Below are 70,247 nucleotides of genomic sequence, written 5' to 3'. Positions count from 1 at the left end.
TGGACACGGGTACAAATGCCCAACTATGTTATTTTATAAAAACAGTTCATGATTTTAGCCCAAAGTGAAGTATTGAAGTGTCCATGCCCTTTTGGATTGTTGAGACACGGGTACTTGAGGTAAAGTGAAAAGTCTGAAATCTGAATAACATAGAGGTAAATTTGGCAAAAACACTTCAAAGCGTTGTTAGTTTCTTAAGATGACTTGGTTCAAACCCAAAAAATAATGCTCTTTAGACTCGTATCTAGAACTGAGAGCAACTTGGAAATCACAAAGGATACAAAATGGAGTCATGAAGCCCAGGGATCCCATAGAATATGGAACTACAGGAGGAACTGGTCCTTTGAACAACGAAGCAGCCTGCATCAAGAAGCAGGCATTAGTCTCAGGAGGCACAAAAACAGTAACATAAAACGATAATTAGCTGCTACTCTGCTAGCACCAATCTCATCTCCTCAAAGATATATTTGCTGCATACTGAGAATGAAACTTCTTAAGCAATATGGAATGCCCAAAAACTTGAGTGGATCCTGTCAAAGGCCAGGTTAAAATGTTTACAATCTTAACATAACTAAGCCAAAACTAAGGACGCTAATTTAAAATGGCAGTTTCCAATTTTCCCCTCAAAAAAATAGAAATTCTAAAATGGCAGTGAAGATCATTTCTCAAAAATGGATAGTACTACAAAATGAATAATTGATATATTAAACTGGTCAAAGTCATTAAAACTCTTTGATGCAAACGTTTCATTAGTTGGTAGTCATGAATTCAACTAACAAATTTTACATGGTTAGATAATAATAGTTAAAAATTTCAAGACAGAAATATATTGACTTTAAAGTTTAGACAACTGTGGCAGGTATGAACAAGGGAACAAATGTAAAGCATCCAAAGTCTGTTAAGTGACAACTTACTGTATAAGTTTATCCATCAGGAATTTTCCTCATGTATCTAACATCCACTTGTCCTTTATAATCTAATTCTAAAATGAATACGAAAAGGAACAATAAACATACCCAAAGTACAGTTCCATCTCCACCAAGAGTCACGACCAGATCAACTTTTGTATGTAAGAGCAAGACCTCCTCGTCTGTCAATGAGCAAAATATGAGAGAGAGCAGAAGAAAGTAAAATATGGACAATTTGGGGTAAACTGCGTTCATATAACCAACACAGGCCAAACGAATAACGTGGCTGCTACAAGTTCCTTTAAAAGTTTCTTATAAAGTACATAGAAGTAACAAGTGCTGTTGGGTATGGTATTACTATTATCGCCTTGCGAGCTTCAAAAGCTACTGAAAGTAAAACCTTGATGTTTGAATCTTACCATCCTTCCATGTCTGAACAAAGTTGAAGGAAGATGATTCGTCTAAGAGTTCAGATCGAACTCGTGGTTCCACATATATGTCTAACTTCTTCTGCTCTTTCAACCATCTGCAAGTTATTGTACACACCTGATGTTACTTGAACCTAGAGTAGCTATTCAGATTAAAGGCATCGCCAAGTTGATCGAAGGCTTCAGATTGGATGCAGGCATTAATTAAAAAAAAGACTACTTCAAGGTATAAATAAATTAGTGGCACTTTATAAGTTAGAACTAGTATTTGGGCCCGGGCGTTGCCCCGGGTTAATATTGTTTTCCGAATTTGATATCATTTTTTTCCATTCCATTAAAATATATTTTAAAAAAACTCAACATTTAAAAGGTACATATATAATAATGTGGACACTTAAAACATGATTAAAAGTTGGTTGAGATGGTAATTATGTCATGTATACTATCAAGAGGTCATGGGTTCAAATCCTGTTGCAAGCTAATTTTACTTTTGTTAATTAACATGACTTGTGCACACATTGGACAATTCTAGTGTAGTGACAGAGGTGCCACGTGGCGTGTATACATTGTCATGCACGCCTTTTAATATATTTGTGTATAGTTGTATAGATTGTGTACCTGACAAGTTCAGAGCATAGAAGACGAACAGAAGTCGAATTTGGCTTGGACAAAACAAGAACAGTCTTGGGATCAGTCTCCCACTTGAGAAATATCTGTAAGCATGGAACAACACATCATTCGATTGAGATTTGAGACACAAAGAGGGGTAAAAAATAGAGGAACAGAATCCCAAAACTAAGTTTTGTAGCTACTAGATAATCTAATACCGAGTATTTGGCATGGAACAACTGATTATTCAAGCATACAAGAAAAGAGAATTCCAAAAATAGTCCCCACAGACCAAAGCTATCAGAGACATGATTGCATGGAATTTTACCATTCAAAGTTAAGTGCACACATACAACAAAGTAGAAAATTGTAGAAGCACAAATACAGCAAGTCCAGTGAAGTCTATAACTAAAACCACGACTTACAGAAAAGAATGCTAAGGCTCAGTCAATCCAAAGTCCAGGAATTGTAATCAATCTTAATCAAGTATTAGTAAGAATTAACTCTCTAGTCTGTGATTATCTAGCAAAGATAATATTATATTGACACATTGTTCAGATAGGAGGAAATGGAGGGAAAGGGAAGAAAGGGAAAGGGAAAGGGAGGGAAACAAGTTCCCTTATTTGGATAAGGGATTGGGGGAAGGAAAGGGAGGGAGAGGGAAGCATTCATTTTCCCTCCCTCTTTAATAAACATCGTCCCTCCTATATTAGAAAGATTTGGAAGGAAAATGGAGCTCCATTGCCCCCTCCCTTCCTCCTCTAACCCTCACCTTCCTTTCCCTCCTATATTGCTATCCATACAATGTGTAAAAGTTTGTAAACAACATAATACAGCCAAGATGAATGTGATCCATTATTACAATTATCATGCATAGTCAATATGTATACCTGCTTGCTACTGCGCTCAGTAGTTGTTATGTTTCCTCTGTCAAAAGAGACTACATCATGCTTATATTGATTTCCATTTGCACCTTCACTATTCCATGAGAGTTTGAATGACGCCTGCATCAGGAAAACGAAAAAATATATTAAAAAAAGAATTCTGGAGAGGTTACCACCGGCATAGCCATTTAAATGTGAGTCTTGATAAGGAAAGAAATCTAATACTGATAGTCAACCACTTTTAGACGGATATGACAGTTTATTAAGTGAAATACTGGTCTTTCTAAATAAGATCAATTCTATTAAACTAGAAACGGCCAGCCAGATCACAACTCAAAGATGGAGTCAGCTGAAAAACTACCTTCTTCACTATCTTTTTGTTCACAGACTCAGAATCTGATGTTGGTTCCCCATCCCGGAGAACTTCATGATTGCAGATTCCATTTGCCCCGCAGCAATGACCATTTTTCCCGTTTGCTGGGACACACGCATCAGGTTGGTCAGCCAAGTCTGCTGTTCTCTTGTTCGGAAGGTCACAAGAATCGTTCCCAGATGATAGCACTGCCATGAAATCAGCAACTTGTCACAACACTTTCTTTACACATCACATGATTGGAGACTAATCACTAGCAGTAATGTTGAGAATCTCTGTAAGGAAAACTAAAGAAAAAGAAAATGCAACTGAACATATCCTATTCCGAGTAGAAATTTTTTATCATACCCACAGAAATCCTCATCTTAGACCTACCAGGCACCAGCATACCTAATGTAATGGTCACAAGCTTGAATGAAGGTCCATCGAGTCCTTCAACCTAGTCGTTCTACAAACTTTGAGTTTTCTAGACCTATGTTATTCCTAGCATCTTTATAATATAGAAGTATATTATATACTATATACAGAGAAGTGCAAAGCTTATTCAAGGAGTGAAACTATATGTAATGAATTAATGGACTGGATAAAAAACAATGACCAGGATAAATTAAGAAGCGGTTGCACTTGAAATGACAGGCTGAGAGAGCTTTATATAAGATGATTTTCAGATTTCTTATCAGTTAAGGTATTACTCATAAAATCGGTCTGAGTAAGGGTAGGAATATTAAGGAAGTCTCTGTTATCTGGACTCTAGAGATCACACAGTATATATGTCATATTTATCCGTTTCAGTTTTCCAATCAGTCGCAACCCTCTTTAAAGTCATCATAAGTAACTGAACTGGATAGCTATTATTACGAACAATTCTTAGCTGGACCTGTCTTTCATAACTCAGCTAATATATACAATTGCATATAAAATATCTACTTATGCTCACAGTTGTTCCTAATGCTAGAAAGATCCCTCATGCACATGCTCTGTATAGCTTCCTTCACTGGGAAACAATTCTATGTTTACTTCATTTGGAAAAAAAGAAAAAAGGAGAGACAAACATCTTCTCTTATCTTTAACTTCAGATCTAGAGCTTGCCCAGAAGAAAGAGGTTGGTGGATTACTTGTCTCAAAAATTCATTCCATGTATAGCGAAATTCCACACAACCGCAACAGGGACAAAAATAAGAAGTAAACAATCAAATCGAAAATGTGGTCTGTGTATATAGAAACCTTTGCGTTCCAGTTGCAGGTTCCTTGACTTCTCCAGCTCAAATTTTCGTTTCCATTCAGTTGCCTCGGCTTGAGCTGAAGCCTTTCCTTCTGCAGCACGCCTCAGTGCCTTTGCAACAGCTAAAGCAGCAGATAATAATATAATCATTTATAAGTTATAATAATGGTAAAATAGGATTATTTCCATTCAAAGGAGTACCAGGATTGATAAATCTTACTTCTCATAGCTTCAGAAAACTCTACAAGATGATCATCTCCTTGAAGAGGTTGCTGACTAATCTCTTGTACTGCCTTTTCCGAAAATAGGGAAAGTGAATCTGAAGTTCCATTTTCATGAGGTGAACAGGAAACATTTCCATTTTCTACATGTAGAAACCCATGAAGGATTAGTGAGAGCACTTGAGTAATTTAGATCAGGTATTATTTTACTGTCCACAAAGTTCAAAGATGACTCCCAAAGTATTGAGGATAAAAGAATATACTTTCCAAGGCAAGCCATTCAACAAAAGAAAAAGAAATGCTCCAAAAAGAACAGAGCAGAACAAGTACAACAAGCAAGAAGCTCGCAGAGCGGATCAGTGGAAAGCTACAAATACGAGGCTTAATGCACCAGGATTTCGTCTTGGAACTCAGGACATGGATAAAGACAAGAACTTGATAATGAATACGTGCACTTTGAAAATTTAACGTCCTCAGAGAAGCTTTATTTACTCATGGGGGATCGATTAGCATTACCTCTTCTTATTTAAAGGAGGATCCTCCTAAACACTAACCCTACAAGGTCAGACCCATCCACTCACCAGAAGTCAGAAGATCATCCTTGAACTCCTAAAGAGCTAGTAGATATCATCAAGGTTTGGAACTTGGTCTTGATGATGAAAAAATCATACATTTACTAACTTAACCAACTGAATTGCACCAAGATCTAGGATTAAGTTTTTGATGAAAATGCTAATTCGTTTTCTTGCCAACTATAAACCTGCATCAAGAAAATCCTGGTGCTTTTACGTCATGCAGCATGTTGTGAGGACAACATGAAAATGAGAGAACACTATATACCAACCCAACCACTAAGGATCAAAATGCAAAGAATCCCCAAAATCAGAAAGTAGACCACAACCTGCTTAAAGTTCTACTAAAGAAGCTGTGTCGATATGATATGACCCAACATAACAGAAACAACAAGAACCATCCATTGCAACAAGGCTCCTGCATGATTTCTAACTGAATAGAGGCTATAACAAAGAACCTTGACACCCCCTACCCCCATGAAGCCTAAAAATCAAGTCAAAGTAAAAGTTGAGCAAAGCAATATCACCGGCCAATCCAAATCACTTTGCAATCAACACAGATAGAGCATCAGGCCAGTAACAAGATTCCTCGAACTTATTATTAATAGTTTTCTCACTCCTGGAATTGAAATCCCATGAGGCCATGAGAAAGCACAATCTTCCTTCAAGGGCAAGTGTGAAATGTTATCTTTCAACAGCTAAAACCCTTTGTTCAGGCACTAACTCTACTCCCTTCATCCCACAAAAGGGCAACACTTCCAAAATGATCAACTACAAGGAGGCACACATTTGTTACTCACAAACACCCTATAACCTCAAATTCCCAATACAATCTAACCCCATATTCAGAACATTGAACTGTAATTTGGAACACTTATTTTTACATCATTTTGTGATCGAAGTCGAACCGATTTCCTCCAAGGAGAGCATTAACACAACATTCAAGCTAAGCATACATTTCATTTTCAACATAAACCAACTCACAAGTCACAAGAAATTTAACCAGCCAAAACCCCAAAACCATCCACCTCAACTCCTCCTTTCTACATAATAATTCTATTTAAAAAACCCAATTATAACATAAAGTTATTTCCTTCAAATTCAATCAAACTCTACAGATTCAGATAACCCAAAAACAAAACATTCTTCACCAACACAAATCAACTAAAAAAATCACAAATTTAGCTTAAAAGACAAGAATTTGAACCTTAATTCACAATTCTAACAACAAATTACACCCAAAATAATGAAAAACCCTAAATCTGAATCAAAATTTATAACAAAAATCCAACAAAAAAAACACACACACAAAAAAAGAATTGAATTCACCTGACGAGGAGACATGTTTGATGAAATAAACCCCAAAAATTCCAATCTCAATTAATGATTAAGAGAGAAAAATGAAGAGGGTTAGTTGAGTTTTTAGCTTCTCTCTCTAAAAACACAAATCAACTGCCACTTTCTCTCTCTATGATCATCAGCAAGACAGAGATTTTATAAGTGAGTAAAGAAAGCTACAACATTTTGGGAGGTGAATGTGAATGTAAAGGTGGGTGTTATTTAGTTTTTGAGGAGAGAGAAAATTAAAAAAATGGATTGTGGGACCCACTTGTGATGCGTGGAGATTTTTGAAGGAGTTTGATTTGATCAACTTCAAGAAAAAAAAAAAAAAAAAACTTCTGAAAAAAAAAATTCTGAAAAAAAAAATTACTTTATAAAAGTGACAATTGGAAGAGTAGATGATGAGATCATGATCAATGTGAGATTTTTTTCAAGTTGTCTGGTCAAAGGCAAACAGTCAACTCTAAACATAGTCGACAAGTTTTGTAACTTAATTAAGTGGCATGTTTCATAAGTTCTTAGTCATATTAGATGTATTTTCAACATAAAACTGTAAAATTTTAATGTTCGGAATTGAATAATACTTGAAAGTATACGTTTTTAACGTAAATTAATTTTAATGTTCGGAATTGAATATAGTTGAAACTTGAAAGTATACGTTTTTAACATAAATTAATTTTAATGTTCGGAATTGAATATAGTTGAAAGTATATGTTTTAAATACAAATTATTTTATACCTACTTTGCTTAGATTAATTGTTACGTTGGTCAAATTTTGTTACTGTTTTTTTTTTTTTTTTGAGGGGAAATTTTGTTACTGTTAATTTGTTATGTTTTAGTGGTTGCGTCGAATAAACGACACAACTTTATTCAAATATTGTTATGATGATTAAAATATTTGTGTAATCTTTTACTTAAGAGTTAATTTTTTTAAAAAACGCATATATTAAAGTTGTCTACAGATACTTTGAACTTGCAATATACTACCTTTATCTTATATTATAATATGGAATATTTATATTTTATATTTTTTTAATATTTAAGATAACTTACAAATTATATTGATAAACTTTGGAATAATTCGGCAAAAGTAGACTGTAAAAAGGTCGGTAGGAATCTTTTGTTTTGCAGATCATATGTGATGTTGTTAGTTGTCGACACAAATGTACACATGTTCATTATAGGTAATTAGATGGTGATTGACTTTTAATTTCATGTGATCTACAGGTAGTGTAGTGTGACCGTCGATAATGAACAAGCTCGGAGACTGGATAATTTTAATAATTAAACTAGTGATAAACCACGCCCCATTTCCTATTTCTTTATAGGGAAAAGCTAAAATGCAGCATTAAGAGTTGCATATAATAAGCTAAAAATGAAAAAAAAAAAAAAAGCATTAACTGATCATTTATTAAATAAATTAATACAAACTTTTATCATAAATTGACAACTAATTTCCATTTTAAGCAATATATTTATATCTTATATACAACCCTTATAAAGCTGTATATAGCATAATCCTTCTTTATATTACGAACTTAATTCCAAGTACTTTTGAGCTGAGATTTTGGGATCTTGCAACTTGCAAATACATTGGACTAGAGATCCTGATACATGCACACATAGAATGAATCTTCTTGTTCCTTTCCCTTTTTGTCCTTTTCATTCTATATAAAAAGAAAGAAAAAAAAAACTTTTTTCTTTCAAAGGAAAAAGAATAAAGCTTTTTTTTTTGAGGAGAAAGAATAAAGCTTTTTAAAGATGTATGAAAAGAATTGATAGATTACATCCGCGTATGAAGATTGATAAAAAAGGGGGTGAGTTGGTAGCAATAATAGCATGCAGATATAAATGTTACTTGTACTAATTAAGTAATTAGTAGGTTAATGATTTTTCCACAAAATCTTATCCTACCACCCTAATATAAGTTGATATCTTGATGATTAGTGGGTTATGTTTTTATTAATTTTTTGACATCAGAAAATTATGCAAATTTAAGTACTAGAGAAAAAAAATAGTTGGTGTAGTCTAGATAGCTTTGCTAGGTCATGGGTTGTTTGAATACGGGTGTGCGAGACCTTCATTATATAACAAGATGATGATGTACGCGCAAGCGTAGCGATGTCATGGATGATTCATTTGACGAGGATATCACTGGGTTATGTTAAATACAACATGATGTTAGTTATTTACATATCTTCTATTTTACGTGTTTAGTATTAAATGTTTTTTTTTTACAATCACAAGTTTTGGTTATACAGTTTAGTAAATTTGTCAATCAAAGTTAGAAGGTATTTATAATACAAAGAAGGGGAGAGGGGATTCGAACCTGTGACCTATCGTTCACAGCACCTCAGTCTTAATTACTAGGCCAAGACATCCTTGGTTAGTAGAAAACACTAATTTGATATCAAATAATAGTGTGTAAAAACCAAAATTAGTATTGGTCGTGTTGGAAGAGAGCTAGCATGATCTGAGTTTGGCAAATCGAAACAATTAAAATGTCATAACTTCCAACATAAAAAAATTGAGTTGCATTATTTGATTTCCTTAATAAAATAAAGCATATGAGCAAGTCTTGTGCCACACGATATGTACCAAACTATTATAATCAAACCACTTAACACTTGATTTTTTCGATTTTATTTTGTAACTGTTTGATATAATATCTTTTGGAATAAATTTAACTTATAAGTTTTTTGTATAATATGTAACTATTTAGCTTATTACTTTTTCGTCTCATAGTATAGTGCCTAATTTCATTTTTGCACGGATATTCAGGTCAATAGAATCTAAATAAAAGGTAAGTAATGTTTATGTAGGAAATAAATTTCCAAAGATGTGATAGTATTATAGTAAAACGTAAAATTTTGAATAAATCATATGGCACTACATAAAAGATTCCATAAAAATTTATATCCTACCTAACTAATTAGATATATGCATGATCTTCTGCAACATAATAAGCACAAAATCTTCTGCAACATTCTTATGTGTTGTGTGAACATAGTATCCTCTTTCAACATAAAATTCCAAATGATGTTTATGCAACGCATATGAATTTTTATTATGGGAGACAATGCTAAAGAAGATGTCCTATATCATATATACCTAGTAAAGTTCAACCTAGTGATAAAAATTTGACCTCATAACTTCAAGATTATGGGATCGAATTCTAGTATGTAGTATTCCCACTGGTTACTAGAGACTCTTTGAAAATGAGGTTTCTCTTATTACCCCTTCCTTCTAATAAATCTGACCTGCAAACTTAACTGATTGATTTGTGCGAAATATCAGTTCAGTAGAGTCGTTCTTCTTACCTACCTTTAAAAACTATATCATGTCATAAAATTCTTTTGCTTCTTCTCCATTCTACCAAGTTACGGATATACTCCCTCCGTCTTTTATTAGTTTACCCCTTTTGACTTTTGACACTATTCACATACATGCCTTTGACTATCTTTCGTAATTTGTATTTAAAGAAAGATATAGTCATGTGAGATCTTGTTGGATTCGTCTCAATGTGTATTATCCAAATATCAACTTTTTGTAATTTTTGCTTATCGAAAATTAGAGATATTAAGGTTCAAATTAATATCTCGGCAAATGTGCCTCAAAGAAAGGAGTAAACTAATAAAAGACGGAGGGAGTACATTTATTCTAGAAGGTCAATTATAGTTTTTCATTCATATATATATTTTATTATTGTCTTAAGTAGCACAAAGTCATACTGTTAAAGTAAAACAATCCATTTTAGAAAACACGACAATTTATAATTTATATTTCGACACTTTCTTTTGTTTTTCCAAATAAAACAAAGCATTATTTTTTACAAATTCAACGCAGCTTTTGTTTTCCCCCACCAAACTCCAATCATTGACCAAAGAAATTATTTTGACTTTTGACAACTTCAATAATTCAACACTAGCCACTTTTTCATAATTGATAATTATACGTGAAATTTTCCAATTTAAACCTAAAAAAAATGCAAAGTGGTCGGTGACCTAGCATATTACTTCCTAAAAAAAGATTTTCTTTTTTGTTGCAGTAGAAAAACATATAATGCTAACATTCGCAAGATCGAGCAAATTATGGAGTACCCGGTGGAAGCGAAATGGAGTAAGTTACGTCTATGATTAATCGAACAACTTTATTCATCACTTAGAATGCAACTATCAAACTACTTGAGATAAATAAAGCCGTAGGGTATTCAGTCTAGTGACCATTAAGTCGAACTTATTTGAATTTATTACATGTGATTCGATATATTTAGTCGAAAAACTACCTTATGTTTATACCTCATTAGCCTGGAGAATAATCCATATACCATAACAAGTTCTTCATTTAAGTAAAATCAGGTTATGAAAATTGTTTCCAAAATATTCAGCTGGTAAAGGTTCATAATTGAGCAGATTAGAGCATAAAGCTAAGTTATCACAAATTCACAATGAAGGTGAACAAAAAAAGACAAAGATCCCAGTCCTATTATAACAGAAGAAAATTGGTTACCAGGATGCCAACTCTCGGAACACTATACGGGACATCCGGAATTTCTCATATACAGCACGAGGACGCCCTGTGAAGATACAGCAGTTCCTCAGTCGATTGAAGACGCTGTTTATTGGAAGCTTGGACAGCTTGTACCGGTGTTTCTCTTTCGTGTTACTAGGAAGTTCCGGATCTTTGCACAATGCTTTGTAGAGCTTTCGCCTTAACTCATATTTGGCTGCAAGTAACCTGCGCTTGTAGTCTAGAATGTTCCGCTTGTCTCCAACATAAGCACCTACTCCAGTAGAAAAACCTACCAAGAAAATGGAGAATGAAAATTATTACTCAGAAAGTATAGAGAGGGGAACTATGAAATATGAAACCCCTTAGATTAGCATCTTCATAGTCATACAATCAACTAAACACGCCAAAAAGACACCCTGCATAAGGACGATTCATATTCTTAAGCAACTCGATACTACTCCCTCCGTCCCATAATATAGTGCTTGTTTCTTTTTTACACGGTCTCCAAGACGTAACTTTGACCTTTAATATCTTCAATTCTGTATCAATAAAAAATATAAAAAGTTGATATTATGAAACTACACATTGAGACGAATCTAACCAGATTGGATAAATATGTTTTTTTATATATACAAATAAGAATATTCGGTCAAAGATGTTAAAGTTTGACCCACCAAAAATGAAGTAGGCACTAATAGTATGTGTAAGTACTGTAATATTCGGTCATTGAGTTCTACCTCTTTGCTGCAATGATCACAAGATTAGTATGTGTAAGTACTGTAAGATCAGCTTCGTATAGTGATTGATTGACAACAAGGAGTATCATTTTCTGTTTGTAATATTCTTTTGGCTTCTCTCATATGTGTATACATTTCGAAACTACCTATCTATTACTCCCTCCGTCCCATAATATAGTGCCTAGGGGTGATAATGAGCCTGACAAGCTCGCGAGCAGCTCGGGCTCGGCTCGGTCAAAGCTCGGTCAAAGCTCGGCTCGAGCTCGGGCTCGGCTCGAGACTTAAACGAGCCGAGCCGAGCTAGGCAAAGCTCGGCTCGTAAAGCTCGTGAGCAGCTCGTTTATTATTTTATATTAAAAAAAATATTCTTATTAAAAAATATTTTATATTAAAAAAATTTAATACTAATTTATATTTTAATTTAGATTACAAATTATATATTTTAATTTGTGATCCAACTTCACCTCTACTCCACTAGGCACTAAAGTCCCACATTGGTTAAGAAAACAAGGATCAACCTTTTTCTTTTAAATAACTACTATTATTCCTTACTTCAACTTAAAGTTTAATTTTGTATCTCCTTGGTTGGGAAAAAAAACTATACTTTATTTTCTTCATAGAGGGAATGAAGTATAATTTTAAATAGTTGATTATTTAATCCTTAAAATATTTGATAATTTTTCTTTAGCAAAACATGGAGTCCCACATTGAAATTTTAACAATGTAGGAGGGATTCCAAGTTATAAAAGCATATGTAAACAAAACAAGGGTATAATGAGTTTTTTTCTTAACAAAACATGGAGTCCCACATTGAAATTTTAGCAATGCTAAGAGGGATTCCAAGTTATATAATGCATATGTAGAATGAGTTTGTTTATCTTAAACAAACATAAAGTTCCACATTGAAATGGGGATAGTGAGTTTGTTTTTCTTTAACAAACCATGAAGTCCCACATTGAAATCTTAGCAATGCTAAGAGGGAAATCAAGTTATAAAAGCATATGATGGGTGAGTGAACAAGCTCACCTACTTCGAGCCAAGCCGAGCTCATTAGTCGAGCCTAACGAGCTCGGAGCCGAGCCTAAAGAGCTCGCGAGCGAGCCTAAACGAGCTCGCAGAGCCGAGCCTAAACGAGCTCGCGAGCCGAGCTCGAGCCCCAAATTTCCATCACGAGCGAGCTCGAGCTCGGCTCTCCAAGCTCGGCGAGCTCACGAGCCGAGCCGAGCCTGGGAAATTATAAACGAGCTCGAGCCGAGCCCAGTGCTATTCGGGCTCGGCTCGCTCGATAAGCACCCCTACCCTTACCCCTTCTTCATCAATTAGGGGGCTGCCATGAATGTTTCCATCCATGGTAAGCCCCTTTTTCCCTTTTATTTTCAGTTTTTAGTTCATTTTCTTATTTTGTTCAATAAATTAGTATTCTTTATGAGATTTTCTCAAACCCTTTATGGGGTTTTTAGTTTCTGTTTTGGAAATCTCCTTCTCCCCTATGGGAGTTGTGAGTATGGTTCTTTTGTTTTTAGGTATGAGAAATTATTCTCATTGGTTGAAGTTCGAGATTCAACCTGAAGAATTAGGGTTTCACAACTTCTGTAAAATTATGGAAGACTATGGAGTACATTCATCCCAAAATTTCCGCACTGCAGATCGTATGCCGAACCAGAGCGAACTCACAGATTGCATTGCTTCAGATGAAGATTTTTATTAAGGCAAAATTGAGTCAAATCTGCGATGTTTACATTTTTAGGGTTTTATGTATTTCTATTAGAATTTTATGTTTTTCAGAAATGAATTGTAAGTGCCGTTTGGCGAAATATTAATGAAATCCCTTTTCTTTCTTTCAACAAAAAAAAAATGTCATGTAGTGGGTCTATTAGTCTAAACATGGCTTCTTCTTTTTCTTAAGTTACATTATTTTCATTTTTTTTTTACAACAAGATCACGTAAAGGTTAAAACTAACATAGTCGGTCTTGTCTTGTCTTAACAACTAAGTCATGGGTCTCGTAGACCTGGTTCCTACTTACTCCCTAGTAACAAGATCATGTAAATGAGTTGTGCAGAGTTCAGAAGGATCTTTAGTTCATTTATCCACGGCCAATTTGCTTCCATAAGTCCTTTTAGAAGAGCGTACGCCTCCGCTTGAATTACAGGCGATGCCATGACCCTGTCGACTGTCGTTACCTTCGAAAAGCACACAATTTTCTTGATCTGCCTTCTACCCTATACCTATTGAGCTATTCCTTTCCCTTCGTTTTTTCATGTGCCATCCGCTTGCACGATGCAGCAGTGCTGGTTAGTGCAGATGATGTCATACTCCAGGATTTTCAGCTTCTTTTCCAGGTCATCATGTCCCTGTCTCTTCGTTTGGTTGTATTTCCGGTGCCTCGGACATTATTTTTACTTAATTTAACTACTTTTGTTCAACTTAACTTATTTTGACTAATTTGCCAAACTTTATCTAATTTTGTTGAACTTTAGTTAATTTTTGTAACTTTCCTTGTATTTTGCTTAATATAAAGTCAATAAGAAGATTTTAACATGAAAACAATTTATTATGCATATTTTTTAAAATCCAAAACTTGTATATATTTTTTAACGTAATGAATATCTTTAACTATCAAGTGCATTTTCTTTGGCAAAATATGTATCTTTTTTTTTCAAGAGAAAATATTTTTTTGTCTCGAAAACTAAAATATGCATATTAGTTTCAAAAATTATGTACATCTAATACGAAAAATATGTCCATTAGTATTTCTCATCATCTTCATTTTAAGAAACTCTTTAGTGAATCTCTCCCCTATTTTGCCTACCTCAAACTTATTGCTATACTTGACTTTTTATTTGTTGAATTTGACTCATGGCCATTTGTTTCCAGCTTAATTTCAATTCATTTTATTTCATTTAAATTCAGTTGCAATTAGTTCGGTTCAGCTCAGTTCCAAATATTCCAATAAAATTCAGTTTAATACAATTCATTTCAGTTGAGTTGTTTTATGATGAGTAGAACAAACCCTCATTTTATTTTTATTCATACTGCCAAACTTATTTTTGTTAAGTTAAACTAACTTCTACAAGAGACTACCAATATGACAATTGACACATATGATAACGTTCAATCCAAAATAATGAGGGGAAAATAATTTGTACAAAACTGAGTAGTACCGAACAATATTCATTTTTTCATTTAATGATAATGTTATCTAATTTAATTATTTAAAAAATGGTAATTAACTAAATAAAATTAAGATTTTTAAAGCAAACATCTTTTGATCATTATCTAACAGAAATAAGTAATAGGAGTCCCACCTAATTACTTTTGTTTTTAAGCAATCAATTATTAAAGTTTGATGCGTCTATGAGATACTATATGAAGAAATCAACTTATTCACGAGGAAAATTTGGGAGGGAAACCAACTTAAATGACTTTTGTAGTTTTGTTTTGAAAACCCCTTTCCGAATACAACAATATTTCTAAATAATTGCATTGAAATTCAAAACTAATTGTAGAAGTTTTAAACTTTTAATTATGTAATTAACTAACTTTATATGCTCGTTGAATGCGAACTATTTTTGCATTTTGTTTTTAAAAAGCTGATGTTTAGTTGAAATGAGGTATTTTTTTTTCTTTTTTCCGTTTTCCCATTTTCCATTTAATTGAAACAATTAATCATCTTCTTTTTTTCTATTATTTTAATATCCTACCCTACATTGCCATATATATATACTAGCATTTTTTACACGCGATGCGTGCTTGAATTCTTTTCAAGGGAGAAACTCGATTTTTTTCGACTTATGTAAAAGTCAAAATTTGAACATTAGACTTACAAAGTATAATTATTTTTAGTTACAAAATTTAATTGGTTTAGTCTCTGTCACTTAAGTCTCTCACCAGTCTCTTTTTTTTTAACTTTTCAAGGTCAAAATTCTATGAACAAAATAGAAATTTTATTGAATTTATCTATGATTTCTAATATTATAATTTTTTAGTTGATTTTTAAATTAAGTGCACTACTTCATGTATTGTGAAGAAAGTGGACACTTGGATTTCAAGTCAAATTTTTGTGAGTATGTATTGACGTTGTAGTGTATTGGTTGTAGTTTGTAAGTTATTTTTTTGGTTTTTGTAAAGTTTCATCATTTTAGTGATTTGTATAATGTAAATTATGCAATTCTATGATTTAACTTGACTTGTGAGTGATTGTTATAATTTTATTTCCAGTATTTTTATTTGAATCTCCCTTTGGTTTGTAAGTGAATTTGTAATTTACAAAGGAAAAAGGGTAAAATAGTATCTTCATTTGGGGACACCAATGCCCCCCCTTCCCTTATATGATAGAAATATGTTGTACTTTAATTCTTGAATGATATTTTACATAAACCTTTTTACCTTGATAAGTAATCGCTATTATATACTTAATAGAAAGAGATAGGCCAGGTCCAAATATATGTAAATGTTTCATTATATATAGGAAACACTATGAAAAAGTAAATAATTTTTTTTCCTTGTCTAACTTCTAAATTATGATTTCACTACAAATACACTTCCATTTTTTTTCCTTGTCTAACTTCTAAATTATGTTTGCACACATTGATATTTAAAAATTTTCATCGTTTCAATTTTTATCCTTTTCTAATTTTAACACTTTGAGCTTCAATTATATTTGAAATGAAATTTTGATTTTTTTCATACACAATTTGATATTGGATTTTTTTTGTAGAAAAACAAAAATCGTTACTTTTCGCAAATTAATTTAGTTTTTTTTTTTCTGAAAAAGGATTTTTGCAAAAAATTGTTCGCAAAAAGTTTGATATTGTTTGGTTTTTCAAAATTTATTTCTGAACATGGACTTTTTGCAAAAGTTATGGGCAAAATTTAATATTGGCATTTTTTAGAAAAAACTAAAATTGTTTTATATGAAAATAAATTAAATTTAAGTCTGATTGTATAAAAGCCCTTTTTTAACTCATTGTTGTCATCTCCATTTTTTTAACTACATAACGGTTAACTAATTTGCTATTGTTTATTTCAACTAATGTGAAATAATTTTGAAGGTTAAAAGAATTATGTACCTTTTTCGAAGTTCGCAAATTGCCGATGGATGAATGTGTTATATCACCGTCAAAATCTTATGTTTTTCTCAAATTTGTGTTTATAGGTAACTTGTGTGAGTATGTAATTGTGAATGGTTCTTGAGAACAGTGATTTGTAAGTAAATTTTTGTAGTAAATGTTTTTGTATGTATTGACGTTCTAGGTTATTAGTTTTACTTTGTATGTTAATTTTTTGTTTTAATAAAGTTTCCTGATTATTTGAGTGATTTGCGTGATTTTTATAACATGATTTTCTTAATTGTATGAGTGATTTGTAAAGTTTCTTCTTTTAAGTGATTTGTGAGTGAGTGTTAATTAATTTTCGATAGTTTTTTTGAGTTCCGATTATAATTTTGAGATTCCTTTTGTAATTTAGAAAGGGAAAGGGGGCAAAATAATCAGTTCAAAAGAGGACACCATAACTCCCCTCTTCCCTTATATAATAGAGATACTTATTCCGTTTCAAAATACTCGCTACACTTTCCATTATGGGAAGTTTCACATTACTTGCTACATTTCTTTTTTGGGCAATAAATTCTCTCTATCTCTCTCCTCCCACATGTGTCCCTTTTCTTTTTACTCTCTACCTCTCTCTTCTCCAAAAATTGCCTACGAGTCGTGATTCTCGTGAATTGAGAAGTGTATCGAGTAATATGAAATGGAGGAAGTAATAAAGATGAGCTTTATAGATATCGTCATAAATTACTCCATAACTAGTGATGATTTGGTAAAAGATGTGCTAAACTGCTGATAATCTCCTAAGTCCTAACCTCCTATCTACTCTCTCAAGTATTTTCCCTCGCAGTAGGACAAAAAACCAATTCGATAAACCCTAAAATCAACCCTCTTTCAATTTTCCCTCGCAATTTCATAAGCCCTAATTTCTCTCTCCTCTTCTTCCCCCCCCCCCCCTCTCTCTCTCTCTTCTACAATGGACACTTTGCAGAACACATACAAAGACGAAGAAGAAGAAGATGACCCAGAAAACATCTCACCTAATGAAACCACCCCAATTGAAAACAACCCAATTCCTGAAATCATTGCAACCGAAAAAAACGACCCATCTGATGAAGCCAATTCATCCCAAAATAATGACATTGTTGTTTCAAACCCTAACCCTAACCCTAATTTAGATTCAAGCCCGAAAATCTCTACCCATGAACCCGAATATCAGCCCGAACAAATGGTTGTGGAGTCATCTGAGAATCCGACGCAATCGACTATCAAGTCCGAAACTTTAGGGTCAGAAGATGTCTCATCTGATTCAATTTCTGAAGATGAGCAAAATCCAGAAAAGAAATTATTGGGGGATGAAGAAGAACAAGAGCAAGAGGAAGACCCACCTTCAAAGAAGCAGAAATTACTGTCCAATTTTGAAAGTGATCCATCAGATTCACCAGTGATGCCGAAAACGGCACCGATTAATGGGAATGGGAATGGGAATGGTGGTGGGAGTAGTAAGAAGTCTAAGAAGAAGACTAAAGGGAACAATGTGTGGACGAAGACGACGTCGAGGAAAGGGAAGAAGAAGTCTAAGAACAATAATAATAATAACAATAGCAATAACAATAGCAATGCCATTACCCCGAAATCGGAGGACACAGTGTTGATCACTCCGATTCCGAGGTTTCCTGATAAGAATGATGATTCTCCGGAGTTGAAGATATGTCTTTCAAAGGTTTATAAGGCGGAGAAGGTGGAATTAGGTGAGGATAGATTGAGTGCTGGGAGTTGTAAAGGGTATAGAATGGTGAGGGCGACGAGAGGGGTGAGTGAAGGTGCTTGGTATTTTGAGATCAAAGTGGTTAGTTTAGGAGAGAGTGGACATACGAGGTTGGGGTGGTCGACGGAGAAAGGAGACTTGCAAGCTCCGGTGGGTTATGATGGGAATAGTTTCGGGTATAGGGATATTGATGGGAGTAAGATACACAAGGCATTGAGGGAGAAGTATGGAGAGGAAGGTTATAAAGAAGGTGATGTTATTGGGTTTTATATCAATTTGCCAGATGGGAATTTGTATGCTCCACAACCGCCTCGCTTAGTTTGGTATAAGGGGCAGAAGTATGTTTGTGCCCCGGACCCTAAGGAGGATCCCCCAAAGATTATTCCTGGTGAGTTGCATCTTTTAATCAAGCATTCTGGTTGCTCTTGTTTTTGTTTTTGTTTTAGCATGTAGACTCTAAAAAGTAGTTATTTTTACAGAAGTATAGGTTGAAGATGAACTGAGAATAATGTTTGTAGAAATTTATATGGTAGTTTGAACTGCTCTTGTGCAATGCAAAGATGGATTGCTGTTGTAGTTTGAATCAGGATTTTTAATACTAAGACTTAACTAACCAATTATAGTTATTGTCCTGTGTTTCGTAAATAGTTGAACTCTGTGCATCAGTATGCTAAGTACTTCCCCAATCTGCCAAAGGCATAAAACATAGTTGTGATGTTTGTTATGGTATCTCGCATGCAAAAAGGGTAAGGTTGTTACATTCTAGTGTCACTAAGTGATCTGCTTGCTTTAATATGAGTTAGATGTACCTCCAATAAGAGCGCAGTTTTCCATTATGCCTTCTCGGCCATATTGTGATGCTTGGAGACTCTCCAGAGAAGCTTTAGCTGCGCCCACATTCATGTGAGCAACATTGTGCTTTTTTCTCAATTGGAACATGGATCCGATAAGCACACATGATAAGAGAAGCTCCCTTAAGTTGGATTATAAGAAGTTAGCCTTTGTCTACATGTGATCGTTTTGCAAGCAAGGTCTTAACTTTTAAGATCTCCATGCAATTCTCTACATCATATACCACAGAATGCGAGGTAAACTTGGATTGTATTGCTAAAGAGATGAAGCTGATGCAAGGAGACTAAACATAATATGAATTGATAGGTTCTATTTCACTGAAGATTGTGGTTGTTTGGCTGTAATTCTCTTGTGGCCATTTGTCAATATGTGCTTGTAAATTTTTTGTGCAATGGGAACTGTTTCTTATATTTGGAGCCCGTTGTGGCTGTAAAGTCTTTTGTGGCACATTTGTCAGATGGAGATATGATGAATGATGCTAAGAAATAAGATACAAGAATGCGATGAATTTCATGGCATATGAGTGTTATGCAATGAATGACAATAGAATATGTAGATTGTCATATTAGAGCTTATTACCAGGTGAGGAAGACGGGTTTATGATTGCACCAATAGGTTCACTGCTGTATTTTTTATAAAATGGCTGGGTGTGACTTATGGAAGAATTGTAGTACTACTCTTAAGTTGTGACCTCGTAGGGATGGACTAGTAACTACTCGATTATCTAAGCTGAGTTACCCAAACCATACTGCACCAGAAATAAGGCACGTTGTTTCTGGCCCGAACTGAAACTGATTTCAACTCCGACTTTTTTTGAGATAACCCGGACGAAGACCCAATGTGTCATAACACAAATATGACTAAATTTAGACCCAACTAGAGTGACCCATTTCTCTGCTCTAGGTGGACTATGATAATTTGAATGTTAAAGAATAAGCTGTCTTGCTCGACTTGAAATTTGGAGTAACGTATTTCTAACCACTTCCCTGCTAGAAGAATAATCTATTGAGGTGTAGCCACGGCTTGGTAATACTACTCTCATAGTCTCATCTCTAGGCTCTAGATATTCAGTTTTAAATATGATCCCTTTTCTGTTTTTTTGCCACTAATGCCTGGGGAACTCTAGCGTTTACAATAGGAAACTGTACGACTTTTTGCCTGCAAATAGCTTTTGATTATGCGTGCTTCATTTATATTTATCTTTGCTGTACGTGTACAGAAACATTTTGCTGTTTATAGTCATTTGTGTCTGGAGTTAAGGCTTGTGGCAATTTAGCCTCAACCAGTTCTTATAACCATTAACCTGATGGACAGGAGGCTAGGTGTTTAACCATAATCTCCTTTCTTTGTTTGATTTTGTTGAGTTTCTACATAGAAATTTCGAAATCCGTTAATGAATAATATATCAGTATCTGTAAGTTAAGAGATCGATCTCTTACCACTGTAAATTTGTTTATAATGCAGGAAGTGAAATATCCTTCTTCAAGAATGGGATGTGTCAGGGCATTGCTTTTAAGGATTTGTTTGGTGGGCGATACTTTCCTGCTGCATCAATGTATACCCTTCCTAATCAACCCAATTGTGTGGTGAAATTCAACTTTGGTCCTGATTTTGAATGTTTTCCCACAGAATTTGAAGGTCGTCCACTCCCAAAGCCCATGATTGAAGTTCCTTATCATGGATTTGACAACCGAGTTGAAAATGGTGTATTAGAAGAGAACAAACATTAGGATGTTTTGTGAAAGTTCCGTTGTATGAAAAGCATGATATTTTGCTCCTTATTCCTGTCTTCTTTTGCTCTTTTGTCTTGAAAGGCAATAGATAGTCCTCATGGAACTGTACAGGGTACAGAGAATGAGGTTGTATTATGATGAATCTTTAATCTAATATGCTCACATGTTGAATACAATTGGCTAGTTTTATTCGTTGCATCCAGATCAAGAAAGTCTTTAATGCTTTTTGGTGTATGATATTTCTGTGATGTTACTTTGAGTATTATAAAGAATTTGATATTTGGTTTGAAGATTTTCTTATGCAAGGGGTGAAACTTTTATTTGTAATACCATCTGTAGGTTGTCCAAAGGGTGATGCTTCAGAATTATCACAAGATTGTGTGCTCAATCTGCAACATCAACTGGATCATATAAGTCCATGTTTTCATATTAATTCTTATCTAACACCATTAAAGCATGAAATTGATTGCCTTGGTAACTGCATCGACCGTTCTATCTTGGTATCTAGTTCAGCTGAAAACTTTAAAGGTAAAGCATGGTTATGTGGCCGTCTTTTGGTTTTATCTGGAAATGAGGCTATCTCTTACTGGCAGGTGTAGTAGCCGCTCCTGCAGAATTTCAAGAAATGAGAATGGTTTTCAGGTCAGCTACACCTGTAATGTTTACGGCAATTTTTTTTTCATGTCTGCAGTCAGGTTTCCATGAGTTGAAGCTAACTCAACATGAAGGAAATTCATATTGACTAATGACTACAATGTGGCCAAGCAGCTGATTATCAGAGGGTGATAGCCAAGGTAAGGTTTTCTTGTTGAAGCCTCTACTTCTATTATATCTACTCATATGTTTGCTGTAGTATCTGATATATCTCTTCTGATATGCATTAGAGACCATAGACTTTTTAGTTAGTAAACTTTGATAATATCTACTCAATACACGGAGTATGGATCACCATCTTCCCATGAGTAGATGGTTAAGCTTTGATACCAAGTTCGCTAAGCACCCAAGCAATATAGGAGCACAAATTACAATCTAATAGGAAATTGAAATTATGTCATTACAGTCATCTTAAATATAGCAGTATTTTTGTGATGAAGCAGTGTTTTACTATTGTTGATAACAATAAACTTCAAGAGTTCAAAATTTCAACCTTGAACATCAGGTGTGCGTTATAAAAAAAAACGTAGTACTAGATGATGCTAGCAAGAGAGAAAGAGAGAGGGGACATGGATATTATTTGAATCATATTATCTTATCTTTAGTAATAAACTACTACAATTGTTTGTGATTGATACAAGAATAAATAATCTTTCTTTTTGCATTGTTTAGTGTCTTTTAAATTTTACCATGTATTCTGTATATAGTTGCATTAATGTTACAGAAAAACTTTGTAATTGCATTTGTCGTGCATGTCAAGATAATTTGTCCTTCTCTTCTGATAACACGATAGTTGTATCCAATGCACAAATGGTAGAACTCTCTTATGCACAACAAGCTTACGTAGTTAACGCTGTAAACGCACTTTGAAATTTGTACATACAGCTTTGACTAGGGGATTGGAGAGCTTAGACCTTCTTGATAGGACAATGGATATTGAGGTTGGTGCCTCCTGGAAGGAAAAGCAGTGCCTCTGAAAGAGGGTCTCTTCTTAAGGTGGTTCAAGGTTTTCTTTCTGTAAATTGTCTGAAAAAGTGGTGATGCTCTTTCTCTGATCTTGAAAACAACAAGAAATAGGACCCTGTAACCGAAGATGAGTATGAAAATTGCTGCCATGTCCCACCACTTGGAATGAGTCAGTGGTACCCCTAGCATGTTTTGGACAATATATTCCCCCGTCAATTTGGGATCACCGGGTATAAGTGGATCGAATGTGAGACCTATGAGATCATTCTTGTAATTACCCTGCATTTATCAAGCTTTGATTAGTGAGATTAAACAGTTGATTTAACATTGGTATGAACTCTATAACCTGAAAGTTAATTAATCTGGACCTTTATACACATTGATGATTGATATGTTATTAAGGTGTGACACAATTATTTAATAAGCAATTAGCTAGGGCATAGTTTACGCTTCCTCTTCCATGTATGGAAATTTCACATTAGCTAGAGCATAGTTTACGCTTCCTCCATGTATGGAAATTTCACATCCCTGCCTCATTCCTGGGTTTTGCATATGTGTCATCAGTACTCTATATAACAACCCCTCAGTTTGGGTCTTGCTGTGTAGAGGTTTTAGGCTGTGTTTGGTGTAAAGCAAAACATTGAACTCAAATCTAGTTTTAATTGGAAGTAGATTTCAATGAATATTAATTTTTGGACTTGATTTTTCTTTTTCAGCTTTAGAAAAGTTAGATAGAAAAGGAAAAAGGGAAGTGAAGGAGGGAAAAAGTGAGGGATTCGAAGGAAATTTTGGCATTCCTTCTCAAGAAAAAGAAAATCATTTCATCCTTGGGAAAAAAAATTCACCTTAAGAATATTACTTAAACCCCTTTGTAAAGCAAATGGAGGAAAAGTAGTTTAGGCCAGAAGACTATCTAGTAGAGAGATTGTTTCCAGATTCCTATTGTATTCTATGCTTTTCTAATTGTTTCTGTTCAAACAACAAAAATAGCATCATATCCTGTGAGTACCTGTATTCCCCATGATCCAAAGCTTAGATATGAAACAGGATAGCGCCAAAACACCTTAGGAAGATCAGGTAGCTGACGGAAAAAGCCCGAGGTCATCAACATTATTCCCTGCATAACAATCCGTGATCAGTGAGAAATTTTTTTGCAAGTACACCCACAAAAAAGGTGTTGAATCAAGTAGTTCATCTTACAATAACTCCAGCCCCTGTGACAAGTCCCATTAAAAAGTTGGGAACTACTGAAGCTATGACCATCATACAGCTCTCAACTACTGTAATGCTGCCATAAAGCATGACGCTGTAATATATGTAGTGATCGAATTCTGGACGGAATTTGACCATGTACCAAGTTATAGTCCCTGAAATCCATCCTATTGCTGCCAAGTATGGGAACGAGGAGAGGAAGTTTGATAGAATATAGACTACAACTCCGTAGTACCCACTGAGCCTCTCTTTATAAAAGACCTGCATCAGAAAGATAATTAGCAGCATGGCTACAAACAAGTCCATAATTTCTTTTGTTTTGTTAGAAGTCCGTCTTAGAATATAGTATGGATACTTGCCTTCATTTCTTCAATGAAGGATGGGAAACCTCCAATAGACATAAAAGTCATGAAACCGGATACAAATCCACCACAAGCTCCTCTAGCCAAGATTGCACTATATCCAGTGCCAACATCATAATAAATGGTACCTACACATATAGATACTGCTATGTAGATAACTACACGCAGCCAATAGTATCCGATATCCCTGGACATATTCACAAAAGATCTCTTAGTCAGTGTCGTTAGTTGCTTCCACCAGCTTGCTTGGCTACCTTTCTGTGCTTCTGTTGGGAGTCCTGCCTGCAATAAAGGGTTATATGTTAGGATTGTCAAAAGTTGCCATTTTTTTTTTTTCTGCTGTTAATAAGTATATTTGCTTGTATTGAGATAGCAAGCTTGCGTCTAAGGATGCTTACAATGGAAGTTATCTCTTGGATCCTCACTCTTACACGCTCTGCATACTCTGACCGTCGGAACTTGTCGATAAGCGTAGCTTTTATTTGTGATATTTCCATTTCCATCATAGGGTCTGATACTGTTTGAATTTGCTTTAGAAATCAGACCAGGAAAGTTTAAAACATTAATGTCAGATGGAGAAAGAATGTCATTCGCAAATAATAAGGTTTTATCATGCACTTAATCCTTGCACATACTCGAGCTCGGTAAGATCCTTTCAGTGTAGCTGTGACCTTATCAAAGTCTGAGTTGATACAGCGTAGAAAATGGTCTGATGGATTTCTTTTGCTTGGACATGGGAATCCAGCTTGTGCAAAGAACTGCAATTATGAAAATAGAGTTTAGATCTTTGTGTTTTTGATTGATTGTAGTTTATTGCATCTTAAAACCTTGAAAAAACTGAAATTCTTCTTACCAGAATAGCCTTTTTAGCATCTCCAAAAAAGACCAATTCACCAGAAGATAGCAGGCAAAGATCATCAAACAAGGTGAAAACTTCACTGCTAGGCTGGTGAATTGAAGAAATGACTGTTCTTCCCCCATCTCGTGCTACGCTCACAAGAGCCTGAACTACAAAAAAAGCTGAAGCACTGTCAAGTCCAGTGGTTGGCTCGTCAAGAAACAAGAGACGGGGGCATGTGAGTATTTCAAGGGCAATGCTTAATCTCTTCTGCTCTCCGCCACTTATGCCTCTCAAATGCCAGTTGCCAATTATTTGATCAGCACAGTCTTGAAGACCCATTTGCATTATGGCCCCTTCTATGATCCCTTCGATCTCTTCTTTGGTCAAGCTTGGTGGAAGCCTCAAATATGCCGAGTAAGTTATTGTCTCTCTTACTGTCAGAGTTCCCAGAAGTACATTCTCTTGTGTCACATATGCCTGAAATCATAGTTGACTGTAAGACAAATCTATGCTTTGTTCTGTGTCCTCTTTTTCGTTTTTCCGAAGGCTAAGTTACTTACCACACCCCCATATTGTAGTCCCTTCTTCTTGCCATTCAGTAGAACATTTCCAGTCATGACAACATTTGCTGAGAGTCTGCCTGCAGAAAATGTCAGTGGGAGAAAGCAGATGCTATCAGTATATACATTTGTTGGTGATCAAAAAACTCTTGTTGCATTGCTTACCTCACATTTTTTCTTTAGATGCTTAAGATTTTGATTACTTTCTTTCACTAAATTGTTGTGCACTTTGTTTTCCTACACTTTATTTTGTAGTTATATCTTTTGCAAAATTCATAAAAGTTCTATAATTTCGCATGTATACTTGGGTTTTACAGAGAACATTACATGAAGTTGATCGAATTATACTCCTTCGATTCGATATTTATCTTATCACTAAATTTACTCAATTTATTCCTAATTATCGGCCATATAACATCTCAAAGCACTATTTTTTCTTTTTAATTGAAATACCAATTCATTATCATTCCTCATTCTTCTGTATGACTTTGGTTCATGCGGGTAATGTTGCCCTTGTTTTGCTAGCAAAATATTTGTTGTGTAGCTTCACCTATACTACTTCCTTCGTCTTTAATATTGTCGTCAACACATATATGTAGAGACGAGAAAAGATAGGGTGAGAACTCTACGAGAATCACAATAGGTGTACTAGTAATTGTGTGGTTACAAAGAGAAATATCCGCGAGTATACAACAACGTATTGGACCTGAATATGTCGGCCAACTCTAGTGTACGGAACAAAACTACTTTTTAAAAAGAATCTTATTCCATCTAGAGGGTATACATATTTATTTAGTATCGGACCTTCTATAGCAATCATATCAATTCTACTAAGTTATTTAGTAATTCCTTTTAGTTCTCACCTTGTTCTAGCCGATTTTAGTATTGGTGTTTTTTTTTATGGATCGCTATTTCAAGCATTGCTCCTATTGGACTTCTTATGTCAGGATATGGATCAAATAATAAATATTCTTTTTTAGGTGGGCTACGAGCTGCTGCCCAATCAATTAGTTATGAAATACCATTAACTCTATGTGTGTTACCAATATCTCTACGTGTGATTTGTTGAGACATAGGTCTTTACCCTCACTCCATTCATTTCTTTTTAGGTCATTTCTTTTTAGGTGAACTCTAACTTTATGGAAAATGTAACAGGTAAAAAGAGACATTATACACACTAATACTTTTCAACCATCAATGGTGTTTGTCATTAATTTGTATGGGCCATATTAATTTTCTTAGGTGTTATGACAACTGTTAAAGCTGAAAGTTATAACTCAATGAGACAGACAGTCTATTTGGTGAAAGCATTAAAATTAGTTTTATGGGGGGTAGTTGGAAATCAGTTATCTCTTCACATTACTTATTGAAGAGAGAAAGTGAAATGACCCTTTTTTTTGGCAGTGAGATCTTAATGCCCTTGTTTCTTGGGGCGGTGCATACCTTAAATTTAGGGTACTTGTTATATTTTTTGACCAAGATATTTTGGTTTCTTATACAAAATTAACATCCTAGTATTGTTGAAGTGATTTTATGGACATAGTTTTTGGTTATATGGAGTAGTGTTTTTTTTAGGTGTTTGAAGACACTGTAATGCTCAAATTTGCAAGTACAAGTAGTCATGCACATGGCGTTATGGACTTTACCCGCTAGATTTATCTATATTCGCAGACTTCTCAATTCGTTTCTAAATATATGCAACATTTAAAAGGCATAAAACTGTAGAATATACAAATGATTGTTTTATTTAGTTATTATAAAGTATTAGTGTATGAAAATATTTATATTTAATTTCAATTTTTTTGTATATCTAAAACTTTAAGTCTTGTTATATCGTATATTTATATATATATTGCATTTATGTGTTTTAGTAAGTTGATTAATATTGATGGAAGTTAAGATTTTCATATTAATTTGAAAAGTAAAAACCAAATAAGACTTTGGTGTGATAATTGATAAATCGAAAGAAAAATTTTATATAAAATTTTGTTTTTTGAGGAGAATTTCAGATCAAGTTCATTGTTTCTAATTATGAATATGGACCACCAGAATGGTCCTCTATTGGGCTCCATACCTTCCAATTCTGGAGTACATTGTTACTCCAAAGTCCAATCAAACATGTGCTCTTAAATGATTGATTTTTCTTAGGTACATCAAATCTTTCACTAATAAAGAAACAAAATCATGAAATCACTTGAATAGAACTCAAATGAAGAGGTCAAATGAAGAAATAAAATTACTCAAAAATAAGAAAAATATGCTTTAAATTCAGACATAATTAAGATACAATACACCTAGAATACAAGATATGCAAAACCCATTTCAGGAATTATTTTTCTTTATTGACAAATGATTTTCTGTGTGTACTGATTCTTGTTTATATATAGTAAATAATCAGTGCCTTTTTTTTTCTTGTGCTTATTAGGTCCAAAGAAATATTAGATTTAAAATGCAAATGATGATTATAGGAAGAGTTGAGATAAAATCAAAGAACCAAATATTTGTTTACATTAGTGATAGTAATTAGTAAATGGTTTATGAGCTACTAGCTACCTCCGTTTTATATTAATCGTACTTTTCTTTTTTCAAAGACAAGTTTTGCCTAATAATCTCTCTTACATACTTCATGTCATAAAACATATCAGGTTCAGGTTAGGAATTCTCAACCCGATTTTACTTGACCCAAACACGAACCCGACTCAACCCAACCTGATTGACAGGCTTAATATAACATATTTATACGGGTAAATTTATGTAGAATATCATTTTAATCTATACTTTATTAACTAATAATCTCAATTTTATTAGGTATCAAATTATCAATGTCTATCTTTAGAAGGTAGTTAGCCCGCAACATAGACCGTACATCTTATTACACATTAGCCTGTGAATCTGACTCCTAATTTTGTGCAAGTGGTACTCTATTGGATATCAAACACACAAAAATGTCTAAAACTTGCCTATATAATTGTCCTTTAACTATAATTATATATTCTTTTTTTAAAAAAACATAAAATTAATACGTACATGAAGATCAAGTGAAAGTTTGTACAGTACGAGCTCCCACCTCTCAACCTCAAATTCGATCTTCATCATCATCTCCCACTTCTAAGTAAAGTTCTCAATTTTAAATTCAATCTATTCTAACTAGTAAAGTTTCAAAAATAATTAAGAGATCGAATTTCGTATACATCACTATGTAAGTGTTATTATTTTATACAAATACATATATTTAAAAAAACCTAAAAAAAAATTAAACCTAATCATCCTACAAATTAAAGAAAGAAAGAATCAAAGAAGAGAAAATGAAGCAAAAATATCACACAATGAAGAGAAAGTAGGGAAAAAAAAGAAGAAAAACCTGCCAAAGAATCAAGAAGAGTAGATTTGCCAGAACCAGAAGGACCCATAATAGCCATAATTCTACCAGGTTCAGCATATCCATTAATCCCTTGAAGTATTCTCTTTGTAGGTTTATTTCCAAAACTTGGTAACACCACTGTTAGATCTTCCCACACTAGATACGCCACTGCTACACCACTACTACTACCACCACTAGCTTCTGATTCGACATCGTCGTCGTAAATGGCATTTTTGTAATTTTTGTGTGGACCAGGTTCATGTGTAGCTGATTCAATCTCCATGTTACTTTCTATACGTACGTACTACGTAGCTAATAAAAACTAGTGACTATATACTTATATAAGAAGATTTTTATCATATGATATGATCTTAGTTCCTAAGAGTCCAACTGCCAACCCTTTTAAATTGATGATGATAAAATGTGGTTGCACTATATCTATATGTTGTTACACTAGTAGTAGTACAACTTTATTACTTTTTCTGTCTCTTATTACTCGCTACACTTCTTAATTCACAGACTTCTAGACAATTTTTGGAGAAGAAAGAGGTAGAGAGTAAAAAGAAAAGGGACTGCCCAAAGAGGAAGTGTTTTCTTACAATGAAAAATGTAGCGAGAATTATGAAATGGAGGGAGTATATAGATGGGAGGGTGGAAGAAAGATATTGAATGGAATATGATGTAAAAGTTTTGAAGGTTTAAACACACGTAATGTCGTATATGGGTGGCAAGTGTAGAGATTTAATGCTGAAAGAAAGCAACCACACTATGTACACTATGTAGGTTGGGGGAAGCCTAATTGTTTAAGGTGTTCACCGCTATAAAGATCAAAACAAATTGAATGTGGTTAGTGGTGGGGGAGATATTCATATTATTATTATTATTATTATTATTGCTATTTATGGCTCATCTACTACCCAATTTTTCTTTTTTGACGTGGAGTTGTCAACTTGTTATGTGTTAACTTTTTATAAACGTAATAGTATGATGCTTAGAGGTGGATCCCATGGGCTAGAATATCCTATTAGGTTCGGCAGTAATTTTTAGGTAACTTTTAATGGTGTACGACAACTTATCAAATGCGTATCGGAGATATATAAGAAAAATCATTTGAAAGTTAATTCATCTCTTTGAACGAGCATATGGTGACTTGGGGGGGGGGGGAATTGGAAATAACAAAATAAGTTGTATAGGATGTACTTTAAGGTAAAGGGTTTCAACTATTCAGTAGCCATCCCAAGGCATATTAAGGCTCTCGGAGAGGTTCCCGGAAAAAAAAAAAGATCGCCATTTTAGGAGAAGTCCTAAAATAGTCCGAAAATACTCAAATTTAAAGGCTATATAATTCACGTTTTCGGGCATTCTCAGGAATTTTGTAGCAACAAACCCGATTTGATGCACCTTGGGGACATAGGAAATTATTTAATTGCTACTCGTCCATGCCTAAATAATAAGAACATATGATGGCATTCAGAGCTGTTTTTGGGTTGAATTGTAAAAATTTAAATCAAGTGGTAGAAGTCATTTTAAACAATATGGAGAGTCTCAACCACCCAACAATAATCCCAAGGTAAACTGAGGCCCACGAAAAGGTCTCTATAACAAAACAGATTGTCGGTTACAAACTAGTCCAGAATTAGCCGCATATTAGCTAAATTTGAAGTTTATAATTCACGTTTTGTGGGTATTCTCAAGACCCAAGCAATAAACCTCGTGGCACGCTGTCTTGGAATCATAAAAAAGCATTTGAAAGTTAATTAATGCCTAATAAGGGGCATATGATGGTTTCTCAAACTATATTTTGGTGTTCAATTGGAAAACAATATGTAGTTTGTATCTTAAGGCCATGTATAGGGTGCTAGCTCAAAACTTCTCGATGCCCTCGCGATGATCTTAGACAAAAAAAATCAACGGCTTTTGAGAATGTCCAAAAATAGCCCAAAATAGCCAAATTGAGGGTTATAGTTCACACTTTAGGATATTCCCATAACTTAAGCGACATACTTCATAGGATGCATCCTCAGGTTACAGGAAATAATTAAAAAGTGAAGCTACGCCTAAAAGTGGGCATATGGTGGCTTGCGACTAATTCCAGTTTGAATTATATCGGAAGGACAGGAAACAAGATGGAGAAGATATTTAAAGGCAAGGTAGAGGGTCCAAAATACGAGAGAGTCATCCCAAGGTACCATGAACCTCCAGTAAGGTCTTTGACAAAAAATAACTTCGGCTCCGGAAAGTCCAAATTAAAGTTATCCCAAAAATAGCCAAATTTAAAGATTATAATCCTATTATTCACGCTTCCGGACATCCAAGAGTCCAATGATTAAACAGACTCCACGAAATGCATTCTGGGACCTTCAATAATCATCGAACAAACATAATCGAAAAAGATACAAAAGCTTAAAAGGATATCCAACAAAAATATCCTTGCATAGCATACAATATGAAAAATATTAGAGGAAAAAGGAAATAGTATGAAGCAACATATCATGTCGTTGTCTCTCATAAGTCATAACCCATTACCTTGTATTTAGCACGAGATTATTACTTATGGACCAAATGTAATGATATAAAGAGAAAATAATAATGCTACGAGGACGTAGGAACCCATGTAATAGTACTCCAATTATGTTATTCTCACTTATGATTCATGTCCAAAAAAAATAAATTGGACCTTATCTAAAGGCCCAATACAATAGCGATTTTGAATCAAAAATTCTTTTAATCGTAATATCTTATATTCTCACAAGTCACAACTTTGTATGAAGTACTTATTAGTTACTCCTTTTGTCTAGTTATTTTACATGTTAGATTTCTTAATTTGGTATTAACGATACAAATAAGAACCAATATTGTCCTGTCTTTAACTTACAAATATTTATCATTTTTCCAAAAATCCTGATACATACTATACCTTTTGACTTATCTAAATATGTATACTCATAATTAGTGCTTCTTTTCGATCGAGCCAAGCCACCTGTTTACGTTTATTTGAGCTCGACTCGAGCTCAAAGCTCAACAAGTCAAGCTTTGACCAAATGTTAAATGAGCCGAATTCAAACTGTCCAAAATTGACTCGTTATAACCCCTAATTATATACATGTTTCTTCATATTTCTCTTTTAATTATTGAGACTCGTAGGAATCTATTTTACAATAAAACTATTAACTTACAATTGTGTAACATCTAGATTAAATATATTTAAGTACTATATATATTAATATATCATTCTTCCATATAAAAGAAAAATCGACACTATTCACGAGTTTTGCCCAGCTCAACCCGACCTGTTAAGGTCTCGACTCGAACTTTGACCGAGCCAACCTCAAACTATTCGCGAACAGGGTAGACTCACTATCACCCCTATCTACAACAATGTAACAAGTAATTGGTAGGAATTCCACCTCATGACCTCAAGGTCAGGATTTCGAATCCCACCAAGTAAGGGACATTTAGAGGAGGATTTCCCTTAAAACTCCTCCTCTTTTCAAATACTTGGGCTTCTAAGTTGAGTTCTGTGCGAGACAGCCAAAAAGTTATTCATCTTACTAAATAAATAAAAAATTTAAGGACATACTTCCTCTGTTTCTTTTTACTTGCAACAGTTTGACTTTCACGCTTGCCAATGCATAATTTCAACCATACTAATATAAATAAATATAAAAATATATATTCAGAAATATACATTCAGACGAATCTAACAAGATCCACTAATATGTATTCCTTAAATAAAAATACTAATAAATAGTTGGTAAAGTGTAAAAACCGTTGCAAGTAAAAAGAAACGGAGGAAGTAGATAGTAAAAAGTTAAAAAAAGAAGTTGTGATGGACCTAACTCCCCAAAAAAAGAACCAATCAATTAAAAGTCCTCATCCAAAACACCCAAATATAAAAAAAAAGTACCAAAACATACATCCCAAAATTCCCAGCATAAAAACCTTCATTAAAACAGAATATCCATATTCCATATCCTCCAAAACCACCAAAAAAATGGGAGATTTCTCATACTGTCCAGATTGCAAGAAAAGCACAGAGGTAGTTCTCGACCATGCCGCAGGAGACACCGTTTGTGTCGAGTGTGGGCTTGTTTTAGAGGCCCATTCCATTGATGAAACCTCTGAGTGGCGGACTTTTGCTAATGAAGCCCAAGATAATGATCCAGTTCGTGTTGGTGGGCCTACTAACCCATTACTTGCAGATGCTGGGCTTTCTACTGTTATCTCTAAAACTAATGGGTCGTCTGGTGACTTTCTTACATCTTCTTTGGGCCGCTGGCAGTCTCGTGGGTCTAACCCGGATCGTAATCTTATTCAGGCCTTTAAGTCCATTGCCACCATGGCGGACAGGTAAATAGTAGTATACTTTTTTCGTCGTTATGAAATAAATGAAACGCTTTGGGTTTTTTTTTTTTTTTAACTTGGGGGTTTATTTGATTTTTGATGTGTTATACAATTGAGTAAAGTTATTGTAATTTTTTATGTTTTGTGGGGAAAGAGTTGATTTTTGAGGATTTTGGTTGTGTTGACTGTTGAGTGGATTGTGTAATATGGCGGGTCCCTATGATTTAGGAAAAAATTATAATTCGGTCGTTTTAAAATAAATGAAATGTAGGGGACATAGAGGGTAAGGAGAGGAGACATGTAAATAATATACTTTTTTCGTGTTTTTGAAATAGATGAAATGTCTCTTTTTTTAAAAGATTTGAGAGGTGTATTTGATTTTTGATGTGTTATATAATTTGAGTAAAGTTATTGTAATTTTTTATGTTTTTGTGGGAAAAGAGTTGATTTTTTTAGGATTTTGGTTGTGTGTTGACTGTGAGTGAATTGTGTAATATGGCGGGTCCCAATGATTTAGCAAAAAGTATAATTTGGCCGTTTTAAAATAAATGAAATGTAGGGGTAGAGAGAAATGAAAAGAGGGATTTATATGATAAAAGAGAGATAATTGAGTATAATTATTCTAATATTTGGTGTTTTTGTGGGGAAAGAGTTAATTTTTGAGGAGTTTGGTTGTGACTTGTGTGTTGAGAGAATTGTGTAATATGGCTGGTCTAATAAATTAGCGAATAGTATATTCGCTGTTCTGAAATAGATAAAATGTAGGGGCACGGAGATTGAGGAGAGGAGATAGATAGAGAGATGAAAAGAGGGATTTGTGATGAAGAGAGATAGAGAGAATTAATTGACAAATAAAGTAATGTTTTATTTGTTTTGAAACGGCCTAAAATGGTAACGGGTTTGTTGTTGTTGGTGGTGGTGGTCAGGAAGACTGTAAAAGATGTCAAGTGTGAAATATCGCGCTATAAGTTATAACACTTAGAAACATTAGTTCCTCCTTGGAGGTGTAGATTTTTAGTTGTTTGGTTGATTGATCGAGTTTGAGCGACAGCATTGTTGTGAGAAGTTCCCTTTTGTAATTACTGGTTTAGAGTGTTGTTTCCAGGATTAATGTTAAGATTTTGGACGATTTGGTTGAAATTCTAATTATTGGGTGGTGCCAAAATTGTGTAATGGAGATCAATTTTTCACTTTGTTCTTTTAGTTGGGGAAGAATGTAGTTTGGTGAAGCACATTTAGAGTGAGCCCACTGGATGATCTACAAACTAGATCATGAGGAGAGAGGGAGAAAAATATTATAAAAAATTAGGAGAGAGAAAAAAAGAGAAGAGAGAGGAGGATGATCAGATCATTACAATGATTTGATCATTGTTGGATCATAGTTAAAGCTCATGAAAGAGAATTATTGATAGGCCCCATGTATAGTGAGTTGGCAACAATCTAATGGCATTAAAAAAAACCAAGCCAATGGTTAATAAGCTCAAAATTGTAGATCATCCATTGTGGGTAAAAAAAGAATAAAAACTAATGATAGATCATAAGTGAGGTGGAAGAGAAAGGAAATATTAAAATAATTGATGATCCAAATTTTTGGATCAACCATTGTGTATGCTCAGTCTCTTTTGTTCCTCGTTGAAGAAGATTCGGTACTCACAAAGTAGTTATTTTTAAGCTCCAAGCTTCCATCCTCGAAGCGATATGCTGATTATCCAACATCGCCTCAGAGGATCGGAGGAGTGGGATTGATTAGTTAAATTTACTACTTGGTGCAAGTACATTGAAGGACAAATTCTTGTTATGATTACATGCTGATTAGCATTCAGAAACCTTGATATTTCTCCGAATGAGTGTGCTTATCAAGTAGATAGTAGATACCCATAGAAAATATGGAGGGAATGATTATGTGATATGCTGATACATCTGCTCTTGTTGATAGGAAGCTATGTAGTAGTAAGCTATATTATTGCCATTATTTGTTAGTTACTTTGTAGTATACCTACTTGTAAGCTAATAGGTGAACTCTATTATTTTCCTGAGAGGAGGCTAGATGGATAGGCTGCGCGAAGCTTTTTTTTCTATCACCATAGGATAGATGAGTAGGTGCCATTCCTCTTAGTGTAAAAGAAATAGAACGGTGTGGAGGATGAAAGTGTATAAGGGAGGTGAACCACACCGAGCAAGCCCTTGAAAAAAACTGAGTCCGAGCCTTAAATACTTGGGGAACCAGTGCAGCGTGGATGGCTACCACAGGAATTAGGGTGGTTGAAAAATAAAATATGAAGGACCCTTAAACTCCCAAACCGAGCATCCTACTGTTTACACAAACCAGCCAAAAACATGACAAAGAACACAACAACGCTAGGCTCAAGCCAAATATTGTTAATACGTGGTCAGATAATATGAGAAAATCAAGAGAATATATCTGATACCTGGTGAGATATCAATCTCAGTTTGCAGCAATGAAGCAACTAGCTAGTTGGTGGAAGAAGTAGCAACAATTTTCAATCTTCGAAAAATTTGAGCCAACCAACCCATGTTGTTGGTGAAATTCTGAGAAAGCAGAGAAAATCAGTCTGATATATAGTAACCTAATATGTAGTATGTTGAGCTCATAACTTGGCCAAATATCACCATATGATAAGCTTAGAAACTTAAACCTTTACAATGTGATTACAGTACTGTGATGCGGTTGAGATTCAGGAACAGCACAAAAGTTGGACATGCAATCATAAAATCCTTGAGTTTACCTCCTGCTCTTTAATGTTTACAGAAATCTCGACTGTTATCTTAGACTACTAGTTATGCTTCCTCAATCCCAAACATATGAAAGCATTTTGGAAATGTAATGTGAGAAGTAGTGTCCTGGAAAATTTGTTGAAAGTTTTTGGAACAGAAGGACAAATACTGTATTCCTGCCCTAATCCGCTCTTTTCAAAATGATCTGCCAGGGTCTCAACGTGTTAGGGTTGAGCCTATGCACATTTTGACATCCCATACTGAATCAACAGGGGTGTTCTTTCAGTATTTGTAGTGAATATTGGTTCTTATAATCTGATCACTTTGACTAGTGAAATTGAGCTCTTTAAGTTCTTTAGAGTACATCACGTGGGATACGGATGAGCTAAACCATGCTTCATTTTGGTGTTTGCTATCTAGCAATGATCCAGGAATCACTAACGCAGGAATTTTCCTGTTGCAGGTTGGGCCTTGTTTCAACTATCAAGGTTAGCTAAATTGCTTATTTTGTTGATTTAAGTTCATGTTTCAAATCTATTACGTTCCACTATCGCCTTGCATAGCACAAAAAAGGTGCCTACAAATCTGCAAGTTGCTAGGATGAAATAGAATGACAGGCTACTTATCATGGTTGCATGTTATTATTGAAACTTTTTGATGCATACATAAATGGCTCATTGCATATAGCAGTACTCTGTATTCTGGCAAATTCTTATCTGATATTTGATGCTGTTGTCACCTTATTATGTAATAAATTGGTGAAGCTTTCTGTGGTTTTGAAAATGCAATCATTCCTCATATGTGCAAAGTAAGATCTTAGAGTTGATCTTTGTCTTCCAGGATCGAGCCAATGAGATATTTAAGAAGGTTGAAGACCAGAAACCTCTTAGAGGTCGGAATCAAGATGCAATTTTGGCCGCTTGTCTCTATATTGCTTGTCGACAAGAGGACAAACCGAGAACTGTAAAAGGTAACCATTGTCTTAGACTTTATTCACCTGATTTGTTCTACTTAATAACTAAGTCCTAACTACACAAACATCAGAGATATGTTCGGTTGCTAATGGGGCCACAAAGAAGGAAATTGGCCGTGCAAAAGAGTTTATTGTCAAGCAACTTGAGGGGGAGTTGGGTCAATCCGTGGAAATGGGAGCTATTCATGCAGGAGATTTCTTGGTTTGTCAACATAGGACTAATTTATACATCATAATTGCATATTAGGCACTAACTGTTTCATTCTTGTGTTATTGCCTTAAGATGTGCCTCCTTGTAAAGTATCCTGCTTCATGATTGTAGAGGCGTTTCTGTTCACATTTGGGCATGGACAAGCAAGCAGTAAAAGCTGCCCAGGAAGCTGTTCAGAAATCTGAAGAGCTTGATATAAGGTAGTGTTCCTCCACTAATAAGTTTCGTATAGCAACAGCTATACTCGAGCTCTTTCAATGTTCTGCCATGCACTTGGTGAAATAACTTTGATATTGGATGATATTTGCTGAGAGAGTGAGAGGAGTATCCAAGCACATTTGCTATGTTTTTGATAATATTCTGGGAGAAAGTTAATAAGCTAGCAATGAGAAGCTTATGGCTAAAAGAGTAAAAGACGGTGTGATGCAAAAAACTAAGTAAAATGTTGAGTATCTCAATACAAAAATTGAAGTAAAATAAATAGCTACCACAAGATACTCAAAAGTGAAGGAAAATATAGTGAAAAGCTAAAGTGGTCTGAAGTCTGAACAAAAACTTTTGATCAACCGTCTGATACAAGACCAACTGAATGTCGAAATAGTGTGAAAATTAAGTTTAAGTCATGGCTTGGAATGTCGTTTTCTGCAGGAGGAGCCCGATTTCAATTGCAGCAGCAATCATTTATATCATCACCCAACTTTCCGATGATAAGAAGCCACTCAAGGGTAAGCTTACTGCTGTGTTCTCTTCTTTAAACTGTATTCTTGTAGAAGCACACTAGTATTGAATGTTTAAAGTTGTGACAGATATTTCTCTTGCTACCGGTGTGGCTGAGGGAACGATAAGGAATTCTTACAAAGACCTTTATCCCCATATTTCGAGGATAATACCAAGTTGGTATGCCAAGGAAGATGATCTAAGAAGTTTAAGCAATCCTTGAGAAAAACCATTGCAGGTTAACATGTACAAGGTATAAGAATTTGTTAGCTAATGAACATGACATTATAATAGTATAGATGCAAGCCATTTGTTCGAGGTGATTCGTTGAACCAATCGTCTCTTTTAGGTGGATAGTTGCCGGTTAGGTTAATAGGTCTTGTTGGTCACTTGTACAATATCTGACATATTATGTTCTTCAGCTGTATGTAACTCTGTAGGTAGTGGCAACATGCTTTGCCTAGTCTGTAGTACACTCTTCTGTAAGGTAATACTTATCAATATGAAAATGAAAATGACTTTGATCATATGCTCTTCTCTTAAGTATGTGATATTATGTATGAATCTAATACATTCCTACATGCTAGTATACAGGAGAAGAAGAAGGTTGGAGAAGGGGGATTATGGTTTTTTGTTTGACATGAACTATTATACAAAAGGCTGTACTTTTATGGAGTAATTTAGTATCTGACTACTCCATTTTGACATTGTCGCACTTGTTTTTTCACTGGACGTTTTTGGGCTACCCCTAATAACCAACAAATGGCAAGCGCTTTTCCTTGTGTGGATCCTATTTCAATGGAAACTTGATGAGTCGATCCGCCTACACGTCTTGCTTTTACTGCGATATTAGGAGTTACTCCACGTATTGCTTGACGTAAAGCAGATAGTGGATTTGTTTCTGTCTTTTGTTGAATCTTTTTCATAGATTCTTTGAATCGATGCGGGTCCCTCTCTAAATGTATATCCTATGTTCTTGTCACTTGTAGACCCCCACCTCTTACAGCCATTAGATGAAGATCTTTCATTGGATGGGAATATGGGATGTAGTAGATCAAACAGTGACATTATTGATTGAATGATTGATGATGATTGATGATCACATTGGACCTCGACATATAGGAACCCCTTCATGTCAGTTGTCAGGATATAATGGTTTGGATTACAAATTTTACACTTTGTGGAATTTTCGCTTTCACCAAAAAAAAGTTGAACTTTCATTAGGTGATTAAGCTTATCTTAGCTGATATATACCCATCTTTCACAATATGGTCCAAATTCATAGGCAGAGGAATGACTAAATAATGGACTAAGACAACACTTTTGTCTCTAGGAATGCGCAACAATAACACGCAATTTATATGTGCACTATATGTGTCTGTTAATCTGTTTATATGTATGTATTTGATTATTATTAGTACCATTGAATTAATGTGTGTAATAATCAAGAAGACCGCTTTGAAAATAAGATAGGAGTATATTGGAAAAAAAATTTATACATGAACAATTTATAATGACGTTTTGCCAATTTTTAGTTATTTGGTTTAGACATTCAGTGAACACTAAACAAACGTTATGAAATAAAAGGAAAAAATGAGTTTAAATTTCTGTTTAAACTTTAAACGATCTAGAATATTGAATCCTTCTTATTTATGGTATTGTACCATGGGTCACTTAGTACATCATATTCAATGACTCTTACGTGTAATTTCACACACTAATAGATGCGCTTCTCTGTGTAAGCTTGTTATGGTAAAAAGTGTGTTCTCTTTACCTTAATCATATAAGTTTTGAGGCTAATCAAAGCTGCTCAACTTTAAACATAAGGTAAAATCAAAGGTAATCAGGTCAAATCAGTTTTAATAATGTTCAATTCATGTAAGTTTAGGTGAAAAGAACGCATCATCAAAGTCCTCTTATAATTACGAAACATATGGGGACTCATCTAGTATACGGCGTATTTAGATCAACGGTCATGAGTTGATGTAATGGGAATCCATATAATCAGAATTTATACGTCTATGATTGAAGACTAGGACCCAGAGGATAGATCCCCTTTGCTTTAATTTGTACAAGAGATTCCAAAGAACAACTTGCTTTATAAGTTTATGCAAAGGAAATGGGACTAATAAATTGCTTCACCAATAACAGGGAATTTGAACTACCTAAGAAATAAATTAATCAACTTAAAGTAATCATACATTATAAAAAGTCATTACATTAGGTGGAGAAAACAAAAAAGGCAATAATGTCGCATAAATCAGATTTTTTTCCTCAAGAAATAATTTTACTATAAGATCCTTTATAAATAGTTAGTTTTTTTCCAACTTCTTCCACCTTACTTGGTTAAAATTGGAATATTTTCATAAATTTATTACTCCCCCGGTCTTTATTAGTTTACCCATTTTGACTTTTGACACCGTTCACAATTACTTTGATATCTCTTATTATATGTATTTAAGGAAAAATATAGTCATGTGAGATTTTGTTGGATTCGCCTCAATATGTATTATCCAAATATCAGCTTTTTGTAATTTTTGCTTATCGAAAATTAGAGATATTAAGGTTCAAATGAGTATCTCGGCAAATGTGCCCCAAAGAAAGAGGTAAACTAATAAAGTCTAGAAGGAGTATAAAGTAACAGTAAGATTACCATATGAATTAAGATATTAACCACCAACTCCTTTAATTTCTTCTTTCCTGCAACTTTGGCACTTCTGATCCACATATAACTAGATTGTGAGGACCCTTTTTTTTTGGTAATTAGCTAACCCCACCTAAGCAACCCTTTAAACTCCCTCTCTTATGGTCCCCTACATTTTTGCAATCCTCTCTTCAGGACATGAAGAGATAACTAGAAAAAAGTTTGCACTTTTAAGTTTGAGCTAGGTAACTAGTAAATTTTCCTTTTAGGGTACTTTTCTCTCTCTAGAATTTTCTCTCTGTTTTTTTCTAGCCTGCGTCAAGTGGAAATTCAATCTTAATTAGGTAATCAGAGGGTTTCCTTTGTACCTGTGGTACAAGGGCTCTGGGAACCGGTTTTAAGAGTCGAATTTCCAAGGGGTTTCGATCGTCCTAGTCTCAGATGGAGATGGATGTGGAAACAGACCAAGTAGGGGATCACGGGAGGAAACTTATTCCCTTGACGCAAAAATTGAATATTCAAGCCAGTTCGTCCCAGGAAGGTGAGGCTGAGGACGATGGTTTGCAACATCAAGGGGAAGAATCTAACGAAAAGGAAGAAGGAGAAGTTTTCCGTTGGTTCCCTCAAGCAAGGGGAAATCTGAGTTCTTTCAGGGATGCGGTTGCCGGGTCAACACAGTGGTTCAGAGAGGCTAAAAAACTGATGGAAGTGTCGCTTGAATGGGATGACGAGGAAGTTCCTATCCCGGACTCCCAGTTGGCGGTGAGTTTCACAAAAGAAACTTTGTGGAAACTCAGGGAACCTTGGAGGAACACATTAATGGGAAAGGTGTTAGGCATGTCTATCTCCAGGAATTTTCTAGTGGAAAGAGTGAATCGAATATGGAAAACAAATGATAAAGTGGAAGTTATAGATTTAGGGCATGATGTTTTCCTGTTTAAGTTTAATAATGGCAATGATATGGAGAAAGCTCTATTTGGTGGGCCTTGGTTTATCTTGAATCACTACTTGATGCTTACCAGATGGAAACCTGATTTCCGACCTTCTCAATCAGTCTTTGACAAGATCATGGTGTGGATACGGTTCCCGGAATTACCTTTAGAGTATTATGATAAAGAGGCTCTATTTGCGATTGCTGGAAAAGTGGGCAAGCCTATTAAAGTGGATTATGCTACAGATCATATGGCAAGAGGTAGATATGCGAGAGTGTGCATAGAACTGGACCTAGCAAAAGCTTTAGTGTCGAAAGTCTGGGTTGCTAGGGCTTGGCAAAACGTGGAATATGAGAATTTAAGTCTGGTGTGCTTCCTCTGTGGTAAGATAGGTCATCGGAGGGACCAATGTTCCCATGGTCTGGGGGAGCAAAACCGGAAAAATGAGGTGAAGCAGCAGGACCATGTAATGGAGGAAAACAGGCTGGAGAAGGGGAGTCATGGAGAAGAGAGCAATAGTTGGAGAATGGTGGGAGAAACGACCGATGATGTGGCATGCAAGGGTCTGCCAGGAAAGGCAATGATGACTAAGGATTCGCAAGATGTGGTGGCTGAGGAAAACAAACAGGAAACGACAAAGTTAAATAATGAGGGAGAAGATAAAGAGGGGCCATGGATTGTGGTTACTAATATAAAGAGAAGGGTTGGTAAAGGGAAGGAAGGGAACTCTGGGGGACATCCGAGAAATGGGGAGGGCACAAGCAAAACAAAAGGAAGATATGGGAAAGAAATAAGGGGAGGGACCCAGTTGAGAACAAATTTGGATTTAAATAATAATAGATGGAGGGCGTTGGCAGGAAAAGATCAGGAGAGAGAAAGAAAAGGAACGGAAAAACAAGGCAATGATTTGCTTTCTGACAAGGGTAAGGAAGTTTTAAGAAGCGAACAAAAAAGTGGAGAGCATGTTGGGAGAAGCAAGAAAACGGCGTTGCTGATAGGTGAAAGGAAAAGTAAATCAGCTATTTTCGAGAAAGAAGGTTTGCATGGGAGGTTTACGTCCCCTCAGCTTCCCAGAAGTATTAATACTCCCTCTTATCAGGAGGTGAACACTATTCTTTCTGAAAATTTAGAGCCTGATATTTCCTCTTGCAATGGAGAATGCTCAAGATCATCACCTCACTCATCTGAAACAGACCTCATCTTTGAAGAAAAGTCCCATGATTCCCTCTCTCTCTTTGACCCCAGTCCCACCACAAAAAACGCTCAACCTTTTCCCAACTTTCCCCACTCCTTTGCTGTGGAAAGCCCTGGCATCGCCAATGACTGTAGAGAAGTCATTCGAGCTCCAGTTTCACTTGTCCCACCTCATGAAGTTTCAGCACCACAGGAAGGCAGAACCCTGGATATTCGACTTCGGTCCGGAGCAAAGAATTCAGGCACCACGCAAAAACCCCCCAGTTTTCATCTTAAGATCAGAAAACCTAGAAGTGGAGGTTTCAAAGCCTCGAAACCTGACGTCAATCTTCATCATCGAAGAAAAGATAGAACAGTTGCAACTCGAAGTGGAATACTTCCGGGCTCCAGCAACCCCCCCGGAAATTTGGACATTACTGGTCCCAAGACACGAGGGTATGGGGATGACACAGGGTGTAATGGGGGATCTCCCTCCAAAGAAGAGGTCAAAAATGGAGAAATTTATGATGGAGTTGATGGAACCCCCATCAACGAAACCGAAACATGTTAGAATGAAGGCCATCATCTGGAATGTGAGGGGAGCTAACAGTAAAGCTTTCCTTTGGCACGCTTTAGATCTTGTGAAAATGCACAAACCTGACCTTCTGATTTTACTGGAAACCAAGTGTTCGAGCTTACGTGCTGACCAGGCTACGAAGCGTCTTGGGTATGTAAATTTTAGAATAATTCCGGCTTTTGGTAAAAGGGGTGGCATCTGGTTGATGTGGAAGGCTGACATTGCTCTGGTGCACTATGCGGATTATCAACCCAACCACTTCCATGCTCTTTTCAAGCTTCGGTCTGATATTCCGGAGGTTCTCCTTACTGGGATGCATGCCCCAAGTGTGGTGTCAGAGAGAAACAAGTACTGGGTTGACTTAACAGAGGACTCGCCGCCTAGGGGTACTCCGTGGTTGGTGGCAGGTGACATGAATGAAGTCCTGCATGGCAATGAGAAGATGGGAGGTAGACAAGTGGGTAAAGAGCAAGGGAAACAATGCAAGGATTGGATCGCTGCTAATGCCCTGTTGGACTTAGGTTTTCAAGGTCCAAAGTTTACTTGGACTAATGGAAGAACTGGAGGATCCCTGATAAAAGAAAGGTTGGACAGAGCCTTGGTCAATTCGGAGTGGCTGGACCTTTTCCCTGACACAAAGGTAATTCATTTACCTCGTACTTTCTCAGATCATTGTCCCCTCCTTATTCTTTTTAATGAGAATCCTAGGTCGGAGTCTTTCCCTTTTAGATGTAAGGAGGTTTGGGCTTATCATCCAGATTTTACAAATGTTATAGAAGAAACCTGGGGTAGTCACCATAATAGTTATGTGGCGGCTAGGGACCTTTTTTTGTCTAGTGTTAAGAGCTGGAGTAAGTATGTGTTTGGTAGCATTTTTCAGAAGAAAAAGAGGATCCTAGCTAGACTGGGGGGAATTCAGAAATCTCTTTCCATCCACCCTTCCGTTTTTCTTTCTAAGCTTGAAATTGATTTGTTAGTTGAGCTTAATGAGCTTTCAAAACAAGAGAGAGTTTTCTGGGCCCAGAAGGCGGGTATTGATAGGGCAAAGCTGGGGGATATGAATACTAAATACTTTCATACCTTGGCCAAAATTAGAACCTGTAAAAGGAAAATTTCGTGTCTTAAGAACGATAATCATGATTGGGTGTCGAATAATGAAGATTTAAAAAAGATGATGATGAGTCACTTTGAAAAAATATTTACTACCTCCATGTATAGCCACCAGAGGAACAATAGCTTCAGGGGTGAGTGTAGGATCTCTGATGAGTGGAATAAGAGGTTGGCCAGGAGGGTGGAGGAAGATGAGATTAAGGAGGCCTTGGCCCAAATGGCCCCGCTTAAGAGCCCAGGTCCGGATGGGATACAAGCGTTCTTTTTCAAGAAATATTGGGAGCAAATGGGCCCAAGTGTTGTTAGTTTGATTATTAGGGCTTTTGAGAACAACAGGATTCCAAGTGGGCTTAGTGATTCCTTTTTGGCCTTGATTCCAAAAATCGAGTCTCCTGTTTGTTGTAAAGACTTCAGACCTATTGGGTTGTGTAACACAGTGTATAAAATGATTACCAAAGTAATTGCTAATAGGATAAAACCAATTTTAGGGGAGCTCATTCATCCCTCCCAAACTAGTTTTGTTCCGGGCCGGAATATTCAGGAGAACATTATTATTGCGAAAGAAATGGCTTTCCTCTTTAAAAAAAGCAACCCTAAGAGGAATATTATGGCACTCAAAATTGACCTTTCCAAAGCCTATGATAGTCTTGAGTGGGGTTTTATTAGAGAAACGCTTCAGGGCTTTAATTTCCCCCAGTCTTTGATTGCTTTAATCATGGATTGCATTTCTTCCCCTGCCATCTCTCTCATTTGGAATGGCGAGGTCACTCAGTCCTTTTCTCCTTCTAGAGGGATAAGACAGGGAGATCCCTTGTCTCCCTATATTTTTGTTTTGTGTATGGAAAGACTTTCGATGCTGATCAGTGATAGGATTAGGGATGGGAGTTGGAAGCCAATTAAAATTAGTAGTGATTTGGGTGTTTCACATATTTTCTACGCAGATGATGTTTTCCTTTTTGGTCAGGCGTCTGTTAGAAATGGAGGAGTTATTCAGAATGTTTTGGAAGAATTTGGGAACATTTCAGGTCTGAGAGTTAATATGTCTAAGTCCCTGGCAATTTTCCCTCCAAAAATGAATCCACAAAGACGGCGCATGTTAGCTGATTTTCTTACCATGAAAGGGTCGACTAGCTTTGGGAAGTACCTTGGATGTAATATCCTTCCGAACAAGCTTAGAAGGGGTGATTATGATGGTTTATTGGAAAAAGTAAAGTCTGCTATTAATGGTTGGCAAGCGAAATATTTGAATATGGCGGGCAGATGCACCCTTATCAAATCAGTGGTGTCCTCTTTCCCGGTCTATGGGATGCAGTCCTCCTTACTGCCGGTGTCAGTTATGAATGAGATTGAGAAAGATTGTAGGAAATTCTTATGGAATAAGATGGATAAGTCTCACTATTTAGCCAGAATGAGCTGGGATAGAATTTGTAGCCCTACGGGGAAGGGAGGTTTGGGTTTCCGGAGGCTTCATAACTGGAACTTAGCCTTTATGGCTAAGTTGGGGTGGATGATCATTAAAGATGAGACCAAGCTGTGGGTTCGGATCCTTAAGGCCAGATATTGGGAGAGGGGTTCCTTTTTGAGTGCGGTTGGTAAAAATCATCATTCTCCTATATGGAGAGACATAGTGAAGGGGAGGGAGCTGCTTGAGAAAGGCCTTGTTAGGCGAATTGGGAATGGGAGATCCACCTCTCTCTGGTATCATTGGTGGGTGGGAGGGGGGCCGTTGGTGGATGTGATGGGGAGCAACATTCCTGAGTTCATGTCTCACTGGCAGGTGAGTAATATCATCAAAAGGGGTAGGTGGGACACAAAGAAAATTTCTCATTTACTCCCTCCTGATATCCTTAAGCAAATAAAGGAAATTCCCCTTGCTTCCATGTCTGAGGTGGAGGATGACTTCACTTGGAATTTTGAGAAGAATGGAACTTTCAGTGTTAAGTCAGCTTACTATCTTATTAATAGAAGGGAGGAGGAAACTGGGGGAAAGGGAAGTTGGCGAGGTTTGTGGAGGAAGAATATTCCGTTTAAGTACAAATTGCTTATTTGGAATGGGATTCACAATATTTTGCCGACCGCTCTTTTTTTGGCTAAAAGAATTCATAATTTTAATCCCCAATGTGTGGCGTGTGATCACCCTATTGAAGATATGATTCACCTTTTTCGGGACTGTTGCGTTGCTTCAAGTGTTTGGATTGAAATTTTAAAACATCATAAACCAAATAATCAAAACCTTTTTTTCAACCTTGAGTGGGAGGAATGGATTGACTTCAACCTTAATCAGCATGATTACTGGGTTACCAAGTTCACCACTGCCTTCTGGCATATATGGTGTTCGAGAAATAAAACTGTTTTTGAATGTGCTGTCAATCACCCTAAATTCACCTATAATAGGGTGGTGGCAGACTTTTTCACTAACATTAGGGCTTTTCAGGTGAATAATACTCAGGGCAATGGAAGCAAGGTGGTGCTGCGGTGGAAACCACCCCATCAAGGTTTTCTGAAGCTCAACACTGACGGCGCGTGGAAGGCCGACTGGGAGAATGCTGGAATTGGTGGTGTCTTTAGAGATGCGGTGGGGAATTGGGAATTGGGTTTCGCAAAGAGAGTGGATGCGGGTTCCCCAGAGGCGGCGGAGCTGATGGCTATAAGGGAAGGCTTGCAAGTTGCTTGGGATTGTAACTATCACAAGCTGGAAGTTGAATGTGACGCAAAAGGGGTGGTCCAGCTGCTTGCTAAGCCTCTCGAAGCTGAGAACCATCCTTTGGGGGTGATTGTTATGGACATTTGCATTCTCCTTACTAGGCATTGGAGTGTGGAATTTCTTCACATCAAAAGAGAAGGAAACAAGGTGGCACATTGTCTCGCTGCGGAGGCGGTGAATCAGGTTGAGGAAAGAGTGATCTTCATCAATCCGCCGGAACATGCCAAGGAGGTCTACTTCAAAGACAAAGAGTTCGTCGCCAGTTCATCTTGAGGTCTGGGCGGGGTGTTCGATGTGGCTGTTGGATGGCTGCTTTAATTATAATGTTAGGCGGGAGGTTTTTGGAATTGCAAGTGTTTTTAATTTAATGGTGTTATTTTGTGGGTTTGTAACTTCTGTTGAAAACTCTATGTCTGTTCTGAAACTGTTCATTTAATTTAAGTGGTTTCCTTTTGATCTAAAAAAAAAAAGGACATGAAGAGATAGATACTCTTTCCGTCTTTAATTAATTGTCTTGTTAGATTTTAACGCACGTAATAGGAGGATGGATATGTTTTTCTGGTAAATAATGCAAAAGTAAGGATAAGAAAAATTTATTGTAAAAAAACGAGTTACTTGGGGATCCACATCGTAACAGATAGGTTGAACGGTACGAGAACAATTATTTATGGACTGACCAAAATAGTACACAATAGAACTATTTGAAGTATATACTTCCTCCGTTTCTTTTTACTCGCTACACTTCTCATTTCACGGACTCTTAGGCAATTTTTGGAGAAGAGAGAGGTAGAGAGTAAAAAGAAAAGGGACCCATGTGGGAGGAGAGAGACAGGGAGAGTTTATTGCCCAAAAAAGAAGTGTAGCAAGTAATGTGAAACTTCCCATAATGGAAAGGTGTAACGAGTAAAAAGAAACGGAGGAAGTATATAAGCTTTCAAAAAATATTCAGCTTGGACCATTTCTGCCAGGGACAACACATATCATATGGGTCACCCCCCATAACCATAAGAACAACTAACAATTCAGATACCTGTTTGTCTATCAGAAAAATATCCTTCTTTCTGTAGGATTGGTCTTAGAATTTTTTTAAACCTGTTTCCTGAATGTTTCATGCATATCCAACATGTCAGATACATATTTGGTGTCCATCATCTTAGTTAGCAGCTTGTCACTAACTTGGTTTACTGGTTTCGGGTCTGTCACGAGTCCTCCCAGGCGAAAGATCAATGGGTTGTTTCAGTTTGATGAGAAGTCAGACAGTTGGGTACCTGTTGAATTGCCTTATAATTTAGTTACCTGTATCAATGATAACTGTACTATAGTGGGTTCAATTGGCCAGGTGCCAGAAAAAGGAAAGAAATTGCAGGGGAATGAAGTTGATACAGGAAGAAAAGCAAACAAGAAGATTTACAAAAGGCTTTTACCTTTGAGGAAGCGCGTTTCTTTGACAAAAATGTCTGATGCATCAATCTGGATCACCGGTGAGAGTGGTTCGATCTATGAGAGATTCTGGAATGGAGTTCAATGGGTGATTGCTCCCCATGATTTGCCTGCATCTGTTGAGCCTGCAATATCTGTGTTTTTTGTCAATCAGACTATTCTTGCCCTTTCTGAAGCAGGGTATCTTTATCAGGTAAACTTCTGCAAGTATAAAATAAGAGGTATATTGAAATTTTTAACCTTACTAGCTCTACCACAATTCACAAAACAAATGGTAAGAATGTCAATACACCTCGTGTACTGTGGAGAACAATTAAGTAATTAACATTTTTCATAAGGTTGTTCTTAATTCCAGCATGATTAACAATTTTCCTTTTTCAGATGCAGCTGATCGAAAATTCACAACTAGTTTGGACAAAGATTGAAGCTTCAGTTGACCACACTGCAAAAGAACAAAGAGAGCAAAGCATGATCAAGTCTGGAGTTGTTACAAAAGATGGAGAGTGAGTAGTTGGATTTATTTGCTCAAAAGTCAAAACTAATACTGAAATGTGTGTCCCAGATGCTATGTTACTCGGACTTGGATATGCGTGTTGGACACGGATACTTATCTTAAAATTTGGGCCTAAAATGAAGTGTGAAGTGTTCATACGACCATACCTATAACGGAGTGTTGAGGATTCAACATGGGTGCTTGTGGTAAGAGGAAGAGTCTGAGTAATATAGTCTGGATGAACATAACATCTTCCATAATCAGAAAAGACTGACAAAATTTGTGCTTACTTTAGGAGAATTTACTTCTGCACAGAGAATGGGTCACTATTAGAACTTGTTGAGGTTGAACCATCAAGGTACACATCACATACAATTACAACCATTTAATATATGATCAGTGCAATATTTGCATCCAAAAGCCTGAGAAATGTTTCTAGAAGTCTCAGTTCAAGTTCAAGCAGAGGTTTCTAAGCTGATGTGGTGTCACTGATGAAGTTCACATGTTCTGAATTGTAAACACAAACAGGTGGGTCAATCACGGCCAGCCCCCAGGTGCAGACGTTGCAGCTATAGCCGATGTGGATACGATCAGATCAAACCTTGTCTTCACAATCAGGTTATAAAGTGCAAACAGATATTCTCTATCTCCCATAAATACTCTGTTTATCCTATAAATGTTGAAAATGTTATGCAGAGAACGTGTTCTCTACCGAACAAGAGAGAGGCGGATGGTAGGGCCCACTCGAAACAAATAAAATTAAAATCCACTCTATGTTCTGTAGAGAACAATTCTGTAAAAATTCTAACTCGTAAACATCTCTACTTGCAATTTTGAGATGTCTTAACAGAAGTTCCTAAATATTAACTTTCAGCATATCATATAATATTCATATAGTATAATTGCTTGCACAATTATAGTTTTGAGAAACATTAATCTGTGATGGTCCTCATGGAGGAAAAAATACAAACTACCACATGAAGCCGTAAACCATAATTTTGAAACTCTTGTGAAAGGCCATTATTCTTTATATATAAGGGTCCATTAGAATTATGATATGAAATTTGCATGGCATAGTTCGGCAGGAGACCTTTACGAGCATGACAAAAGCACAAAACCACCATGGAAGAAGCATATATGGAGAGAAGGGTCGGGAGAAGATACTTCTCTGCTACCATCGAGGGGTTGCAGTGCTCAAGGGCTAAGAGGACCTTCTTCAATATCGCTATTTCTGCTAAGCAAGGTGCAGTAACCATCAATCACGTCAAATTGCATATGCTATATATACTGAGTTAAGTTACTCAGACTATTTATTCTACCTCAAGTGCCCGTGTCAGATCCTCGACATTCAGACACGGGCGTGAACACTTGACACTCATTTTGGACCAAAAGGCTAAGTCTTGGATTCAAACACACTCTGACACAAACACCCAAGTCCAAGTAACATAGATATAGAGATTGCATCATATAAGTTAAGCAGGATAATGCACATCATGTTCAAGCCAGAACTTCTAGTCACAGGTTTAAGATTTCAACAGCCATCCTCAGAATCCCATCTTCACACTGTTCATATGCAGGTGGGTGAGCTGGTTGAGAGGCGATTGAACCAGAGAAAGTGGAAATGGATAGTACACAAAAGTCCAGAAGATCAATTATTCACATCAATCACACCAGTTCCAGAAGATGATACCAGTGACAAGTATTCAGTGCTCCTAACAACGGCATCAGGCTCAATACTGGAATATCAAACAGCAAAACAAAGAGGTAAAAAAATAAGAAAAATAGTAACAGCTTTCTAGACTTTTTACTACAGTTAGAAGCATGGAAACCCTCTTGAATACGATGATGCAACAGCATTGAAGGCATTAATTCTTATATGAGATGCAATGTAAAAGAGAGTATTAAAGCAAAAATTTGGGCGACGAGCTGACGAGTATGAATGAAACCATAACCTCTAGGGTAATACTGCTCATTTATTATAGATTGTCCAGAAGAGCTCAGTTTGGAGAAACCTGATATTATAGGAGTAGTTTTCATTTAACAAGAAGACCTTTTATATTAATTTGGTCATTTCTATCACTTCGAGAAGTGGCATATGGGGCAATATAAATATGAAACATTACTAAAGATGACAACTTTTTTCCAGACATCCTAGAAAAGTTTATAAGAGTATTGATTCTGCGCAAAGATGTGCAATTGTATCTAGGGGCAGTTTTAGATTCCCTTTATAAACCATAAAAAGACATAAATTTACAGCTAGACAAGGATATTGATGTTGAAATTCATGTGCTGATAGGAATGGCTCAAGAGCACCAAATTGAAGAGTCATGGGTAAATCATATGCATCCACCACATGCAAAGGTAGCAAGAGGTGTAGCAGGCAGACCATATCAATTTGGCAGGATTCTTTTCCCACTAGATGATGGTAGGATAGCGGAACTTCATCTATCAGGCTTTGGTGGTGAAAATTCAGGACCAGATAATCAAGTTAGTATCCGAAAAAGAATGTCATCCAAGTATGTTTGGTCAATATTGGATGCTCCTGAGACTGAAGGCTGGAATACAGAGTATTGTACAGACGAACGTGGACCTACTAACTGTATAATGGGCGTAAAGGATGAAACAAATGATTCTCCGAGCACAAGAACTACGACAAGAAGACGAAAGGGAATCCAACAGAACTACTTGATCCCTGATGCGTCAAGCATCAACCTAGAAAAACCACAGGAAGAATGTAAATCGGAAGAGAATTGGGTGAATGTAAACTTCCGCATGAGAGTGCTGCAAGGAGGTAGATCATTTTTTCTGGTGTCAAACAGTGGTCTGACTTTTGAATATCTTTACGATGACAAGGTAGGACTATGGCTAAAGCACGATTACCCAACAGCTATGAATGGTGCAGTTGGAAGCTACAATGGAAGTCTCTTTTTAGTTGATACCCATGGTTCTCTACTTATCAGAGAGAGAAGCAATGATGAGTTGCAATGGATAAATTGTACTGCTATGAAGAAAGGGAAAGAAATAACTGGTGGCCCTCCATGGGATAGGATTCATGGTACACGAAAAAAAATCACGAAAAATGACGCAATTTATTTCATAAGCAAGGAGGGAAGGCTACTGCAATTCACTGTAAGTTTTGAAGCACCAAAGAAGCAAATAACTAATGTTTTCTGAACTGCATTAACCACGTCACATATAAATGTTGCATAACATATATGACAGCAAAACTAAACTTATTTCTTAATCTCCTATTCTGCCCTGTTGCTTTAGATTCAAAAGGCATGATTCAATCTGTTTATTTCTTTTTACCAAAATGCAAATGTCTAGAATAGGCAAATCAATAAGCTCATAATATGAACTTCCTCATCTTGCACAGGGTTGTCTCAAAAAATTTGGTGCCCATGTGCCATGATATCAATAATTTAGGTCCACAAAAATGAGAAATGGCACAATCTTATAATAAATGAATTCCATAATATAGTTTATATCAATAATCAAAAGGTCTAATGAACATCAAGCAGACTTTTTCTGATTAGACTCTTTGGACATTTTTGGGCCTTTTACTTTTGGAGGTCACGTATTGTGGGTCACTTTGAACATCCAATTAGACGATCATGCAGTCAGAAAATTTTCCGATACTTTTACCAAATTAAATAAATCTGAGGGACTAATAGAAGACATTGTTGCCTAGGTTGCTCTCAAGAATTTTGCATGGAAAGACTGCAAAAACCCTGCAAATACAAGGATTGCGACGATTGTAGACCAGGAAGTGTGTAGAGATAAAGTAGTTTTTGTTATTGGAAGGAATGGGCAGTTGTATCAATATAATACATTGTCTGGATTATGGCATGAGCATCATCAATCTCAGCACCTAGTTCTCTCAAGATTACCTGGGACAGCCATGAGACCATCAGCACTATCTTTGCAAAGCTCACTTTTCATGGTTTCAGAAGATGGTGGACTAGTTGAATATCACTGGAACTCGCTTGATGGATGGATGTGGATTGAACATGGCACACCTAATGAAGGAGTAACAATAGTTGGAGCACCAGGGCCAAGTTTTGAGGATCATCAGTTATTCTTAGTTGGCTCAGATGGGAAAGTTCACCTTCGGTACTTCGACCTAGGAGATTGGAAGTGGAGAAACTTTGGATTTCCAAATTTAGAAAGTAGATCAGTTGAGCAAGAAAGAGAGGAAAATCTGAAGCATCAAAGAGAAAATTGTCTTGATGACAATGCAGAAAAGGCCAAAGCGAGAAAGATGAACAAAAGTTGTGATCCTAAGGTGATTTTCATATGTAACTAGCAACTTCATTTTACAGTTTAAACTGCAGTGATAAGTGCTGATAAGCGAATCGTCTGAACTTGCACAGGTGGCATCTACACGGCCTATCCGATCAGCAGAGGATAAGATAATCTTTGAGCTAAGAGATGGCAGGGTAAGCATGTTATCTTAAGAGATCATATTGTTACTTTGTAACAACATTCAAAAATTATAAACACAACTCTAAACCAGAAACCTAAATGCTATGCTACTTGGACTCTTCATTTTACCTCAAAAATCCGTAATGGATCCTCAACACATTGGTGTTCGAGTAACATAGCCTAAATGGTTCCTACTTCCTACAGTCCTAGGGTATTCTTGGCTGTCTAGAATGTAAATTGCAAAATTTTAGCATAACCAAACATATTCCAACAAAAACTATACAAAAAGAATCATAGCTAAATTCTCACCATGTTTTTATCACAGTTGGCAGAAATGCATCGAGAGAAGGACTCCGATTGGGTATGGTCCAAGATCATTACAACTCCCACAAGCCTATGCAATGAAAATTTCTGGGCAGCTGCCGCATCCTGATGTCGAATATACACACTTGGGGATTAAAACAGAACATCTTACAGATTATAACAAGCATAATTACAGAAGCTCAGGAGCTTGGAAATTCTGAAATATACATACTGTACATAGTAACATTAAAAGGATGAACACATTAAGATGTACAATTTCATACCATTATGACTATGTACCAAAACTATATTCTAATATGCAGTATCTTGGAGAATCATGATGTCATTGTCACCATTGAATTTCTGATATAATATGTAGTAGTAAACTTCAATGTTTAGATATGTGACAGTTTCCTGAATGCAATAAATTAACTTATGGGCTCAGTCAGAAAAATCCAAAATCCTACTCATGTAATCTAATATAGTAATATGTAATTAACTAAATATATATCATTATTCTTACGCGTATGTCATCATCAGTTCAATAATTTTATGATGCATATAAAATCAAATTTTGATTTCACCAAAACAAACAAATAATTATACTATGTTGGCAGGATTCCAACCTAAAAACTGAAACATCATCTGAAAGAAGAATCAAAATAGAGTATTAGACTATTAGTAATTATACTATAGTTGCTCTCTCTATGAAAAAGACATATAGGTAGAAGATAAGGTGGGGGACAAAATGGGGAATCCACTACAATTCTATCCCTATATCCCTACCAAAAAAACAAAAGTCAATGCCGGAAACCGGCATAAGGTAGCTGTCAACAATAAAAGTTCAAAGTAAGATAGTTTAGGATAATAATTTTTTTATAAGGTAGTTTCCGCAAAAAATATGAAAGTTAAAAGTAGTTTTGGAGAAAAAAATCCTTAATCTTACCCTGATTAAATTCTTAATAAAAATGAAGAAAAAGGAAAATAAGAAATGCTTCTACTCCATTACCAAAATTTACTAAAAAGTACTCCAAAAGTAAATTTCATATCCAAAGGAGAAGAAACTTTAAGTATCAAAATTTTGTTAAAATAACAAAATTTATTACAACATGCATAAATTATTGCAAGCTTTCTTTAATACGTGTAATCAAGAGTTATCTTTTTGTATTATAATCTCAATAAATAGTCAATGAATCAAAGGTAATCCAAACCAATAAGAAACAACTTTAAGAACTTCTTTGTTCTTTCTCACAAGTCAAGCTTCTTATAATATTACTCAACTTTCTTTCAAAAATTGTTAATAAATCCAAACTATGTAATTAACATAGGTTAATGAAAAACTAAAAAAAAAACTCAAGGCTCAAAACTATAAACAAAAACTCTCCCTTCCCTTTCAAAGCAAGCAAGAAAAAAGAGCCAAAAAAAAACTACAAAAACCCAGAAAAGACAATAATCCATTCATCATTATCATCATCTTCTTCCTTTATTTTCCTCCTTCAAATGGAAGAAGAAGAACCACTAAAACCAGTAGAATTCAATAATCTACCAAAAGATATAATCTTTGACATTTTTTCAAGAATCCCATTAAAAAACCTCTATCAACTTAGATGTGTTTGTAAGAAATGGGTATTTTATCTACATGAAAACCCAGAATTCAGAGGTTTTTATCACCAAAAACACAAAATCAACCCAATTTTACTCTTCACTCAACAAATTACTGAAAATCCAACAACCCAATTATCTTCTTATTACATTGATGGTACCCAACAAAGTCAAATTTCCACCAATTTTGCTCAATCTTTAGTTTCAATTCTCACCTGCAATGGAATTCTGTGTTTAATCTCAAAAACCCATGCTTTTTTTTATGATCCAATAACAAAACAACTCTCTAATCTCCCTAATTCTAACCGTTTCAATTCAAGTTTCAGCTGGGCATTTGGGTATTCTTCGTTTCGAAACGTTTTCAAGGTTCTTCATTTTTACACCATTGAAACATTTGATAATTTTCATTATTGTCAAATGCAGGAGGTAATGTGTGAAATTCTGACAAAACCCAGTTCAGATCTTGGGGTTGATTCTCAAGAAGAGTGGAAATTTATTGGGAAATGCCCATTTGATATTTTGGGTAGGAAAAATTATGCATTTGTTGGTGGGAAATTTTACTGGTTAATTGGGGAAAAGAAATTTAACCCAGATTGTATAAAAATCATGTCTTTTGATTTGGAAATTGAGAATTTTGGGATGGTTTCTTTCCCTAAAACATGCTCAAATCGTTCAGTTGAATGTTTGGATTTGGTTGAAATTAAGGGTAAATTGTGTTTAACTGATAGATTACCATGGGAATCAAGCATGGATGTATGGATGATGGTGAAAGAAGATGAGGGTTTTTTAAATTTGTGGGTTAAGAAATATAAGATTGATCTTATGGGAATTAATCATCATGATGTGAGAATTTTGGGTCATTTGAATAAAAATAATGGTGATTTTGAAGGTGAAGGTGAAATTTTGATGAAAATTGGGGGAAAAAGTTTTGGTTTTTATGATCTTGATTATGGAGTTTATAAAGATTTAGTAGGTGAAATAAACATGCATGAATGGGGTTTGCAATTGATGCTCAATAGAAAGTTTCTATTATAGGAAGTGAATGTGTTAGTTTTGTAGCTTCCATTTTTAGGGAGTTTTTGTTTTGTAAAAAGTGTAGATTCTATCTTCAATTGTAAAACACATGAGATGATAATGGAAAAAGAAATTTTACTACCCAAAAAAAGAAGAGAATTGGAAAAAAAGTTGGGTACAAAAAAGAAGAAAAAAAAAAAGACTAAAGAGTAGAATTATTGTACTCATATCTTGGTTAGTTATTTCAAGTTATTATGAATGTAATTTTATGTCCTTTTAGATATGGACAAAAAGGAGCTTGAATTTTGTATCTATAAAGCAAGTATATGAGTCAATACTTCATTTATTTACTAGATAAGTTACTTACTAGTAGAGGTTGAAAATAAGGTCTTTTTTAATCATTTGATTTTTATTGAACTAAAATAATGTTTATAGACTAAAGTGATTTTCATATATTGAAGTAGATTTTTTAGAAATTCAAACTGGTTTTAAGTTATTAAAACTCATAATTATCGATTATGATTGATCGATTCAAACTAATTTTGGTAGAATAAGTTGATTTATACTGTCTCAAATTAAATCATATTGAATTTATTTCTCAATCTTGGTTTACTAAGCGTTGGATCATTGTAGATCATGATTTGTCTCGTGAACAAATTATTCATGGTAGCAAGCGAATCTACAAAGTCAACTTATGTGGTCGTTTATACACGAAATTATGTAGGCAATAGAAATTCCCATGATTTTTAGATTTTAGTTGGTAATTGTTTGGTTGACTGGAAATGGAGAAAATGGGGACAATGAAAATTCATGGAAATTTGAAATTCCCACAAAATATAGGAATTTATTTACCTACCCTCCCCTTGATCACTCACAATTCCTAGATAAATTCCTATAAATTACAGCTTCCTTTATTACTATTAAACCATTTAGACTAATTCCTAAGAATTTCATACATAATTAATTTCCACAACCATTGCAACCAAACAAGCACTTTATATAAATGTTAGAAGATGTATTCAATGTTTCCAAATCAAACACTCAAATACCATTTGAGACACTTTCTTGTTCATTTATTGATGACATTGCACAAAACTTCAAAAACTATTGAGCATTTATTACATAAGGGCAAACATAAGGCTGAATAAATTACTCTCAAACTATTGTAGCCAACTTAGTCTAAATTTGACTAAAAGTTAAAGTGAAATTGGTTGACGAAACCTTTGCAATATATGTCTTTATAATAGCAAAGGATACCAATCACTCCCTTTTAGACTTCTTCCACCTTAGAACTTATGAAATATTATATTAACCGGACATAAGTAGATTTGTGTCATCATTATATGATCCTAAACTCGATATTGTCCAAACTTAAACAACACAATTCTCGGGTCAAATTACACCCAAAACATGCATTCCATTTAGAATAATATTATACTTTTAAATATTAGATTTCTCTAGGAGCTCCTACACTTAAGACGACTAGCGTACTCTATCTTGTATATTGAGACATAATTGTATATATCATGTTCAAAAATGAAACAGAAAGGACGTATTAAGATCAATTAACCTATTAGGTTAAACCAAACTAGAATTTCCGTAGATCCTTGAGTGAGCATTTTTCGATTTCGACACTAAAACTTTGAGAATAACTCCAAGTTGAAAACATGGAACTTAATTATAGGTCTCACCACCACCAGGTCCACCACTCCCCTCCTAATAACTTGCAAGTACAAGTTGATAGAGGTAAGGAGAAAGGCAGTGATTTGCTATGTGGTAGTTGTACAACTTAGTAATGAGGCAAGAAAGGCAAGAAGACCATGAAGTACTATATACAATTTTGTAACGCAACTTGGAACTTGGAAGCATATGATTGCACCATAATACTCATTTCTTAGGCTGTCACACTCGTCCTAAAGAGTAAAAGACCAATCATGTGAAAGTCCATCATGCGCCACATTTATGCATATTGCGTATTGCAGCAGTACACTACAATTTGATGTTGTGACTATGATAATATTGGCCAATTACACATTAAATACTTGTGTAATTGTCACACTTATATCTCTTTCATGAGCATCATCAGTTATTCCATTTAGATCAATTCAACATTTTCCCACCATCGTAGGATAAATTAAACTCAAGCCATAAAGAGGGTGGAATACAAAATTAAGGGGGCAGAAAACCGTACACAATCCACAAGTTTGAAAACGATAGTCATACGGCTAAAACCTAAATCAATACAATAGAAATAGTGTACACTCAACGAGAAGAAAGCGAAATCGAAACGCCACTCTTCTATATGAAGTGAGGATTTTAGAGAAGGAACAAATAGAAGGTTGTATAAGGATGTATCATTCAGCAAACAGATATAGACTACCCAAAGATCAGCTCAATCCCCTCACTATTTTGGAAAGACAAGTAGCAGCTCCACCACACTTCGAATTCAGGAGAAGGTATCCACAACTTCCACATGCAGCAAACAGATTTAATATCTTCTTCTAGGACTCCTTGATCGGTGACCACGTGGGGATCTGCATTACATAAAAAGCATCAATGCGTATCAGATATACGGACCCAGAAGCATCTGAAATAGCAATGTATAGCTAATAAGCAAAGTGCATTGCAAGAAGTCATATATGAACGTAAAAACTAGATAGGATCAACCTGTTAAGGGTTTCTTCAAAGGGAGCAGATCAAGAAAGCAAAAGAAAAAGGGAACGTATCAAGAAAACAAAAAAAAAAGAACTTTTAGAGAGTTGATGAGTGTGGACAACTCCAATCCGAAAAGATCCATTCACTTAACTGAGTGGTATAGTTATAATTATGGAGAAGCAATACCATAAAGAAACTTTCATAAAGGGTAATTGGCCTCCAAATTTCAGGAATAACTTTACCCTTCACAGCAATCATCTAGCCTACAGAGTAACTATTAGAAAGGTTGGAATATTTCTATTATCATGCTTGAAACTTCGCATACATCAGAACCATATTGATCCCCTCCACCCAAAAGAGAAAGCCTCATCAGAAGCAATAGCTTCATGAACAGTTAGACTACAACTCCATCTCCAATATACACCAAAATATTGAGTTTGGTTCGGTCAAACAGCTTCATGAACAAGCATGTCGCAATAATCAGATTTCAGAATAAAGAGGTCGACAAGCAAAATAGTGAGTTAACACAGAAACCAAAGTCTTCTATATACTCCAAAGAGCACAAACAGCCTGGCACAACACTAGATTGGAACACATATACAGTTTATTCAATGCCTGAAAAAGATCTCCCCTCGCCCCCTCACACGAAAATCCAAAAACACACATCAAACTAAAAAGACAAACCTTCTTCGGTTGCCCCTCCTCCTGTAAGGACCATTGCAGAATGCCCAATCAACATTTATCGGCTGCTCAAGCATTTTGGCACCATTCATCTCCTTTATTGCAGCTTGTGCTTCTTCAAACTTCTCATACTCGATCAATGCATAACCCTGGAGGTAAATTTGCAATGAAACAACCGTATATGAGAAAATCAGCACTAAAATTAAGACATTGACATTTGTCAATTGAAAAAAGCACAACGCAAATTTCAAAATTCACACACATTGCCAGCAACACAAACACCTCAAAGAGAATGAAAGGAAAAAAAAAGGTCAGCTTCAATTCTCACAGCCAACTGTAGAAGTCTGGACCACCACTGCCTTACATAAACAAGCTAAGGCAAAGGCATAACAAGCCCCATCTTCAAAACATAACCCATTTATATAAAAAATTAGAATATGAAAAAGGAGGTGGGTGCAACACAGAAGCTCCTGAATTCGCTAATACAACTCTCAAGCGTAAAACACACGCCAAACAGAAAAATCACTCAACCAGGACAATTATAATGCAAGCGGAAATTCACATGTGCAGACCTTCCTCTACTAAAAATATAGATAAAGATGAATTTGCTTATCATTTGCAGAAAGATGACAACCATAAGTCTTAACGCAATCGACAATTTATAAAATTTCACACTGAAGCTAATTTAGAAAGAAACATTGATAAATTAGCCAGCATACCTTCCTAACATATTAAATACCAGACACCAAAAATCCTCGTGTCCCTGTAAATCTATGTGAAGTTTCCAGCGCCCAACATTACTTGATGTACAATCAAAGAAACAACATAACTAAAACCTCGGAACAATTCAAGTTACTCAATGGCCAATGCTGTATTTGATCGCCATATAAACTTCACAATCTGCTTAGGTCATATTTATTACATGCATCAAGAACTTTTGTTTATAGGTGCCTAAGGAAGAGCATCGAAAAAAGTTCGCTTATTATATTTTAAGAACTTTCCAGCATGAATTCAATTGTTCTTTTAAGACCTCTTCACCATTTGCTTGAGCACACATCAGTTCACCAGCAAGACAGCAATGCATTTCGTCTTCCACATATTCAGGTTAAGGCATATCTATCCAAACTCTTATTATATAAATTAGCTACTGGATTCACATGACTGTGTCATGTTCTTCAAAATGTGGGCTTAAAACTGACATATGTATAAAATCGCTGATAGACATCCTCCCTGATCAAGCTCCTTGCCCAGTGCTCTTTTAGATGTCCTTTAATGAAGAAAAAACTCACAAAGTCCAAAAAAAATGAGTGCCATTGCATCACGTACTATAAGTACCACAAACCTACAACAAGCAACGCCGCTAGAAATACAATGACCAGCAAAACCACCAAAAGTTTCCACAATTCATCTAACCTCAGATCACAGGACCAATATTTTGCATTACGATAGTATTTGGCTACATTAATAAAACTATAACCAGCAGATGCATTTAATGAAACAAGATGCAAATCAGCTCATATATCCACTCCAGACTTCTACATTATAAATGAAGCACAAGGAATGAAATGCACCAGCTTAAAATGGCCAACAAATTGTAGCTGATAAAACAACCGTAATCTCACCTTGACAAACCCAGTACGACGATCCAGATTCAAATGCAAATTCTTAAGCTGGCCAAACTCTCCAAAGACATTAAGGAGATCCTCTTCTTGAGCCTCTTCATGCACTCCCGTGACAAGTATAATCCAGCCCTCAATTGCTGCAATAACTCAGCCGTGTAAGAATTTAGCATGCAGAATTGCCATTACGAAGTATTAATAACCACCAAAGTTAAGTAAACATGGAATTTGCAGCTTCAGCCACTACAACTGCAAAATCCACATCCACAAGCTAGAGTGCTAGACTTCAACAGCACGAGAAGTAAACCAAATAACTTCAAAGAAACAGAAAATTATGCTTGCATATTATTAGGACTTTCAATTCTACCAAGGATCAATTCAATAAAATAGACTACAAGGACTAAGGAGGTTGAAAAACATCCAAAGGCTTCAAACCAAAAGGAATGTTGTAATTTCTTCTCTTTTCTTCTATACATATCCAACAAATTCTTCATTCCCACTTTTTCCAAGTTGACAAAAATAAGCAAATTCTATCAACACATTTCTCCTCAAGTTGATTTTGTTTTTGTTTCCTCTCATCAGATAGGTGTAAGCCCAACAAATGGTTTGTTCAAACAAAAACCTGCAAAACAACTCTAACAAATACTTCCCAATCACTAAAGGGAAGCGGCTCCTCAAGCTGGTATACATTCCCCAGAAATCCACACAGAAAACAACTTCTGGGTGAGAACTTCAACCTCATAAAGCAGTACAGCTGAAGAAAATGACCATTTGCTTCTAGCTTGAAAGTACCCTACATATATGACTGAAATAATAGCAGCATATAGGCTCTATATGCTCTATATATGAAAAGACCAAAGAAACTAAGGAAACATGCTTTAGAGGCAGACAAGCTTTATAAGAGTATATAAAATATTTTCCCACATAGTATACACTGTTATACGAACAATATGGTGCTAAAATAAGCCCTAAACATAAGTGATGCACAAACAAATTATAATTCTACATGCACTGTTGCCTCCAACAATCATTCTGAACTCCCCAACACACTTAAAGGCTCGCATAAGAATCGGAAGTCAAGAAATTAGGCTAAACTCCTAAGTGCTAAAATGGACAAAGCTATAGATATTGTTTGTGAAATTACACAAGCAAAACAAAATTTGATCAACAAAAACAAAGAACATACTATGAATACCTGGTTAGGAAAGTACACGTGTCCTTAAATGCCAAAGAATTTCTCCTCTCTGTAGCCTCAATACAACAGAGCAATTTAGCTACACAACAGTAAATGATACATGGTTCCTAGTACCAAAGCTAAGGAAAGCTGATAACTAGATATAATTGGATCCACAACATCAGGCCTCTATAGTCTATATAGAATCTTAGATATACTTCAGGTTAGGGAGGATTCAGAACTTATTTCATATTGAAGCAAAATTGGAAAAGTAGACTAATTGCTCATATACACTTTATATGTTACTCCGACACCTTCATTTACCTCAAAAACGGGGTGTCGTGTCACTTTACTTGAATACTTCATTTTGAACTAGAAACTTTACTTTTTTTCTACAAAATAGCCGAGTTGGACACTTGGACACCCGTATCCCAGTAGACACTCAATCTGTGTCTGAGTAACCTATTCTATTTCAATTTTTTCAAAAAGCCCAACACTAGGAAGCAAACTTTTGTTAGGGCAGGCTAGTAGGAATATATCCATCCTTCAAATCATGTTTACATAAATTAGTGATGGTCAAACCCAAGGATAGAAATATGTTAATAATAACAATTCCCAGTTTTTATCAGGAGGTACAGCTGTACAAGTAATAAAGAAATGTGTATGTGTTAGAGAATACATATGAAAAGGGAACATACTGCTATAAGTCACCCTACAAAAAGATTCCAGGATATGAAAGTCAATCATGACCTTATGCTGTGATACTATAAGAACAATTGTGTTGATTGCCAAACTACCAACCTGAGACGCCCTAAAGAGAAATCCCACAAAATTATTTGTTTCTAACATCATCAAGTACTGCATTTATAAGTCTACAACACAACACATCTACCAATCAAGCTCGTTGAATTACATTAATACGATCTTATTAGAAAGACCACTCAATAAGTTGGGATGGAAAGTAATGATCAATCATTATCAACAACAAAGAATGAACATCTGTGTTTGTATCCGTGGGGTTAAACCATGGTCGTTGCATCGATTATCACAAATTCACATCATGAGCTAAAATCATCTATAAGGTAGTCTAAATATAAATCCTAATTTTGTTATCATACCAAAACCAATTGACAATTAAACAATATCCTTCCACGAGAATGAACCTAAAGAACCAAAAGAATGTGCTACAAGCCTACAGCCAATCAAGAGGGTTATCTAAAGACGATAAACTTTATGTTCCGGTTGCTCCCTAGAGTGAAGAAACTGCCATACTACAACAATGCTCAAAATTGGTTCACAAAACTCTACTTCCTCAAAACGAAGTTAACAGCCAAAAACCTTAGTTATCTACTAATCATAACCTAAAAGACCAAAGCTCTAATTACAACTAGCGCCATTTGAGTAGCAGCAACAACAGTGACTACACTAAATCAATCCCGTAATATATGTAAAATAAGTTATAGCAAAAGCCTAATTGACTTGATATCTGCTGGTCCCCTAATCTATTCCTCCCCGAAAATCAATAAATCACACCCTAAATCCACAAGCAAACCTGAAAGCAAATACACAAATGCTAAGAATCACCGGTTTCCAAACCCCTAGCAATTAGTAACAAATTGAATTGCCGTTCTCAAAAAAAATCAAGCAGTCGTAATGGTCTCATAAACCCTAAGTATGAACCAAATTACCAACCATAACCTACAACCAGACTTCCATTTGCACCATTCAATAATCATAAAATTAAGACTAGTACACATTTTGAACAAGAAACATCAACAAAATTAGATCCTAAATTTTTGTTGTTCTTCTACTACATTACTCCATTAGAATCCACGAATCACAACCTAACTCCACAATCACATTCCAAAGTACAAACCAAAACCCTAAAACGACGTCGATTACCAAAACCCTAACAATTAGTATCAAAAACCAATTGACTTTCAAAAATGCAAATCGTAAATGTTAAGACTAGTATACATTCCGAACGAGAAACTTAACAAATAATAATAATAACAAGCTAACTCTTAAATTTTCGTCGTTCTACCACTAAATTACTCCATTAAAATTCACGAATCACAACCTAACTCCACAATCACACTCCCAAACAGAAACCAAAACCCTAAAACGACGTCGATTACCAAAACCTAACCATTACAAACAAAACCAATTGAATTACAAAAATACAAATCAAAACCCTAAAAAAACAAAATCACACCAAAAAACAACAAATTAAGAGAGAGAAAACTGACATCGAGCAGGACCAGGTCCACCATCGGAGTCAAGAGAATCAAATTCACGAGCAGTCATACGGCTGTTACGCTCAGCATCGGCGTCTTCACGGAAGCCGCGACCTTTAGTTTTCTTAGCTCCGAAGCCGCCAGAAGATGGAGCTCCGGCGCCAGTAATGGCTGATTTAATCTTAGGGTGAGGAGCTCGAGGAGAGCCGTCAGCTTCAGCCGCACCGCCATCTTCGTCCATGAGATCATCTTCTTCAGGTTCGAAGTCTACTGCTTCAACATCTGCTGCCGCCATTTTTGTTGTTCGTCGAGTTTTCTCTCTCCAAGGGTTGTTTCTGGTTAGTAGAAAAAGTAGTATGAAGTTTGGAGGGAAGAGGATGGAAGAGGAGGAAAGATGAGGAGAAACAAAATGGATGATTGTGTTGGGCTGTGGGCTTTTGGTTTGAAAGAGGACGGGTGTATCGAGGCGTGGATTATGCGTTAGGGTGTACAATGTTCGTTATAAATCTACAATTACAAAGGAACGTAGGTCGTAATGAAAATAACTTATACTTCTATATAATAAATGAATATCTACTGTAAATTAAAAGAACATATCTTTTAAAATTCAAATTTGTTTAGATTCAATTATCTTCAATTCTAAATAATTTTTCCAAGATATTCCTATTATTGTTTTGCACATTTCATGGAAAATTAAATTTTGAATTAGTTCTAAGACAAAAGTATCTCTTTAAATACTAATATATTTTATTTACAATCCTGCCACTTCCTCCGTTCTCATTAATCCATGTAAAAAGAAGTGAGCATTGTCTCCAAAGTTACATAGAATGAGTGGAACACATAAGACATTTTTATGTCCTTCCAAATCATTTCAAGAAACATAAGACATGCTTGTTCTGTAACGATAAGTCATTAAATGTATATATCATTAAGCTACTTTCAACTCAACGAAAGATCAACTAGAATATTGATAGGTCTCTTATTAGAGGTTAGCTAGTGAGATTTAACTTTAAAAACTCCACAAATCGGTGTTCCTTGCAAGATTAATTCAAAGTAACCACGAATGATCCAAGTTGCGCCAAAACTTAAGCTCCAGTTAGCATAATCAATAACGAATCATTAACGAATAAACTTATGATTACGTAGAATGAGTCGAACACATCTCTACTGGAACAACTCAACACATATACTTGAGGCATCTTTGAGGAAACTCACAATTTTATTCGCTTATTTAAATTTACAAACTAACTCATTCTGGTTGACTCTAATCACACAGTCTAACTTTGTTACAAACTCCATTTACCCTCCTTAAATACGACCTCCATAATTTCGTCCATAATTAGTTAATCAGTATCCAATAATATACTACTAACAATGATCATTACTTCTTTTTCTAGCTTCGTATGAGCTTATAAGTTAAATCAATTCACTTATAGTGTCTTGACAAACAACCTTTCTCATTAACCACGGGGTAACTCCAAGCAAATTACAACAACCCTTTAAACAACTCCTTAGAGTTATATTCCACAATTTCATAAAACAATTCTAGTAATAATTAGGACATTAACATATATAGGATTATCAAGTTAACTCTTTATAAGGCTTTGTGTTCAAAATCACATATATTAACAATCTCGATGAACCAACTCATTAACCAAATACTCACTGATTGACTATTAGTTATATCTCAATGTCTTTCATTAATTAACAAGAAACTATAAATCATACGGGACCATCAAACTCCATTAAACCGGAATCATAACTCCTTCCAAGTTACAACTAAAATCAACTAAGACTATTAGTTAACATTGGGGGTCTGTTTTCTTCGACATTGAAATGAATTGAACTGAACTGAAATATATAGTGATATGTGAGAGTAAAAGTATTGTCCAGAACTGAACAGTAATGAACTGAACTGAATTGAAGTGAACTAAATTGAAGTGAAAATAAACTAGGAAGAACACGCCCGAGACTGTTCTAGTTTAGATTATTGACCCATCATTAGCAACAACTTGATAACAATAATTTAATTTTAAGACTTTTAATAACTCTTTAGTCTCAATCTATAACTTGGAATTCCATTAACAATTCATATACCATCCAACACACCTGAATTTGGAATTTCGATACAAAAAATTTGAGCAACATTTACAACATCTCACAACAAGTAACAACGATCAACAACCCCATCATCAATTTTCATCCAAAAACTGGAAATCATACCAAAAAAATCAAAATGAGGGAAAGAGAAAAGGGGTCAATACCAACACAAGCATAAGAGGAGTAAGGAGAAGGGCGGTGGCAGCAGGCGCGGCGGCAGATTCCAAAGCTCGAATTGCAGGTTGTTGTTTTGTTCCTTAGATGAATCTACTTGTTTTGTTGCGGATTTTGGTGTGAAATTGCGATTTTTAAGATCTACTTCATGTGATTATTCATGCGATTGTTATTGTTTGTTTTCATGAATTCAACTTATTTTGTTCTTTATCCCATATATGTTATTTCATGTTTTTAGAAATGGATAATTCATAATTTACATGTTATAAACTTATGATTTCGAATGAAATTTCTGGTATAGAATTATTTTTGATGGTGTATGATAGTGTACAGGACTTAATTTGATGGCAAATTTTGCAACTTCACAGAAAATTTGGGGGATAATGTTTGTTGTAATTGGATTAACTTCTTTTGGAGCTTTCTCTTATGCTGCTCTTTTTTCCAAGCTCTTAGCACCATCAGAAAACACCTTCATTTCAGCTATACAAAAAGATAGGTACTTTAATCAATTTAATTTTTGCCTTCTTTTTTGTAATTTGGAATGAATTATATGGAAACATTCAAGTATTTGAAGCATGTAGTATTTGTTATGTACTCGATTCGAGAGATTATGAATTTCTCTTGATTAGTTTAGTGTGATGCTATTTGCTGTCCATATTTGTATTTTGTAATGTTTGTTTCATGATAGTTTGCTGATTTGAGGTCATATTTTACTAACTTTGAGTGTATTTTTTCTCACTAAATTATGGAGTACAATATGACTTATAATGTGGCAGATTTTTACTATTTATATATTTTTTTGAAGAAAGGGTTTGTCATAACATAATTAAATTATTACTACATGCCTAGGAGGAACATGTTTCTCACAGTCCGGTTCGAAATTGAATAAAGTTTGTTGTTCTTCCAAAACAAGATTAGTACAACATGGGGGAGGGAAATGCCGAAAATACACAAACCTTGTCGTTATTCATTAAAGATATTAATGGTCACACTTGTGTGTTGGAGATGGTGGAAAGGAGATATTGCCACTATTGTGAATGGAGGAAGGAGCAGTTACTTATGCGGATGAATTGTATGAAAATTGGATTAGACATGGTGATATTTGCCCTCACTAGTCAATTTTGTGATCTAGATAGTCCTTACAAGTTACAGCGGAGGATTCTTGAATCTTAGGTTCATTACTATTGTGAAATTCATTTCTTGGCAAATATTGGTTATAGTGCATAAAACTCTAATGTTGGCAAAATCTCTATTGATACCTTCACATAACCTGTTGTTTGGATTTGAGGTGTTTCATCGTCGATTTACAATCTGTGGTTGTGAGTTTCCGGAGGAATCTAGCTGTGAAGTGTACTCAAAATTTTGTATCCTAGCCACAATTTAGTTAAGATGCTTGTTGTAGCATCAGTTATCTGATATCTCTATGTGATTGAGGATTTTCCTACTTCTCAATTTCAGGTTGGTTCATGATGTGTAATAACTGTTTTAATATCAAGAGTTGAGAGTGTTACAATTGTTTAATCAATGCATGACTGTAGAACTGAAATACTTGCTGGCTTGAGAACATAAGGTATAAGATTACTTGAAATCAACCATTCTGTACTTGAAAGTTAAGGCTATGTATATGTGATCTCCCCTTTTTTTCCTAGGCAAGAGTCTCATTGAGGCACTGAGGTCTTGATTAGGATTAGGATGATGGGTTGGTTGATTGTCTTACCTGTTATTTTGGTCATAGTTCCTACCAGATTCATTTATATTTCTCTGCAGTCGTTTGCTGGAAAGATTTTCCTTTCTTTTTCAAACATCGTCCACTTATGGAAAGATTTGAAAGGAAAATGCAAGCTCAATCTGTCCCTATCCTCGCCTCTATTTATCTTTTTCCCTCTCCTCCCTTTCCCTTTCCCTTTCCCTTTACAAATCCTAACAAATACGCATTGTTGTTGAGACAGATGAATGTTGAGTATTTCCAAAAATGGGCATTTTTTTGTACAATATTGTTCTATTGGTTTTTTTGGTCGAGATCATATATCCCATTTGATATCTCATCTTATGCTCTACTTCCTTCTGAATTTCGCCACCCCCTCCCCCCAGGCCCCATTTAAAGATGACTCTTTGCTTAAATAACTTCAGAAAATTCTTGTTTCTGTTCCAATATACACAATGAAATTCCTGCATTAAGATGTATTCATTGGAACAAGTGTCTAACATTCATGGATCTTCTGTCCAGATATTACTGCTTCTTGGTGCCATTATCACTGCCGATCCTAGTTGTTGCTGTATACTTTCATTGGCTCAGCATGAAACTCTTCAAGCATGCATGATCTTTCTGACATTCACGTAAATTTGATTGGATATCGTGTCATCCACAGCATCCAATTAAGAGATAGACTGCTTCAAATCACCGGTATGTATACCCTCTTTGTGGTGGATGCTGGCATTGCTGAAATTTACTGCTTGATGAGAAGGATGAAATGTAATATGAAAAACTCAAGTGTTTCAGCAAGCAAAGTTGTGTAAGTTTAATTGCAGACAGAAATGCTTGCTTAGCGTCTTCGAACGCTTATTGGATTGAGCCTATGGATGCTCAACCTACTACTGTAACTGAACCTTAAGTTTTATCTAATTTCTCTTTGTCAAAAAAAAGTTGTATAAGTTCTGTCAGAATATGTGAGCAGTCTGAAACCTCTATACAATATGAAAATTTGAATTTATTGTGATAATTTCCTCTTCTATTTCTTTTGTTAAAGAAAACAAATTTTGTTGGAATTCGGAAAGAGAGGGTCTTGTAAGGCTTATACAGGGGACCCATTTCAACTAGAAGGAAATGGCATGTATCTTAAGTGGGAGACAATGATACAGAACAAACACAAAATATCTCATTTAAGATTTGTTAGAATTGCATTGAAAGTGATTTTGAATGTGGTTCCTGAATTACAAGGTAAATACAAAAGTTAGCTCCGGCTTCATTTATGACACTCGCTACACTCAAGCTAATAGTTTTGGGTGTTTCGGCTACCAGTCAAAGTTGGTGGTGCTGGTTGCAACC

General features: G+C 35.5%; 8 protein-coding genes and 2 long non-coding RNA genes across 13 annotated transcripts in view; 5 read left to right on the top strand and 5 right to left on the bottom strand.

The window, feature by feature from the left end:
• The window catches only part of LOC104890023 (NAD(H) kinase 1), an 8,770-nt gene extending 1,910 nt beyond the window's left edge, over positions 1-6,860 (bottom strand). Inside the window, 9 exon segments of the mRNA XM_010675380.4 lie at positions 282-360; positions 1,017-1,090; positions 1,328-1,434; positions 1,955-2,049; positions 2,836-2,949; positions 3,191-3,390; positions 4,427-4,546; positions 4,645-4,789; positions 6,547-6,860. Coding sequence (XP_010673682.2) covers positions 282-360; positions 1,017-1,090; positions 1,328-1,434; positions 1,955-2,049; positions 2,836-2,949; positions 3,191-3,390; positions 4,427-4,546; positions 4,645-4,789; positions 6,547-6,561 — 949 coding nt within the window. The 5' untranslated portion in view covers positions 6,562-6,860.
• Positions 6,861-10,882: 4,022 nt separating this feature from the next.
• LOC109134670 (ribosomal protein S14, mitochondrial-like) lies at positions 10,883-11,743 on the bottom strand. Its single transcript, XM_048641871.2, has 2 exons — positions 11,459-11,743; positions 10,883-11,359 (listed from the first exon to the last, which is right to left on the bottom strand). Exons 1-2 carry the CDS (start codon positions 11,490-11,492, stop codon positions 11,064-11,066), a joined length of 330 nt encoding a protein of 109 aa, XP_048497828.1. The 5' UTR covers positions 11,493-11,743; the 3' UTR covers positions 10,883-11,063.
• Positions 11,744-17,637: 5,894 nt separating this feature from the next.
• LOC104890024 (protein TRAUCO) lies at positions 17,638-21,405 on the top strand. Its single transcript, XM_010675381.4, has 2 exons — positions 17,638-19,010; positions 20,939-21,405. Exons 1-2 carry the CDS (start codon positions 17,831-17,833, stop codon positions 21,202-21,204), a joined length of 1,446 nt encoding a protein of 481 aa, XP_010673683.2. The 5' UTR covers positions 17,638-17,830; the 3' UTR covers positions 21,205-21,405.
• A 1,032-nt stretch (positions 21,406-22,437) lies between these two features.
• Positions 22,438-29,842, bottom strand: LOC104890025 (ABC transporter G family member 12). 3 transcript variants are annotated; one of them, XM_010675382.4, is made up of 9 exons: positions 29,164-29,842; positions 25,803-25,882; positions 25,255-25,719; positions 25,037-25,159; positions 24,800-24,931; positions 24,399-24,683; positions 24,028-24,300; positions 23,837-23,944; positions 22,438-23,106 (listed from the first exon to the last, which is right to left on the bottom strand). In XM_010675382.4, the coding sequence occupies exons 1-9, from the start codon at positions 29,444-29,446 to the stop codon at positions 22,753-22,755; spliced, it is 2,103 nt and encodes a 700-aa protein (XP_010673684.1). In that variant the 5' UTR covers positions 29,447-29,842; the 3' UTR covers positions 22,438-22,752. The 3 variants fall into 3 exon arrangements, with proteins under 3 accessions (XP_010673684.1, XP_048499733.1, XP_048499732.1); XM_048643776.2 differs by having other exon boundaries at positions 25,803-25,878; positions 29,164-29,306; XM_048643775.2 differs by lacking the exon at positions 29,164-29,842 and adding an exon at positions 28,830-29,132.
• Positions 29,843-33,008: 3,166 nt separating this feature from the next.
• On the top strand, positions 33,009-38,671 carry LOC104890026 (transcription initiation factor IIB). Its single transcript, XM_010675383.4, has 7 exons — positions 33,009-33,513; positions 36,707-36,731; positions 37,084-37,213; positions 37,288-37,418; positions 37,539-37,627; positions 38,076-38,152; positions 38,234-38,671. The coding sequence occupies exons 1-7, from the start codon at positions 33,158-33,160 to the stop codon at positions 38,365-38,367; spliced, it is 942 nt and encodes a 313-aa protein (XP_010673685.3). The 5' UTR covers positions 33,009-33,157; the 3' UTR covers positions 38,368-38,671.
• A 9,517-nt stretch (positions 38,672-48,188) lies between these two features.
• LOC104890030 (uncharacterized) lies at positions 48,189-49,749 on the bottom strand. Its single transcript, XR_002039620.3, has 4 exons — positions 49,385-49,749; positions 49,017-49,166; positions 48,709-48,925; positions 48,189-48,552 (listed from the first exon to the last, which is right to left on the bottom strand). It is a non-coding gene; the product is annotated as an uncharacterized LOC104890030 (long non-coding RNA).
• LOC104890029 (hypothetical protein) lies at positions 48,408-54,473 on the top strand. Of its 2 annotated transcripts, XM_010675385.4 has the most exons (10): positions 48,408-48,917; positions 49,106-49,227; positions 49,513-49,575; positions 49,746-49,835; positions 50,295-50,460; positions 50,795-50,981; positions 51,514-52,346; positions 52,909-53,502; positions 53,591-53,656; positions 53,968-54,473. In XM_010675385.4, the coding sequence occupies exons 1-10, from the start codon at positions 48,408-48,410 to the stop codon at positions 54,073-54,075; spliced, it is 2,739 nt and encodes a 912-aa protein (XP_010673687.1). In that variant the 3' UTR covers positions 54,076-54,473. The 2 variants fall into 2 exon arrangements, with proteins under 2 accessions (XP_010673687.1, XP_057250530.1); XM_057394547.1 differs by lacking the exon at positions 49,513-49,575.
• Positions 54,474-54,958: 485 nt separating this feature from the next.
• LOC104890027 (F-box protein At3g07870) lies at positions 54,959-56,907 on the top strand. Its single transcript, XM_010675384.4, has one exon. It carries the CDS (start codon positions 55,446-55,448, stop codon positions 56,580-56,582), a length of 1,137 nt encoding a protein of 378 aa, XP_010673686.1. The 5' UTR covers positions 54,959-55,445; the 3' UTR covers positions 56,583-56,907.
• A 1,794-nt stretch (positions 56,908-58,701) lies between these two features.
• Positions 58,702-65,364, bottom strand: LOC104890031 (RNA-binding protein Y14). The gene is made up of 4 exons (XM_010675386.4): positions 64,940-65,364; positions 61,520-61,656; positions 59,901-60,046; positions 58,702-59,095 (listed from the first exon to the last, which is right to left on the bottom strand). Exons 1-4 carry the CDS (start codon positions 65,220-65,222, stop codon positions 59,050-59,052), a joined length of 612 nt encoding a protein of 203 aa, XP_010673688.1. The 5' UTR covers positions 65,223-65,364; the 3' UTR covers positions 58,702-59,049.
• A 1,600-nt stretch (positions 65,365-66,964) lies between these two features.
• On the top strand, positions 66,965-69,921 carry LOC104890032 (uncharacterized). Its single transcript, XR_789630.4, has 3 exons — positions 66,965-67,268; positions 67,535-67,697; positions 69,429-69,921. It is a non-coding gene; the product is annotated as an uncharacterized LOC104890032 (long non-coding RNA).
• Positions 69,922-70,247: the final 326 nt, after the last annotated feature.

This window comes from Beta vulgaris, chromosome 4 (assembly GCF_026745355.1).
Source record: "Beta vulgaris subsp. vulgaris cultivar EL10 chromosome 4, EL10.2, whole genome shotgun sequence".
Lineage (NCBI taxonomy): Eukaryota > Viridiplantae > Streptophyta > Magnoliopsida > Caryophyllales > Amaranthaceae > Beta > Beta vulgaris.
Note: the sequence above shows the minus strand (reverse complement) of the source record. Positions and strands in the feature narration are given on the sequence as shown.

Bases quoted from the DNA above. Each gene is read 5' to 3' on its own strand.
- LOC104890031 (XM_010675386.4), bottom strand. From the start codon at position 65,222: ATGGCGGCAGCAGATGTTGAAGCAGTAGACTTCGAACCTGAAGAAGAT. The intron at 61,657-64,939 runs GTCAGTTTTCTC...GAGTTATTGCAG, and splicing joins TGGACCTGGTCCTGCTCGAT to CAATTGAGGGCTGGATTATA. The intron at 60,047-61,519 runs GTGAGATTACGG...ATTTACCTCCAG, and splicing joins GTCGTACTGGGTTTGTCAAG to GGTTATGCATTGATCGAGTA.
- LOC109134670 (XM_048641871.2), bottom strand. From the start codon at position 11,492: ATGCAGGGTGTCTTTTTGGCGTGTTTAGTTGATT. The intron at 11,360-11,458 runs GTATGACTATGA...TTTTCTTGGTAG, and splicing joins TTTGGCGTGTTTAGTTGATT to GTTTTTCTACTGGAGTAGGT.
- LOC104890027 (XM_010675384.4), top strand. From the start codon at position 55,446: ATGGAAGAAGAAGAACCACTAAAACCAGTAGAATTCAATAATCTACCA.
- LOC104890025 (XM_010675382.4), bottom strand. From the start codon at position 29,446: ATGGAGATTGAATCAGCTACACATGAACCTGGTCCACACAAAAATTAC. The intron at 25,720-25,802 runs GTAAGTAACTTA...CTATGATTTCAG, and splicing joins GACTACAATATGGGGGTGTG to GCATATGTGACACAAGAGAA. The intron at 24,932-25,036 runs GTATGTGCAAGG...TGATTTCTAAAG, and splicing joins AAGGATCTTACCGAGCTCGA to CAAATTCAAACAGTATCAGA.
- LOC104890024 (XM_010675381.4), top strand. From the start codon at position 17,831: ATGGACACTTTGCAGAACACATACAAAGACGAAGAAGAAGAAGATGAC. The intron at 19,011-20,938 runs GTGAGTTGCATC...TTTATAATGCAG, and splicing joins TCCCCCAAAGATTATTCCTG to GAAGTGAAATATCCTTCTTC.
- LOC104890026 (XM_010675383.4), top strand. From the start codon at position 33,158: ATGGGAGATTTCTCATACTGTCCAGATTGCAAGAAAAGCACAGAGGTA. The intron at 37,628-38,075 runs GTAGTGTTCCTC...CGTTTTCTGCAG, and splicing joins TCTGAAGAGCTTGATATAAG to GAGGAGCCCGATTTCAATTG. The intron at 38,153-38,233 runs GTAAGCTTACTG...AAGTTGTGACAG, and splicing joins TGATAAGAAGCCACTCAAGG to ATATTTCTCTTGCTACCGGT.
- LOC104890029 (XM_010675385.4), top strand. From the start codon at position 48,408: ATGTCAGATACATATTTGGTGTCCATCATCTTAGTTAGCAGCTTGTCA. The intron at 49,228-49,512 runs GTGAGTAGTTGG...TGCTTACTTTAG, and splicing joins GTTGTTACAAAAGATGGAGA to GAGAATTTACTTCTGCACAG. The intron at 53,657-53,967 runs GTAAGCATGTTA...TTTTTATCACAG, and splicing joins TTGAGCTAAGAGATGGCAGG to TTGGCAGAAATGCATCGAGA.